Here is a 72,089-nt window from a genome sequence, read left to right as displayed (position 1 = left end):
CCTTATAAAAGCGCGATTTTTTATTGCCGTTTTGACTGCATTGATCTGTACCTTCCTCTAGCTGAGTTTTTAAGCTTTCTGAAGACACCTGTGAAATATGATTATAATATCACCACAAGTTTTTAAACAAAATTACTTTCGTCAAAGCTCTGCAGAGTGGGGTGCGTTAGACACCCCACGCGACCTTTCTCTTTACGGTTTTCCTCATAAGTTTTTTTGTCACCTAAATGTTTTCAGCCATTTGAATTTCATTTGATTGTTACTATTTCTGAAACTCACAATGAATGTTGTCTTTCTATGTTTACATGAATAAATATTTACGCATGGGTAGATTTTAGTGGCTATATTCGCATAAACAAATTCAATGTTAGTTTCATCCAGTTTCTCAATTTCTATTTTTCTGTAAGTTATTTGTACATTGCTAGTCCTCTTTATTTACGATTACATTTTTAGCTTTGGAGAAATATGCATACATGCATAAGCTTACTACCTTTTCGCATTCAATTTTTGAAATTAATTTATTTCACGCAGTTATACTGTAAGCAAATGGAATCAATTTTTCCTATGACCACTGGTGGAAGCATGTAAAATGAGTTTAAAAAGCACGGGAACAAGGTTGTTAGCCTCAATTATTTGCAAGAGGCATAGATATTCTCCACATAATTTGATTTCTTCGGAAAATAAATACCGCAGTCGGACCATTGCTCAATGCTGGGTAAGCATCGCAGGAGAACACAGCTGGTAGTCTCGATGCTTTGCAAGTGAAATCGATACATCTCATGTAAGTTGATCTAGTTTGAAAACAAATACCAATGATGGATGATTGCTCAATTTTGGGTATGAATCACACTAGAACACAGCTGGTAGTCTCGATGCTTTGCAAGTAATAGAGATACTTCTCATGTAAGTTGATCTAGTTTGAAAACAAATACCAATGGTGGATGATTGCTCAATTTTGGGTAAGAATTACAGGAGAACACAGCTGGTAGTCTCTATGCTTTGCAAGTGATAGAGATACTTCTCGTGTAAGTTGATCTAGTCTGAAAACAAATACCACTGGTGGATGATTGCTCAATGCTGGGGATTAATCGGAGTAGGACAGGGGTGGGTATATATACAGGGCTGTGACTTCAGTTTGCTTTGTCTTGTTGAATGGTTGGCCTGTGAAGACAGACGTGAGATATTTAGAGCTGTGATAATCATCTCCATGGATTTGTCATCCAATTATTACATTCTGGAGAAACACTGACTTTGATAATTGCCGACGACCGTCAATGAGGTAAGAGAATTTTTTTAAATCGATATAGAAATCATTTTTCTAGTTTTTCGGTAACATGAAAGACAGATTTTGCAATACTTATAATATTTGCATTCAATACATTATAGATGTCTGCAGCGTCTCTTGAAAAAAAGACAGAGATACCTCGACTTTAGATTGAATAGTTGGAGGAGGACTTATTACATTCTGCCTTCGCAGCAAATTGCGAAGTTTTTGCGGTGATTTCTTGAATACTTCGTTCAATAAGGTAAGCGCAGTACTTATTCACGTAAATTATCATTTATGTGTTATCATTCATTTGCCGTTGACAATAGGCCTTCTAATACTTACATTCATCGTTTCCAATCTATTATAGATGTCAGCTGTATCCCGTGAAAAAGAAAGAACCGAAATACTTCGTCTTTTGAATGAATCATCGGATGAGGAAGTCATTGATTCTGGCGGAACTTCGGATGAGGAAGAAGACGGGTGTTCTATGTCGGAGCATGACACTGATAGTGAACAACAGTGCAGTGACGTTGAACTTTCAGAAAAGAGAAGTGACCATGTGTATGTCGGTAAGGATGGGGTAACTAAATGGAATACGCAGGCACCAAGACCAAATGTCAGAACATCAAGAAGTAACATTGTTACTCAGAGGAGTGGGATTATTGGCAACAAAAATGGGTTCAGAACACCAATAGACTGTTTTCGTGCAATGTTTGATGAACTAATGATAGAGCGTATTGTAAGTTGCACCAATATTCAGATACAAAAAGTAGCTAAAAATTATTCTCGTGAAAGAGATTCTAGCAAAACAGACATGGAAGAAATTGAATGCCTGATTGGCATTTTACTTTTCGCCGGGGCAAATAAATCTGGGAGACAGAATTTATTGGATTTGTGGGATCGCAGTGGATTAGGGGTGGAACTATGCTATTCTTCAATGAGCCACCACAGATTTCTCTTTCTCCTTCGGTGTCTTCGTTTTGACGACCTCAATACTAGAATGGAGAGAATAAAGGCAGACAAATTAGCACCAATTAGGGATATATTTCAGATATTTGTTGCTAATATACAACAGCATTGCAGAATTGGACTATTTGCCACAGTTGATGAGCAATTGGTTCCTTTTCGGGGAAGGTGTTCATTTAGACAATATTTACCCTCCAAGCCCGCAAAATACGGCATCAAAATTTTTGCCCTGGTAGATTCGAGTGTATTCTACATTTTGAACTTAGAGATTTACGCAGGACGGCAACCAGAGGGTCCGTTTTTTGTCGATAACAGTCCGAAAGAGGTGGTAAAGCGAATGGTTTCTCCTATAATCGGAAGTGGGAGAAACATCACAGTAGATTATTGGTTCACTAGTATTCCGTTAGCAGAGGAAATGATAAGCAATAATTTGACGCTTGTGGGAACAGTGCGCAAGAATAAAAGGGAATTACCACCGGATATAGTGAATGTAAGAGAGAGAGAAGAAAATAGCAGCTTATTCTGCTTTAGGAAGAATATAGCTTTGGTTTCGTACGTCCCAAAAAAATCAAAAAATGTCATTTTATTATCAACAATGCACAGCAGAATTTCTATCGACGAATCCACGGGAAATAAAAGGAAGCCGGAAATATTGACATTTTACAATTCAACTAAAGGAGGGGTAGACACAGTAGATGAAATGTGCAGCACCTATTGTACCAACAGAAACACCAGGAGATGGCCAATGACTGTTTTCTTTCATTTGCTAAACACTGCTGGCATCAATGCATTCATTATGTTTAGGGATACCAATCCTAATTCAAAATTGCGGAGGAGAAGTTTTCTTCGTGAGATAGCTCGATCCTTAACTTTACCATACATAAAAATGAGATCAAAAATAAGCACGATTCCCAGAGGGCTGAGAAGAAAAGTAGAGAAATATGCGCAAAATGAGTCTGATTGTGAGGAAAAGAAAGAGGAGGAAGTGAAGAAAAAAGTTGGAAGATGCGTTCTTTGCCCTAGAAGTAAAGATATAAAAACAAAAATTTGTTGTGAATTATGTAAGAAATTAATGTGTGGTAAGCATTTGTTGAAAATTTGCAGTGATTGCTTAAAGTAAATAAATAGTGTACATGAATAATTTCCAACTATGTATCTTTCAATTCAATAAAACTTTTCAGTAGCATGAAATTTAACTGTTGTTGAAGATTGTAGAATAAATTAGTTAACCCTTCCAATGTTGCATGGCAATTCTGAAAGGAGTAATTTAATAGCTAAAAGCAATCGTATACTCATTGTAAATTTTTGGCCTCAAGAATACATGTAGGGAAATCGATTAATTATTGGTAAGTAGTGTTTACCCATGGCAAATAGAAATCAATGATAAATTTTTGTTAATAAAAGAATAATGCCATATATAATGAGAAACAGTGATAGATTTTATAAAATTACATGCCATGTCTGCTAATCTCAATATATTTGTTTGTATTCCTAGGCTAACGACGAAAAACTAAATTATGGTATTTCATGGAGGAATTCGAACAGCCAACTTCGGGTGTTCAGAATTATTGACATAAAAAATTAAAATTTAAGTTAATGATTTTAAATACTGATTATATCAATTATCAAATACGCAAAATAAATGTTAACTTATGAAAAATATGCATTTTTACGAAAAAAATAGACAAAAATCATTTGGGGTGTCAGGGACACCCCACGCGACCACTCACGTTGGGAAAATGGGCGCGACTACCGCCGGGTTAAACACCCTCTCAAGGAAGGATGCCAGATGTTCGGCCTTGTCCTTGGGGTTTGTTAGCAGATTGCCTTCGTTTGTTTTAATGACCGTGTCCGGCGGTGTTGATGTTTTCATGCCCCTTGCAATTTTCCAAATTCCTTCTCTGTTGTTTTCGAGATTTTTAAGTTTTGTCTCCCACTTCCTTTTCCTCAGATCTCGAATACTGCAGGTTATCTTTTTGTTTAAAGTCTTCACTTTGTTTTTGAGAAGTCTCGTTCCCAAATTCCGGTATTTCCTTCTCCAATAATTTCTTTCTTTTATCATGTCTTTAATATCGGACGGGAGTGGAAGGAAATTCTCGCCACGTTTTTTCTTTTTTGGGATGGCTTTTTCCATGGCAGCATATATGACCTCTCCCAGTGATTCGGCTTTCGAGTCATGATCGATTATCGTCTTGGATTTGATTGGACTCAGATTCTTCTCAATTTCGTCCTGAAAAGTTTTCCAGTTAGCCAGGTTGTAACAATAGCGTAACCTTTCATCCGTATGTAAAATGGGGTTCGTACCAACCCTTACCATGACTGGGTAATGATCACTCGTTAGACTGTTGATTACGTATGACTTCATATATCTTTTGATATTTTTACTGATAGCGAAGTCAAAGACCGAGTTCCCATATATTCGGGTAGGTTCTACTGGAGCTGTGATTCTCAATCCTTTCTCATCCGTATATTTTTAAAGCTTCTTTCCGTTTTCGTTTTCAATTGGGCAGTTCCACTCGGCATGCTTACTATTGAAGTCACCGCCGATGATAGTTGCTTTGTCGTCGACAAAAAGTTTATCGAATTCATTTTCTTCAAATTTTTTCCCAGGGCTTAGATAGCAGGAATATAGTCTGATGTCTCCCATTCTCGTTTCAATAATCACTCCTATAGCTTCTAGCGTTAGGAGGTCGTCATTAGGTAAAACGCTGGATTTTACTCCTTCAGATACTACGATTGCCACCCCACCAGATGCTTTGTCTCTCTGAATATTGTCATTGTCACGTCTATATGTGACGTAGCCGTCAATGCTGATATCAATGTCATCTTTAGTCATTGTTTCCGAAATAAAAAGAACATCTACGTGGTTTCTCTTTAAAACCTTTTTAATTCTGGAAGCTTATTTTTTAATCCGCCGTTTGCATTCCACAAGGCGATGACTAATGATTTATTTCTCATGGGCGTATTATCCATGATTGGTTTGTGAGTTCAAAATTTGCATTATCTTGTTTAAAAACTCCTGCATCATCATCATTTGCTGTTGCATCATCTGAGTTAGCGTTGTTACTGTTTGCATTAGGTCATTTGTGACTTGATTTTGACCTGCCTCTTTGCTTTGACTTTCTGGTGAGTTGATGCCATTATTGGTTCTGCTGCCTTGACTTTGAACTGGCTCGTTAGATAATCCAGGGATATTTTCCTGTCTTTGTGCATGCTTGTCTTGCTTATTTTTGCTTATTACCATGCTTATTTTTGCTGCGTGAGTAACGTCGCATGCCTGATTTCTATTTTACCAGACGTTTATTAATGGCTTGGGGGCCGGAATACAGTTTTCTTGGCGTTCTTCACGCATTTCATCCCGAAAAGGTTTATTTCGCTTTAATGATTTTTTGTATTCGACGCATTCTTTCGCTCCCGCTGCATGTTTTCCCCCACAGTTTACACATTTCAATGGGTCCGTCCTTGGGCAGTCTTTGGCTTCGTGTCGTTGATCACCAAAATAGCATCGCGGAGCCGCCATTCAGTTTCTTGAGCCATGTCCATATCTATAGCATCGTTGTGGATCCTTGTATTTGTAGACGTTAATGGTGATCGGGTGTTTACAGACGAATCTAATATCCTCCAGTTTCTTTAGATCGAAGCCTGTTTGCTTCTGGACTGAAATTACATACGCGTCGGTTTTTGTTTTTCCTAAGATTCGTACACCCACGCACGGGATGCCTTGCGTGATGAAATCTTCTTGTATATATCCGCAGTCCATGTTATGGTCGAGTCCGTGGATAATATATCGTACTATTCTTTCGTTCCTGTCTGACCAGGCATGATGCTGTGCGTCACTTTCTTCTAGGAAGGTTTTGGCTCGATCGTAATCGTCTTTTGTTTTCAGTTGTAGCTTAGATCCGTCATTTAGCTTTTTAATGAAAAAGCTTTTGTCGCTTACCATTGATTCGATCTTTTTTATCGGTCATGCAAGGTCGTCATGTCCCTTACGCCATACAAAACAATTGCCGGCGGCTTTCCGGTTTTCGTAATGTTTGCAACATCGCCTTGCGGGATGTTGTCTATATTTTGTTGAGTGGAGGCTCTTGACAGTGGATCGAATTTATTACTAATTGTAATTTCTGCAGACTCCACGTTATCTTTTCTTTGTCTTTTACGCCTGTTGGTTAGGGCTTTCACAGTGACAAATAAATCATTCCCTTGAGAGGCAGGTTGATCCACAGGGTGGTCTTCATGGTTTGTATCCGTGCTTACGGAGTCGTCTATGAGCTTCATTGATGATATCACGTCTTCAGTTCCTTCAGTTCGGGTTTCTTCTACTAGCCGTTTTTTCCGCTCTCTTCGATGTCGTCGCCTGAGGGAAGAGAACTGTTTTTATGTTATCCGGGATGGGCACCCTTTTCTCCTGCGTTTTAGTCACTCGTGGATCGCGGTCAGAATAAGATCGATATCTGGCCAAGTTGTTGTTGACTGGAGACCTATTCACAGGCATTTTTGAGGGCTCCCTACTCAATACTCGTCACCAGGAGGGGGGGAGTAAAGCTGTGGAGTATCTTAGCGGGAGCCCTGGCCGATCCTACCGCCGAAGCGGCAGGGCACAGACGGTCGAACCCAGATCCCCCCCTAACCTGCCACCTAGTCCCTAATAAGTGGACCCGCTCACTTTCCCCAAGAGTGCAATGAGATAAATAACCTCTTACTTGGGTACTAATGACCAAGACGACCTTGGGGATATTCGTTACTCGGGCGAGTCGCCTTGACGTAAGAACGCACTACTCCAGTGATCAGCACGCCGCAAGGCGCCCCCTTTCACGACTCGTATTTGAGCCCTCAGCCGGTTTTCACCAGGCATTGCCTCGTATGTAGATTCGAAATCTAAAACAGATGACGAGTGACTGCGCATCGAAGAAACCCGAGAAACCGATGTCGTCCGCGAAGCCGGCAGATGGCGCTGGCAGATGCTGGAAAACGCTTCTTCCCCCTCTGCCGCAAGACTCGGCCTTTTATATACTTCGCTCCCGCAGCTCCGCGTCCTCGGCGCCCGTTGTCTTTCCAGGGTTGTCATTACATGGGGCCTCCGCGCGAACCCGCCACACCTGGGACGGTTACCGTAAGCTGAATTCGAGGAGAATATCCGAGGGGCTTCAGAACAATACTTTACTACGGACCCAAGCAATGGACAAAATCGATTTAACGGAGAAGATGGCAATAATTAAAGAACTTGCGATAAAAAAACTGCCAGGGTGTGAGAAAGGACCTCCAGTTTTCTCGTGGCGGAAGGGTGAATATTTCTCGGGAGCGCCAGAAAACGGCCTATGGCAAACAACTGAGCAGATTCCCTCTTGAGTCACAGGAAATTGCCAACGCTTGGCTGAGGGTGGTGCGGCTTTTGGGCTGCATTAACCTTCACAAGGACCGCGCAAAGAAGGAGTGGCCACGAATATGACGATCGCGGAAGTCGAGACCGCCCTCTTGGTCCCTGGACGCAATGCACATGTGATTTACGTGGCAAGGCATAAAACTGCCACCACCGGATGTGCCCAAGTAATAGTGAAGGACGACCTGTGGGACACATTTGATGCGTACCTCCGTCTGAGGGTGAGTTATAAAAATCTTTTATTTTTCTCTTCAATTTTGGCCTGGGTATGGCATTAATCGTACCACGCTCCAGAATGCAAATAGTTACGCAGACATTTTAAATGATTCCAAACGAAGTAATTAAAAATTTAACATTTGAACTAGTATAACCCGATTAACACTTCAGGTGTGCAAATAAGTCTCCACTTGTTAACTGTAACAACAACTACGAGTTCTGAACGCAAAGACGGACGCGTTTCTAATAAAGACCGAGGGAAAACCATTCAAAAATTTTTTCGTCGATTTGAATAAGGATTTGGAAAAGGAAAATATGCGAAAAATAAGCTCAACCTCCTGAAGGATGTTGGTATCAACATTATCCACCAAAAAAGATGAGGGGACCAGCCACAGGGTGGCAGCATTTCTGCGCCATTCGTAGAAAACAGCAAAGCGGAACTACCTCGTGCCTCTGCCGGCGAGGGTGGCGGAGTACCAAACCCTTTCCGGGCTCGTCCCCGCGGGACCCTCAACTGAAAGGCGAGTAGAGCATGCAAACGAGACTTTCCGCAACATCATTCTACCATTGGTTCCAACAACATTGGGCACAGACCCCTATAAGAACTTCCCCGACAACCTGGATGAGGTCATCTCCTCAAACCTTGGGAAAAAATTTGAAACGACGGAAGAAATGAGAGAGAAACGAAGAGAAAAATATGAAGATTCGGTTGGCAGACAGCGAGTTGACATTCTCGCCGTGATGGCCTTCATGTGCGACAAAAAATCTTTGCTAGTCACGCTGTGGAGAAGGAAATGCTCCGTCTCAATGGGCCAGAAGCCAAGATCGCTAGAAGCCCGATTTTGAAAGCGGTTTCGTTATCATGGGTGAAGGTTAAGCGAAAAGGAATAGCAACCGTGGTGGCAATTCCCAAAGTTTAAAATTCTGTGCGTGAGTGGAACTTCATGGTTCACAAATACGATCTCCAATTTTATGCTAAATAGCGTGGATAGCATGATGGCTTATATTGCATTCCACTTTCCAGATTTTTTTAACAATCATGTTTATGAGTGCCTGGCAATGAAGTCCAAACCCCATGAGCAACTGATACCACACTCAAATTTGGATCATCCACAACAACATCTGTACCCATTTCATCTTAACGTTTCCCTTCCAGTCATTGTGGCATGTATGCAGCAGAGGGGGAGGGGTTTCAGTGGGCATGGCCTTAAGGTGAGTCCCACACTCCCCGAGAACCAAAGCTCGGGGGTGCGTAACTGCATTTCCCCACCTCGGTAACAAAAAAAGACGGGTAGTACAGTACGTGATGATTGGTATAGATTAAAATTCGTTCCAGTCCTTGAATTCCTATAATTTGGACTATCACCGCCCACGCCTTTGGCGTAAGAAAGTGACCACTCTGTGCTACGTGGATAATATTCTTACGTAGCTTAATTTTCTAATAATGTTCCACTTCAACTTCAAAAAGCCATCGAACATATTTACGCTGTAAATGACCTATTGGAATATATGGCCTTCAAAACACTTCAATTCAATAAAGAAAGATTTCTTGTGTCAGAATGTAAGATGTAGAACACGTTGAACAACTTTGGCCCACGCTTCGGCCACGTCCAACCCTTGGGACCTATTGGATTTTAATGGCCCTCTAGTATTTATTCATCTGGTAAGTGTAGATTCAATCAATTCGTATATATGACGAATAGCAGAAGATTGACCTAATAATGCATTATATATGCATCAAGTGCCCTTTTATCATTAATGAAAACCAGGATTTTAACGAGGACAAATGTCAAGTCTAAATATGTTGGACTAAAGACATCGATATTAGATCCGTGGCCATATTTTGAGATAGCCATTAGAATAGCGTAATATCCTGGTAAATTATCGACTTAAATTTTCGATGACTGGCAAATAGCCGTCTTCTTCCTCAATATCTGTCAATTTGGTGATACAGGCCGCTATTAAGTATATCCGATCGGGGTTGTTTAAAGGCTTAATATGGAATGGCTATATCTTTAAATGCGAACGAAAAAACTGTATTTAAATAGTGAGAAAGGCGGCCTGAGGTTGGAGACGTAGAAAACGAATCGAATTTCATATCCATGAATAGCTTTTGTAAAATCTTCTACTCTCAAAATAAAGAAAGGATAGATCAATGTGAATTATCCCTTGGGCATGGGAAAAAGTTGCCATTTTTAAAGAACTTAAAAAGAAAAAATAAGAAATTTTCAAAGACAAACGAATAACAAGGCCACAAAAGTCAAAATTATTTACGATAAATACCTGGAGGATAAAGAAAAAAAATGATTACCCATCACCTAGCGCCAGAGCTTGTACAAATTTTGAAAATTTTAAAACCAAAATAGCAAAAAAAGGTTGATGTTTGATTTAATGAGAAAAATAATAATAACTAATGAAATGAAATTTCGCTGTAAAATGTTTTCCACCCTAAATTGTGAAATTTGCAACGTAACAGAAACGATTGAACACAAATCTTTAAAATGTCCCCCCAAATGTTCAAATTTGGAAAAAGATAAAGAATTATTACAATTTCTGGGACACCTTCGGGGGTGGTACAAGAAAGGACAACGAACTTTTAAATTTTAACTTTAATATCTTCCCAGCTTATAAGGAGAATGTGTTGTTACATTTAATTGTAAATTATTTAATGATGATGAAAGAAAATACCCTAATTGAAAAAAAACTTTATTAATGAATGTGAACAAATAAACGTAAATCATGAATTAAAAAACATTTATTGTAAACTTTTTCAAAGAGTAGTCCTAAGACATAGGGAACAATTTCAATATAATTTGATAACAATGTAATTATTTATTGTATTTCTGTAACAATATCCTATGTAACCTTGCATATGATTTATACAATAAACAAAGATTTTCTACTAAAGTCTTAAGGTACTTTTAATGCAAATTGATTTTTGATTTACAGTTCTTGTTTGCTCAAATTGAAAAGTTATTTGTCCTCCGGTTTTTTATTTAAAAAATAGTGTATTTACGTTTTTGTTTTACCAATGTAAAATTTCACTGAAAGCCTTTTCTTTTTTACTTTTTTCTGCCTCTGCAATGCTGTTCATACTATTAAAGTAACGCGTATAGGACCTTTCTGATGTTAGGTCCTCTTTCAGAATAAACTTACTATTTTGAAAACCGTCTTCACAAGATAAAATTAATATTTCACTATTCTGTACAGCTACTTTCAGCTTACCATTAAATTTTATATCTTTTGACTCTTTTACCTTATCTTATATATCTTTATCCCACTTTTTGACCTTACTTTTAAAATATTCTATAGCCTCTTCTACAGGTCTATCTGTAGTCCATTCACCATTTTTGCTATAATTTACTTTTGTTTCTTCATCCTTCGCTTTCCAACTTTCACACAACTCATGCTGACTTTTCTCCCAATTCCTGGAAGAAAAATATTGTCTTATGTGAGATTCACACTTTTCGTCTACCTCAACATCAAATGGCAACTTTTGTTGAGCTGACCAACTGCCATCTACAATGTTTTTAATGCTAAATGCATGCACGAAGGATTTACGCGTTTCAGTGAAATGTAGACCACATGGACAGAAAAACTTTATAGTGGCAAAATTTGGAGCTCCTAGACAACGACGATGGTAGCCTGGTGGATCGGCGTCCGGCCAGTGGAAAAGTGAGCGGAGAAGACAAAGGCCGTTTTCCAATTCGCAATTATTCACCCTTCGTGCACTTTTCGATCGTCAACTTACGGATGTGACGACAGCAAGGGTGGATCCAATCGGCGAGGGCGCAAGGGAACGAAGGGTAAGTGAGCAAGGGAGCGCGGATGCTCCCTCGCTACCTTCCCCTCGTAGGAAGTGGACGTAAAAATGGCGGCAATGGAAAGCTCAGAAATCTTGAACTGGAGTTGTAAGTAATTTTTTGTTTTTTATGTGAAGAGAGAGCGTCCAATCGGTGCCAGAAAAGTCAAAATACTAAGCAGTCTAAATTACAAACCTAAATAAACCGAGTAGTAGGGTGAATTTAATTCTTAAATCAACCACAAGATGTCCTAACCCGACCCTGCGCTTCACATTTCTTTACTGCCAATAGTTCGCATTATTTCCGTTCACACTTTATGGCGCCAGTAGAGCATTTGTAAGGGAGCAGGGTGCAAGGGAGAAAGGGAGCGAGGGAATGAGTACATACTACGTGGATTGGAAAACGGCCAAAGGCCGTGTCCCAGTTCACGTTCATGCACCCTTCGTGCACAAGTTGACGTCACATTCCGGAAGTGACGTCAGGTAAGTGTCGTCCCAATTGACCCTGAGGAAGGGTTTGAAGGGCACGAGGGGAGAAGGGTTTGAAGTGCGTGTGAAACCTACCTACGCGCCCTTTCCGAGGTGATCGTCATGGCGAGTGGTTCGGATAAGTGCACGTCCGAGGAGTGGATTTGTAAGTACCCGATTACTACTGTTTATGCTTAATTAAATTAATGTTTAATCCATCTTATAACATGTTAAGTATAATGTTTCATTTTAATCGAAAGGAATTAATTAGTAAATAAGCGAAAATCCATTCCGTTGACTTTGACGTTGTGAGGATATTCGCGTCATTATAACTTCTTAATGTAAATGCAAAACTGTTATTTAACGTATATTCTGCTTCATATTCTATCGTATTCGTCGTAGTAATGAGCATTAAAGGAATTGTTTCTCGTTTGTATCGATGATACTGTTGCTTCCGAGTCATGTGGTCACACTTATTGGGTAGTAAAGGTTAACTTGCGTTTCTGTGTTCATGCATCGGCGTGTATTCATGCTATTTAATAAGTTATGTTTGTAACATATGTAATTAAAAGTGCTTTGGTATTAGATAATGAAAAGGGTAACTTTAAATTCGCATTTGCGTACATTTTAACTTCCGTGCCATGTGCTTCCATTGGTTGAAGTTTCCTGATCCTTCACTTCTAAAAAATAAATAAATGTATCTATATGTAAATAATGTTATTATCCAAAGAGGGAATTTTTTATTTCTTCCACGCTCTGTGCTTTCGTTTTCTGCTACGTGCTAGGAAAGCTAACAACTACTTTCTTAGATGAACGTGATCTTCATACCTTCACAATTTCTATTGCCGGCAGTGAAATTAAATATGCCTACTAATTAGTTAAATGGTTATTTTCTCCTTATTCTCGTATCGTTCTTACGTCTTACTCTGTTTTAGAGTCATTACATTGAACAAGCATTCACTGGGAAAGATCCGTTATTTGGACGGGAATCTGTTTCAATCATTTTTTTGTCAAGTCCTTTTTTTATTGCGTTGGTGTCATGTGCTTTATTTTGTGCCATAGATCGTGTAGTTCACGTGTGGTTTATGGGTAAATGCTGGTCACGAGCGACGGTGAGTTTTCCTCCACTATGTGTCTCACGTTTTTCGCTGAGGTGATTCCATAGAATTCTATAAAACTATAGTTATGGGCTCACCATGTCTCTCGAACGATTAAAGTGACGTGCTATCAGGTTGTACAAATTAATATAAAATTCCACTAAGAAGGCCCTTAAAATGACAAGTGTTGACGAAGGCAATTGATGGTAACTCATTCAAATTCAATGGCATTTCTCGAAAATTAAGTTAATTCCTTTTTATAAAGTACATTTACATGATGGCTACCAACTGAAATTTCATTTCCTATTTCTCATTATTCTGTTATGTTCATCATCATTTACATGTAACTATCATCTCCTACAAGGACAGAAGAGAGGACACTGCTTTTCATAGCAGCGAGGCAAAGCAATGCTGCTCTCTTCACGGGCAGAAAAGGTTCTGCAGCTACTGCTTATGGGTATGTTGAAAGTGCTTACATCATTCATTGTCTGGAAAAGATATTTCATCCATTTACCTGGTGAAATTTGTAATGGTTAATAATATTTCAGGAAAGTGGCCAAAATCATAGGGTATCCCGGTGGGCATCTGTCATTGAAGAAAAAGTGGAAGAATTTGGTGGACGGATACAAGGTATTCACCCATGATAGATATTTTTAGATTCTTTACCATTTATTTTATGTTTAAGTGACCCTCTTCAGTGAGCAAATTCCCCTTCCAAGTATAAAGTGCTAATTAATGACGCATTTGGTTCATATACCATTTGGTTGTGAATTTTATACATTCCTGATAATTTTCCTTTCAGTTCCCATTTATCATGAATCATGTGAAAATTTGATTCATGCCTTTTTGGCTACATTCTTCAAAAATATCTCCTGCTCATTCATTATAATGCTTCTTAATTATATTTTCCGGAAATCCAATTTCATGTTGCCTCTCTTGTGTTACCATATAAATTACAATATCTATTTCCTTATGAGAACCTTTCATTGTTGATCTTAAGTGTTCCTATCTGACATTTATTTGTGACAACACTCAATTGGCGCCGTACCTACCCATACAAAAAAATCTGTGCTGTGGCTGTACTAAAGCTGCACTGTAACTGTGCTAAAAGGGCTGTACTGTGACTCTACTTAAACTGCACTCGAATTGAAACATCACAGTACGGTTATAGCACGGTCAGAGTGCAGTTGCCATAGCACAGTCCCAGTGGAGTTGTCATAGCACAGTCACAGTGGAGTTGTCATAGCTCAGTCGCAGTAGTTGCCTTAGCGCAGTCATAGTGCAGTTGCCATAGCACAGCCACAGTGCAGCTGCCATAGCACAGTTTTTACTGTAATACTCTTTCCATGAATTAATAATTGACAGTCTTGATGTGGCTATTACATTCCCTGAACATCTTATTGAAAACAAGAAGCAGAATTAAATCAATATAGGCCAATTAGCAGAGATATATAGTTCCCTTTTTAGGTGTTTGAAGATTGGTTGCCTGATCCAATCAGAAAACCGCAAAGAGATAACAGTGGCCAAAACGACTACACTCATTCGAATGTTGACTAGTCTAAGAAAAGATAAACCATATTCCTAACAGACACTCACTGAATTTGTTACGTTCCATTTCCTTAATATGAACAAAGTTTATGGTACTAAAAATATTGCTATCGAAGCACTTAGGTTCTATGAGAAAAATTGACAAATCCTATTCTGCACATCAACGGGCACTCAACATAAAAACCATCAAAATTTACTTCAGTGCTATTTGTCTAGTTGCCACAAATATCTATGCCCACCTCGATAGTTTTTGTTGATGAAATTTCAGTACTAACGCCGTGGAGCACAATAAATTACAATAAGATATGAAAATAAAGAAATTTATTAAATACAAATATACTCATGATTATAAACATAAAAATGAGAGTCTTGTTAAGGCATGGCCGCTCAATTCATTTGCCTCTTTGGCTTCCTTCCTGAAATTAAAAGGAAATCACATTACATACTGATATCTAATAAAGTGTTACGTCAAAATTTGACTGTTTAAGTTTGTCTGAATTTTATTTTAGAAAGTTGAGTACTTACCCCCAGCAGCAGAGTATAAATAAAGATGTCTTTTTTCAACTCTCTCGTGCTTCGCAAGGAGTAGATTGCGAGTCGTCGGAATCAATCGTGGAAAGTTGATTCATCGCGAACCACACGGATTTCAGCAAAATCGACGATATCACTTCACCAGTAAGAAAAATTCCCGGCTAAGTAGCTAATTTTGATGTAATTGAAGTTCACTTCTTCACGTTCTTAGCGTCGATCTTACATCGACGCATCCATCGTACAGCGTAGAATTCAGAGCACGTAAACAAGTAATGTTACAACCCGTTCAACACCAATGCTGTCCAACAAAGATGGCTGAGTATCGGCGGAAGTTGTTCTTTTGACCATGCTTTACCAAAATAATAAGCAAGCTGGAGCTATGTATAGCCGCGGTAATGTCAACATAAATTTTTATATAATTTACGCATTCATATTCTCATGGAAATGATAGTTGATCGTAATATGAAATAATATAGGAAATACTTTCTCCCGTCAATGACTAGTTTAAGTCCAGCCCTGTCACAGTGCTGTTTGAGCCATAGTACAGTTCCAGTCATGTCACCCAGCCCAGTCACAGCCCACTTTTAGCCACAGTACACTTCCAGTCATGTTTTCTAGCCCTGTCACAGTCCAGTTTGAGCTATAGTACAGTTCCAGTCCAGTTACCCAGCCCAGTCACAGTCTAGTTTGAGCCATAGTACAGCTCCAGTCATGTTACCCAGCCCAGTAACAGTGCAGTCTGAGCTCTAGCACAGTTCAAGCACAGTGATCCAGCACTGTTACAGTACAGTTGTTCTCGAATTCTAGCTGCCATAGTACAGTCTAGTACAGAAAAGTGTACTGTGACTGCGCTAAACACAGAGTTTAGTCCAGTTACAGTGCAGATTTAGTGCAGTCACAGCACAGATTTTTTTGTATGGGTATGCTTGCTACTTTGTTTGTTTTTTCCCTGAATCGATCTTGAATATACGCTTTAACCTGTATGAAATGAACAGAAATCAACTAAACAAACTTTTACTTTTATTTAACAGAAGTGTAAATACCCCAGGAGTGGGGTCAGTGCGGAGGGCGGACATAAGGGGCCACTAACATGGCGGTATTATGCTGCCATGGATATCATATTATCCGCACAGCATAATATAACACCGCCGGTGATTGTGGATAGTGGGGAAGATACTCAATCTAGAGGAAGAAGCCAGCCTGTTCCCCAATTGACCTCCACCAGACCCATCGAGGAAACTCCTTCAAGACAGAAGCGTGGGAGGGAGGAGTCTTCGGAAGTCCTGACGTATCTTCAGGAGAGTGATCGGGTCTGGCAGAGGTCAATAGGGGAACTTGTAAAAGTTCAAAAGGAGGTTGCCGATGGAATTAGGGATATTTTGGATGAGATCAGAAATAAAGATAAAATGTATTTGCTTGTTTCCTTTTTCTTGTAATGGTCCACTTTTTGTTTAGCTACCCTGGTCACTTGGGTTTAGGTGTCTCCATGGTCTGTGGATTCGGATGTTCATTGTCATGTGGAATTTCTAGTACTAACTAAACTTGCTCCATGATAGACTGAAATTTCCTCACTGAAACCACTTGTCATTTTAGAAAATATTTTCCTGCCTTGAGTGTTGCTACTGCCCTTCATATTTATTATGTCTTTCAGCTGTGAATGGAGTCTCCTATATGCCTACTAGACCATATACATTTTAAAATCATTCGCTACATTATGGTCATTAGGCTTGGTCTCATTTGCCTGGATAAATTTTCTGTCCCATGGTCCTTCAATTCGATGAGGTAAAACATTTTCTGAATATATGGAGTTAAAATTTTCAGGCTACTCTATCAAGGCTGTTGAAATCTGAGGGAGGTGGTGTAAAGGTAAGGTACCTAAGACTTCATTACTGTTCAGTTATTGTGGAAGGTGGAACTTTTTTGATTAATATTTTGCACTTCCCTTGACATATCAAATAGTTATTTGAAGATAAATCTAGTCATTCATTGCTGGGTAGGCTCCAAATATTAAGGTAATTACATACTTCTATGAAGATGGCACTTTTTTATTAGATTTTTTTAATTGATGCACTAGCTTGAGATGTCTCCCTGGCCAGTTTATATTCTGCACTTCCCTTGACGTATCAAATAGTTATTTGAAGATAAATCTGGTCATTCATTAATGGGTAGGCTCCAAATGTTAGGATAATTACAAACTTATAGGCAGCTGTTAGTATATTATTCTTAGCACCAATTAGACCCCTCCAGGTATTACACTAATTGCACTTTAGCCTTCCTGCTTGTTTAAATCAAGATTTTAAAAGGGTAAGTCATCTCATGATAATTTCCGGACTATTACCACACAGCTATCTCCTCCATGGGGAATTGAATAGTATTTTTTTTTTATGTAAAGGCAGGGAGTGACATCAGAAAGTTTTCTCCAGTTTCAGTGTAAGTAAAGTTAAATAATTTCTCATTCGTATGGTTCTGCCATATAGTGATATCCTGCTTGAATTTCAGAATAAGTGACTCGTGTTAGTGCCACTGATAACCCAGCGTACATTGTAATATCTCTTGTTTGTATTGAAGTCTTCGAAGTATTTCATGATAGTAGAACAAAGAAACTTCTCAGCTCTGAGAATATTCAGGACACCATTATCTCCATTGTAAGCAGTGAATCAGAAATAATTGCACCTATATAAATATTAAACATTGTAGATTTCAAGATAAATCTTATGAAGGAGTTACATAATTGGTTATGATCTTCTGAGTCCCATACCTCTAAACTTTTAAGGCTCTGAGAGCAGGGGGTATCCTGGAGAAGCGAAAGAGAACCTACATCGGTTAAGATAGTCTATTAATAGTGTGAATTTAGAATAGTGTGTAATAGGGTGGTTTCCTATTATTTTTTTATTGCCTAAATCGAAAGATTATTACTCCTGGAGTACGTATTTCACGCTTTTAGATTTTTAAATGACAATATCTATTTTTCGCGATTAAATGAAAAGTGAACATTTTCAAGCGCGCGAAAACGCGACGCGTAAGTATGAATGCCGGGAAATCTCTCCGTACGTCTTATTTCTGGTTCCCCCTCCCGCCCGGTCAGGTGACCTTGAGATAGGCTTAGCGCTGATACGTCGCAGGCTGCTAGCGGGTACCTGAGTACCCTGCTGGCTGGTAGCGCTTGGCTTAAGGATTATTAATACCTTATTAAACGAGGAAAACTTTCCGACCTTAGCCAGTTTTAATAAGTGATTATTAAGACATGTTTCCCTGAGCTCTGCGCCTGATGCATGCGTTGGTAACCTCAGACGATGTATAACTCCTATCCTCTCGTGTAGAAACTAGGTCCCTGTGACGTCACGTGGAGTGGCATCGCATGGGCGCCAATCTGGCCCTTTTCAAATGAGGATAAAAATGGACCATTGCCATTCGTCTAAACCAGTATTTCTAAAACCATATAACTTGTATATTATGAATATACTAATGGTGGGTAACGAATCGCAATCAATGCCTTTCGTATCCTTTGATGAAGGAAACTACCCTATTGGAGCAAATTGCAGCTTGGATGCTTTAGACTGCTCTCCTTTGAAGTTACATTTTTTGGCTTCTCGCAGTTGACACTTAAGAAGAAAAAGAAAGATAAAATAAGCTAAGCATCTCCTAGTTTCATAAGTATATGGTGCATTGAAATTAGTGAACCCATCCATAGAAAACATAAGTAGTGATGCAGATGAGAGTGAGTCAACTTATCTAGCAAAAGGCAGCCAATTTGGATGACCTGCTCACTGAGTTTAAGAATAAAGAGCCGATATGGTAAAATTAAAATATTGACCCGGATTTATCTGGACTAGAATTCTCGGGAGATGCCTGGTGCTAAAGATAAAGTCAGTGTGAGTAGGAATGAGTATACACAGAAGGGGTTGATTTCATTTCAGTGATGAAAAGGCAGTTATCATAATGGATTTTAGTCAAAACTTTTAACTGTGGATGAAGTTCAAAGTTATCACTAGACCAATTTATTATGCATCATAGTCCCTTGCTTTATTTACCTTAAGAAAGATGGTACTATCACTACCTCATCTCATTGTTTCATATCCGATGACCTTAACTATGATGTGGCCTTTGTTACTGAAGTGCAACATCACCTCATTGAATTTTTAAAGAGAACTTCACCTGCGAGCCAAGAAGTTCAGTACTTCACTGATTGATGTGCTCAGCAATATGAAAACTGCAAGCCTTTTTTAAATTTGGCTCGGTAGAGAAAATGAAAAAAATAATATGAGCAAGATTTTTTTTATTCCTTGACAGTTATTAGTTTACTGCAACCATAAATAGCATAAAATGTGCAACAGTCAATTAAATGGCAATGTTTATGCATAGAATGAACAGATGAATACAGCTAATGAGCTTCACCTTCCCTCTACAATGAGGCAACCAGCCTTTCCCTGAAACCTTCCCCATGAACATCGCCCTCTACCACCTTCAACCCATTTCGCTGCTGCATGTTGTCCTGCAGGGGAAAAATATTCATTATATTTAGAAACTTGCATAGTGAATTACAGTGATGTAACTTCCAATACTCGAATTTAGAACTGAGTAACACGTACATGGTCCAGAAGGACATCCCCTGCTGTAATGCATATATTATGCATCACAGCACAGGATGTGATAACTTTGACTGCCTGGGCAACCCTCAACTCCAGCGTCTTGGTGAATATGCACCTCCACCTTGTCTTCATTATTCCAAACACTCTTTCTACTACTATTCGTGCCTTGGACAATTTATGGTTAAAAAGGGTTTCCAGTCGGTTCTGAGGAGCACGGAATGGCACCATGAGGTATATGGGTCTCAGCCTACACGGATACCCTCCATCACCTATAATGAAGTATCCTTCCGGAGGATAATGAGCATTGGCGTAGAGAGAGCTATGCCTGAGCACTCGTGCATCATGCACAGATCCAGGAAATCCTGAGAGAAATCAATTTCCTCATAATTAACCTCAAAATAAAGGAAAAACTCGTGTATCAGAAATCATCATTCTTAGGGATTACCACAATCCACAGTAATGTCTTTCGTTGCTTCAAAAGTAATTTAGAGAGTGTAAGATACCAGCACTCACCGGCATAAAAGTCATTAATCTTACCACTGCCTATGCACAGCACTTGCATCTGCAGTGAGTAAAATAATTTTCTATTTATATACGCCTCGTTCATGCCTCGAGGACTGAAAACCCTGACATGGCTGCCATCAATGACTCCAACACATTTCGAAAATGTGTCACTGCCAGCTTTGGCCGCAAAATCAAGGCCGATTCCCTCCAGCTCCTGATGAGTGGGCAGTGTAACCACACTCCTAAATAAACCCTCCATCACCGCCAACATCCTCCCCACAGCAGTATGTACAGAACTGCGAGGCACATCGAATGTGGTTGAAATGACCCGGAATGAGGTCCCACAGGCCAACCAGTAGAGGAAGATGATAGCCTTCAATACACATATAAAAGAGACCAATTAGGTTCCTTCATATGTAAATAAAGCAACATATTTTCACGCTTAATCCCAGAAAATTCTATGAAAGTTCCACTTTGCCCATCAGAAAAGTTGAAAAAAGACCAATAGAATCAATAAGGTTATAATGACACTAAAACTAAATTATTGTAACGGACGTCACATATGAGGACCAAATAATTACGGTAATAGTAAAGAAAGCAAAATATTGATTGCTATACTTTATTTTTGGAAATACAGAAAAGTTCCATCTTGCCGATCAGAAACGTTTATGAAGTTGTTAAGTTAACATAATCACTCAAGCCATGCACATAAATGGTGGTGGACGTCAAGGACGCGGTATAAGACCTAAGGCCAGAGTTTTCGGGTAGATTCTTTGGGAAATTTCAATTGCACTTAAAACATTTTTGAGTGGATAGATTACGAGGGACTTTGCAATATTTTCCATATAATACTCAGCAGGCTTACAAAAAATATTGGAGGGGCCCAAACCGGGGATATTGCCACCAGAAATTTTATTATTAGTGAGTTTTAAGTTTTTTAAGCATTTTAGACGAGTCAAATGATCAACATTAGAACCCTGATAACTCGAATCTCGATATCTGGACACTCCGGGGAAAATCGACAAGCCTGACACATTTTTTCCTCACACCCATAACGAATTTTTGAGGGGGCTCGGGCCCCCTGAGGCCCCATGGAGTCGGCGCCACTGATACTCAGTCGGCACAGGCAGCATTTTCATGCTCCAACGATACAACATGCAACAACATAAACGATACATCCTTTCTGTCAACGATACCTACCTCCAACTCATTCTCCCAACCATGTCTCTTCCTCTCCATTTTCTAAACCAGGAGCCTCAATGCCTGTTGGGAAACCCTGAGGTGAATCCGGCATTTCTCCTCGTTCCCCGTTAGTATTTCCCATATTTCTCCACGATTTGGCAAGTCGCTAATGCAATACCGAGCCCGTTGCTGTAATAAAAATATGGCCGTATCAATAATCAAATTCGATCAGATATACGTAAACCATCCACACGATTAATGAAATGTTAACCACCATGCAGCATTTCCATTTCTCACTTACCATTCTTTCTCCCTCTCTCTCGTGCATCCTTGCCATTAAAGCCTCGATATTTCTTCTCCTGGCCCGTATCAGGAGAGAAATAGCATTAGTGATAGCATTAAATGCTAAAACATGGTTTAAAAGCGCCAATTCATCAGCCGCGTCCATTGCAACCACGTTTATCTGCAAGTATAAAATCAGCATTCGTGGGCTCGCGGGTATCATACCTCATTTGTTTGACATTCACGCAGTAGCCACTGCCCTTCTTGGCGCTGGCATCGGCTCGAAGAGCACGAAGGGCACAACATCCCGTAATGCCTGTTCTACACGCTCGGATCAGCTCATCCAGCTTAGCTCAGCCAAATCGCTCAGCGCGAACCCATTCTTAACGAGAGGCTTAAGTCGACCCCTCGCCATCTGATGGCAATAACTGAAAGCTTAAGAACACTGGAGAATCGGTGAGCGCTGAAGCATTTTATGGAAATATTTCTAGCAAAGCAGATAATTACCGGATTTATTTTGGCAGATCAGTGTATTCCCGAGTTATTATCTGTGGTACTTCTACGGAAGGATATGAATTTAGAGTAATTCAGATGATTTTTCGTCGGCTAGGGCGATAATGCTTCCTCAGGTTTTGTTACAGAATTATAGAATTTTGAAATTTTTACATCGAAAAAAGTTCTAAATATATATTTGGTATATTATGACTCCGTTAATAAAATATCACGAATGTTTTGGATCATCAATGGAATGACTATGAAGGTGACCGCGAGAAGATGGCAAGAAGACGACGACGGTAGAAGCTTTCAAGTTTATTGTTCACTGGGAACGTATTATAATATTCCAGTAAGGACGTTGGTCTCATCCGCAATCCCATTTCGAGCACGCGCCGCTAACTTTATCATTTATGGGCTCAGTGAGAAGAGCCACACTCGGAAGAAAACCGAACGCAACCAAATACACGCGCCATGTGAGAGAGAGTTGATGACAACAGCGCAGCGTTTAACTTAAGCTGGGGGTCCCAGGCGAGATGATCCGACCCCCTCGGCTGAGCCGTGGCAACGTCTCTACACGGCAAGATCAGCCGCCAGGACGGCTGATCCTAGGCGCTGAGCCGAGCGTGTAGAACAGGCATAAGGGCGGATAGGGCCCAGGGCGCAGGGTGCACACTTCCGAATTGGGACACCGCCTAGGTAATGCCCCGTTCACATTACCATCTTTCTTAACCAGCGTAAGATGACGTCGGAACCAACGCGCGTTCACACTTACCATGGTAAGACACTGGCGACATTGATGAATGGTAAGTGAGTCCAAGTAAAAAAAAATGAAATGACAGGTGCGAAAAATTTGATTTGGCGGGAAGTAGGTAGCAACGCAGATAACATTGAAAATCGCATCATGGATATTGAGGAGGAAATTGTTGCGGTTATTGCTGTGATGCATAATTTGTACGCCGAGTACATTAGAATTCGTCGCGATAGACTTGCCCTCCAGCGTCGTCGTGCTTTGTTAATTGCTCCACTCTTGCGACGAAGAAGGGAACGGGTGTACCGCAGGGTGTGGAAGTACGTCAACGCGCAATTCGTTTGGGAGAGAGATGTCACCCTCTGGCCCGAGGACAAGTTTCATTCGGTGTTCAGAATGGGCAGGGACACTTTTAATATGCTAAGTGTCGACCTTGGGCCGTGATTGTCGAGGAGGGACAGCCGTTTACGGGAGGCAATTAGTGTAGAAAAGAGAATTGCAATCGCCATTTTCTTTTTGAAGTCAGGCGCTGACTACGGCACCATTGGCCTTACTTTCGGCGTGGGTAAAAGCACTGTGCACTCTATAGTCGAGGACTTTTGCACCGCAGTGCTCGCAGTATACATCGAAAAAATTCGGTTTCCGGAAACCGAGGAAGAGATGAGGAACAGTGCGGATGAATTCCTCACTAGGTGGCAATTCCCTGGAGTGCTAGGTGCTGTAGACGGTTGCCACATCCCAATACGGACACCATCCAGAGATGGTGCCGATTAATTCAACTATAAAGGGTGGAATTCCATCATTTTGCTAGCAGTGGTTAGCAGTCGATACCGGTAAGCATTGGCATTTTCTGGAACTGAATATTTCTTGGCTTGTTCGTTCTTCTGATGGGATGTTATAATTTTAGGTTCATCTACACCCATGTTGGCTTCCCTGGTAGGGTTAATGACTCGGGGGTCCTGCGTGGAAGTTCCCTGTGGGACAAATTGACAGGCGGTGATATACCCCCCCAAATACCACCTTTTGGGGGATGGTGCATTTCCTCTTGCCGTCAGTCTACTGAAGCCTTATCAGGGGAATGTGGATAGAGAGCAGGACAATTTCAATTACCGGTAAGTGACCTCCCTGATCATATTTCCATGTAAGCGGCTATTCCATGGCATACCTTATTCATGTAACATACATTTATCATACTGTAACCTGTTATTTTTAACTGTTTATTATAGTTTGAGATGAATATTTTATTTAACAAATTCGAAGTAAGTCCTTAAGTAGTGTACGACTCTTTAACTAATTGAAGATACAGTCAGCATGATAGATTGTAATCTGTAAACAGAATACCCTATTAACGGCATGTTATTGCTTCTTACAGATTGTCAAGGGCGAGGATGGTGGTGGAGAACGCATTTGGCTGCCTGAAAGGGCGTTGGCGTGTTCTACTGAAGCAGATAGACACGGATGTGCCAAAAGCAGTTAAGATTATCAGCACCTGCTGCATTCTACACAATATCTGTGAGGAGCAGAGGGAGCTCTTCATGGGAGAGTGGGAGAATGAGGTGGAGATGATGGCAAACATTTACCCTCAACCCGATGCAAACCATCAGGGGATGGAGTATGTGGATGGGATTGAAAAGAGGTTAAGTATAATGAGGCAGCTCACTTAGCCTGATTGCTGCCACAATGAGGCAGCTCGCAGTGCAATCAATAGGGTGGTGGGTGGCTAATCGTGCTTATCCGTCCCTGCTTACTTTGGGTGAATGGTTTGCAGACTTAGTTTTGTGGGTACATGCATCGGAAGCTTGGGTTGGTGACTTTTTAGCCTGCATTATGCCTTTCATTGTACACTTTATGCTAACTAACTTAATTTTTTTTACTGTCATGTATGATTATTATTGCCCTATGAAAAATATCTCTAAGTAGTTTATTACTTGCTCATGCGCTTGTGAAAGGTTCATGGTTGAATTTTGTGATAAGGGTACTTCTTGGAATTTTGTAAATGTGGGAAACAGAAATTTGAATATCACTGTGAACCGAAAAATTGTCACAATATGGGGCTTCCACCTCTGCATACAGAATAATGGAAATCTCCAAATTTAAACGTTGGTTTTATGATGGCCCCACTATTTGCAATTTTTTTCTTGTTTTGTGTATAACACTGATATATCTCAATGTTTGCTTCTACCATCCATGAGCATGGAACATCTAAGTTTACCTGTCATAATGTTCAAGTACCACATAAGAGCCAGGGTTTCGCCTGCGCTTTATGGAATCACTGGATTGGAATTTACACTGAAATCTTTGGAATGTATAAACCGAAATTTCTTTCCATGATTATTGTCCTTATTACTGCTGATTTGTGCATGAAAATTGTTATTTTTTTCTTGAAAATCCATATGTGAAATAGCCAACTGCTTCAAGCACATGCATGCATGCAACCTGCGCAGGAGCCAAGCCATAACTATTGCAAGAAAAAATTGCCTCTCATATTCAGGACAAGCTGGGTCAACCACTTGTTTTGCTCATGTTACAAAAATGGTATTTCTGCTCCATTAGAGTTTTCATACTGCTGCACCATTTTTTCCTCACACCTCGGATAGGATGCTTTAAGTATGTATGTGTGACATTATCAATAAAACATTTTCAACTATGCCACAATTTCTTTATTAATTATGCCAACCTTTTGTTACGATTGGGACATTGTACACAACAGGTTATTGGTTATTGAAAATGAACGGAATTAAGTAAGTGAAATAGCTGATGTATTGAAAAAGTTTACTAAGCAAGTGTTTGATAATCTACTTCTTATTGCTCTTCCTCTGATGCTGTATTCATTCCATCAGAATGACCCAAATGCAAGCGTTTCCCTAGTCCTAGGATGACAGCCTTTCCTCTTTTGGGGAGATATTTAAAGTTCTCATAAAGGTTTTTATACTGCTTTACAGAAGTTCTGTGTGCAGGTCTGAAGCTGAGCTGAATTCTTAACCCTAAGTTTGGTAGGTCTTTGCTGTTGTTTTCTGTCCCCACCATTCCTTTATGTTTCCTTATATGCCACTCATATTGTCTCTTTTTTTTATTAATTCGTCATCTTCCTTTCTATTTTTATGTACCCAACACGATCATTTGCTTTGAGTCCATCATGAATTCCCTTCATTCAAGCAGAACTGGTTGATTATAGTTACATAGACCTAGTAAAATCCTCTTGTCGTAATTACAGTAAAACCACTTCTCTTAATTCAGCAGTCAGTTACAATGATTTGGATAGTTGGACACCTTTCTTCTTTTTTACAGTTACGTATGCTCTTATATGGAACAAATAAGCCATAACTAATGGTTAACGTGAAAATTGCAGCACATTATAAGTGTATAAGAAAAAAAAACAAGGGTGAAACATTTATCGCTGAAAATGTCATTCCATGTATGCAGTCACAGCTGCATTAATGGTCTCTAGTTGTCACGGTACAATTTGCAGAGATAGTTAGGCCATCTCCTTGGTATGATAAGTGGAGGTTTTACGAGATCTACTACATAAAAGAGGTTCACTTCACCTATTTCCTGGCCCTTTGGCCAACCAATGCCTCACCCCCAACCTCATTTAAAAATGCATGTGAGTGCCCTAAGCACGATTTTTAATCTTGGTACTACATTTTCATATCACAATGATAAAGACTAATAATATTTACTTGAGCTTTGGTAAGGCAACTCAACCTATGGAAATAGTATTTTTTGATCACTTAGTTGAGAGACTGCTTTGAACTAAGGTAACCTACATATCAGACTGAAATGATTTATAAATAATTTTAATGCAATGCTACAATATCACTCATAATACTATACATAAAAAATACCTATTGTTACGGAATGGCCCAAATGAGTTAAATAATGCAATGGAAGTGAAAACTTAGTGACAATTAAAATGCTACGTTACACAAAGTTGGTGGAAGGCAACCATTTTTGGAACTCTTGCCAAATTGACTAGGATCTTCTTCACATCATATGTCCACAATGATTTTTCCCAAAAAATAAAACAGCTGTCCCAAATAAGCAAAAACATTAAAGTGACCACACTTCTGTAACGCTGTTAACGAGCATGGTCTGAAATGAATAGCAGCCACATTATTAACCATGCCCTTCCTTGAAGTGAACGAACTAGCAGGGAAAAACTTTCCAAATGTTGTGCATGACCGCATGCATATCCTTTAAGATGGCTTTGTCCACTGCAATAAAGTTTCTTTTATGTTATAAATTTATCATAGGATTAATAAATTGTACACCAGAATTACATCAGGAAATATTTATTTTAAAGAGTTTGACATTACCATATTTTTGAAAGACTCCAGGGCGACCAGCCTGCCATCAGGGAGTTGAATCATGATGGCCCGCCCTGGAGCCCTTTCCTCAATTGGGATGGAGGAGGACTGAGGGAGATCAGGTGGAGGCATGGAGGGAGGCATGGGAAGAGAGGGGGTGGTAGATGGTTGAGGGGCAGGAGTTCTTAGGGCAGAGGCGGCAGGTGGTTGAGGTTCAGGTGAGGAGGGGAGGGGGTTACACTGTGGGAAATTGGATATCTTGCTTCTTATTAATGTCTGTATGGAGGATGTCAACTGCTGCATTTGGGAGAGGATCCTCTCTTCCCTGTCCTCCATCCGCCTCATCCTCTCCCTGTCCTCCTCCTGTCCCCACTCAATCAACCTATACAGGTCTTCATCCGATGTTGAGGAACATCTCCTCTTCCTCCTAGCAATTGGAGTCACTAGGACTGAAGATGACCCACTCCCACTGGTCCCTGCACCTCCATCCATGTCTGGCCTGTAGTGAATGAAGTCATATGAAAGATTTTATAAGCTGTTCATTAACCCGAAAAAGTCCCTGGGGTGTGTGATGTTGTAGATAAAATATTGACGGATTAAATCCTTGAATGACAAAATAATGACTGCAAGTTTCTAATACAATTGCATAGGCTACTATTATGTGCGCACAACACTTAGCTATAAGCATATAAATATTCTGAATGTATTACGTTATTTTCATGAAATTAACATTTTTAAAAATTCAAAGAATAATTTGAAATCATAACATAAACACTGCACATGAAGAATTGAGGATAGAAATATGGAATTATTTCTTTGGCAAAAATTAACGACTGCTGGGTACTCCAAACAGTAATGCTTAGGGGTATTTTAGATTTAAAAAGAAGAGGTATGTAATATGAATGCAGTCACTCTTGAGATTATATTTACTATGACACAGAGCAGAGTTGTGATGGGAGAGCAAAGTAAAAGCTAAATATGGTTTTAATGAGTAAAGACCAACCTGTACCTAAAATATTGCACTACTGATGGGATGCAAGTTAATTGATAAAAAGCCATCAACACAAGGTCCAGAATACAATCTTATAAAAGAAAAATCAAGCATACATATCTGAAGTTATTGACTCAGGAATTCAAAAGTCACCCTATTCTTTGTACCATCATGATGTTAGCAACTTTTTGAAATGGAAATATTTTGGCAGTGAAGGTGCTGTTTTCATACAATAAAATAAACATTTCCCATGGGCGAACTGCAAACGTTTCCGTCATCATTACGCTATGGATAAATACCATGTGCGTGTGTGTTGCATCATTCTTTAGAGATGTTATCTGATACTGAAAAAGGCAATATGTTGGACAAAAACATCAGTTCAAACCTCCACCCAAGTGAGGAAGAGCGAGAATGTTTGGAACACAACATAAAAGGGGAAGAAAAGGACCTTGGTGACAATCTTAAAAATAGCAGTATAATCAAAAGATGGATAAAGTAGGGCACCACTGTTAATGTAAGTTAACACAATGTCACTTCAGAAAGAAATCAACAATTTCAGCGAGAACATGAAGATACTCACAGAGGTGCAAGGGAGTCCAGCTGTTCCACGGGAGTGGCAGAGGGCTTCTCGCCGTACAAAAGGTTTAGCGGCTGCCAGAAAACCCAATCGGGAGGCGAATCCCCGGATCGCAATCCTCTCTTCACCTCCATATATCGCCTCTTCAGGTTCAGGATTTTATCCTTCACCTGGCAGCCGCTGCGGGGGAACCCTCTCCTCGTCATCTCCTGTCCTAAGTCACTCCAAATACTTGTGTGACCCTTTAGGGTGCTCTTGAATCTAAAGAAAGTGAAGAAGTGAACAATCATTTAACAGAATGGTAATAACCCGTCGTAATTGTGCACCCACCAATTAATTGTAAAATACATTATGTATTTACACAGGCATAACCTTGCCTGGGTATGGCCTTCTGTGAGAGACAGCAATGAGAAATTTAACTAAGATCACGATTAACATAGGGTAATCTATTCAACTTGCAACAGCGATTGAACATGGAAAAAGTAAATGTTACAATAAGGGGAGGAAGGCTCTGCATTTTCGAGGTAACCCATGGATTACTTTCGAAAAGGGCAGGCCACGGCGCGAAGACTATTCAAAATTTCCATGCAACGAGAAACAAGCATTGCCGATTTCTTTGAGCTGAAAGCAGTCACGTACAACAAAACATTTATATTGGCTACTGCCTCAAAACAGTATTCCCTTTAATAAAAGCACAGCATGAAGGCAACGTTAAATCCGAAATATATAGACATCATCACATCGATCGCACGGTGTCCGTTAACTTTCACCTTTCCATAAATATTTTGTGGCAATAATAAGCCCACAAGCTGTTGCTACAGAGAGGGTTACATTTAAAAAAAGTCTACAACTGAAAGCATGATATTCATTCACAATGAAACACCAAGCGGTTGGCATCTGACCATCACGAATAAATTAATACAATGAAAATATTAATTTCTGCAGTTCCGCAAACTTCACATCATTTTAGCAATACATTGAAAGAGGTTATGTTATGTTTTCGTGAAAATACAGAGCGAGCTAGTGGCTAACGATACACGGACTAAAATATATCGCATAACTTACACCAGGTCTAAAATTGATTAATATTCAATAATATTAATACTTGCTACTGGGAAACATTTAAAAAATTTCAGCTACTGGAAGCATGATAGTCATTTCACAATTATCACACCACGTGGTTTGCATCTGGGCATCAAAAATACTTTAATGCAATGAAAATATTAATTTCTGTGGTATCGCAAACTTCACATTATTTCTAGCAATACATTGAAAGGAGGTTATGTAGGATTTTCGTAAAAATACAAAGCGATATAGTGGCTAACTACACACGAACTAAAACACATCTCATATCTTGCATCAAGTTTACAATTGATTAGCATTTTATGATAAATACTTAGTACAGGGACACATTTAAGATTTTCAGCAAGAAGAAGCTTGACATTCATCTCACAATCATCACACCACGTGGTTGGCATCCGGCCATCACGAATAGTTTAATACAATGAAAATATTAATTTCCGTAGTTTCGCAAACTTCACATCATTTTTAGCAATACATTGAAAGAGTTTATGCAATATTTTCGCAAAAATACATAACGAGCTAGTGGCACTATACACGGACTGAAATATATCGCATACCTTACGTCAAGTTTAAAATTTATTAATATTCAATGAATACTATGTGATTTTAAGAGCACTTACCTCCTTTGAATTACATCTGAGGAGTATACTTCAATTAAAATTTTAGTCTCCTCCTCGCTAAACGCTCTCCTCTCAAATCCTTCTCCCGCCATCGTCCTTCCTTCTTCTTTTATATCTAACCAACTTCTAACCAACTTGCGTTCACACACGCATGAACTACCGCCAACCATGGTCGGAAAACGGTGGTCAGAATCCCAACCACGGTTAACGGGAACTTGCGTTCACACCTCGTTTTGTAACCATGGTCGGGGCCAGCCCCCTAACGGGTGCTTTCCATTCGTCGACGCAAGTTGACTTGCGTCGACACAAGTCGTGTTTTCTGCTTTCCATTCGTTGGAGTTGCCGACACAGGCGGACTCACACCGACTCTGACGAAAAGCTGAGTTTGAGACAGCGGACAGACGAATTGCGCATGCATAGTTGTTTTGGCGCCTTTCACCTGCATTGCAACTGGAGTTGAAACATTTTTTAAATTAGTTATTGGCAAGTGTGCGATATGTTCAAGGTATGACGTTTTAAATAAATAGCTTAAATGCATTATAATAATGCATTTTTGTTAAATTTGCAGTAGTTATTATACAATTCTGAGATGATTCTTATTGTTATTTAAAATTTTGTGATTTTGAGTGATATTATTTTTAAATATACCTGCCATGCCTATAACTAAGTCGAATTATTTGCGTACAGTGCATCATTATTTTCACCGTAAAACGGTCTCGAGAACAATCCAAATGACCAATGACCATAATCCAACATTGGTCAACAATATAAACAAAAAACATTCCAGATCTTCACTCTGAATCACTTACATCGTTCTCTTTGGATAAATTTCCCGGTTTTCTAAACTCGTGTTCTACGCGCATCAACCACTGCGCATACGGTGCTTTCCATTCGTGGCTGGCTCGGAGTTGACTAGAGTTAACACAAGGTGACACGAGAGTCGCCTGAATGGAAAGCACCCAACGAGTCCTTCTTATTGGAGACAGGGATAACCTCAGAAAGCAACCTGTCATGGCGAAATGCGCAAAGAGGCACAAAACGCCGCGAAGTTAAAAATTAAGTGAAAATGAAGATATGTAGTTTTAAAGGTAAACAGGATTCGAAAGTGTTGTAATATATGACATATGTAACCGCAAAAAAATTGGGATATTTCTTTGCATAGATTGATACATATAAGTTAACATGTTTACTATATATGAAATAATATAAGTGAATATGTTTACTGTATATGATATGTGCATTACCGTGATACTTGAGAGCCATTCATATTCCAACGTATTAACTTATGTGTTATTCATATGATATGTATTTGGTATCTAAAATAACAGTAAGGCGTTAAGGATGAAAACGAAACAGTCTTTTGTAAACAAATAGTTTAATGACGAAAGATTAGATGAAATAAAGTTGGACAAAATCTTGAACAGCGTTCCGATGCACAGTGATAACCTCAAAAGCAACCTTTGTTGGCAGAACACGGAACAGTCCCTACGACTGTCAAAATAATTGAAAGAAATGCGTATTTAAGAACTCATTACCGTGATACTTGTGAGCCATTCATTTTAGATAAATGTTGCTTCATCGGTTGAATAAAATAAACACAAGCACAGTGCAACAACTCATTTCGATGGACTGGGATAACCTCAAGAGCAACCCATGTTTACAAAACGTATTAACTTATGTGTTATTCATATGATATGTATTTGGTATCTAAAATAACAGTAAGGCGTTAAGGATGAAAACGAAACAGTCTTTTGTAAACAAATAGTTTAATGACGAAAGATTAGATGAAATAAAGTTGGACAAAATCTTGAACAGCGTTCCGATGCACAGTGATAACCTCAAAAGCAACCGTTGTTGGCAGAACACGGAACAGTCCCTACGACTGTCAAAATAATTGAAAGAAATGCGTATTTAAGAACTCATTACCGTGATACTTGTGAGCCATTCATTTTAGATAAATGTTGCTTCATCGGTTGAATAAAATAAACACAAGCACAGTGCAACAACTCATTTCGATGGACTGGGATAACCTCAAGAGCAACCCATGTTTACAAAACGTATTAACTTATGTGTTATTCATATGATATGTATTTGGTATCTAAAATAACAGTAAGGCGTTAAGGATGAAAACGAAACAGTCTTTTGTAAACAAATAGTTTAATGACGACAGATTAGATGAAATAAAGTTGGACAAAATCTTGAACAGCCTTCCGATGCACAGTGATAACCTCAAAAGCAACCTTTGTTGGCAGAACACGGAACAGTCCCTACGACTGTCAGTGTAATTGAAAGAAATGCGTATTTAAGAACTCATTACCGTGATACTTGTGAGCCATTCATTTTAGATAAATGTTGCTTCATCGGTTGAATAAAATAAACACAAGCACAGTGCAACAACTCATTTCGATGGACTGGGATAACATCAAGAGCAACCCATGTTTACAAAACGTATTAACTTATGTGTTATTCATATGATATGTATTTGGTATCTAAATTAACAGTAAGGCGTTAAGGATGAAAACGAAACAGTCTTTTGTAAACAAATAGTTTAATGACGAAAGATTAGATGAAATAAAGTTGGACAAAATCTTGAACAGCGTTCCGATGCACAGTGATAACCTCAAAAGCAACCTTTGTTGGCAGAACACGGAACAGTCCCTACGACTGTCAAAATAATTGAAAGAAATGCGTATTTAAGAACTCATTACCGTGATACTTGTGAGCCATTCATTTTAGATAAATGTTGCTTCATCGGTTGAATAAAATAAACACAAGCACAGTGCAACAACTCATTTCGATGGACTGGGATAACCTCAAGAGCAACCCATGTTTACAAAACGTATTAACTTATGTGTTATTCATATGATATGTATTTGGTATCTAAAATAACAGTAAGGCGTTAAGGATGAAAACGAAACAGTCTTTTGTAAACAAATAGTTTAATGACGAAAGATTAGATGAAATAAAGTTGGACAAAATCTTGAACAGCGTTCCGATGCACAGTGATAACCTCAAAAGCAACCGTTGTTGGCAGAACACGGAACAGTCCCTACGACTGTCAAAATAATTGAAAGAAATGCGTATTTAAGAACTCATTACCGTGATACTTGTGAGCCATTCATTTTAGATAAATGTTGCTTCATCGGTTGAATAAAATAAACACAAGCACAGTGCAACAACTCATTTCGATGGACTGGGATAACCTCAAGAGCAACCCATGTTTACAAAACGTATTAACTTATGTGTTATTCATATGATATGTGTTTGGTATCTAAAATAACAGTAAGGCGTTAAGGATGAAAACGAAACAGTCTTTTGTAAACAAATAGTTTAATGACGAAAGATTAAATGAAATAAATGTGGCCAAAATTATCTGCAGTTCTTTATGGTCTAAGTTTACCAACCAACTCACTATCCCATATAGCACTAATGTCCCTGCATCACAATAACTTCCTCAGTACAGTTAATTATGCCATTGAATTCTGGGGGTCAGCAATTACTCTCCTAAACCAAGTGTTTTTTCTGCAAAACAGGGCACTCTGAACCATCTTGGGTATATCAAGAAGAGAATCATGTAGACCAGTGATTGTTAAGCTGGAAATCCTCACGCTTCCTGTGGCTCTTTGTAATACATGATCTTTGGACAAATAAATTTATTATTATCAAATATATATTTACAAAAGCCAGATGGTCTTGGGAATGCATGGGATAGGTCATATTGAGTTTGGGTTATTTTACAGAAATGCTACCAGATCATAAAAAAGGTACCTAATTGATAGAAAGCTCATAGTACCAAATTCCAAAGCACCTCCAAACTTCTTTGCAACAATAGGTTCTACCTCATGGTCCTCAGCTAGGTCTAATCTTATTCTAAGTATTTATAACTGATATTGTCAAGGTCTATAACCTGATTCTATGTTTCTTCAATATGCTGCTTGCATGGAAATCTTTTACAGAATTCAATGAATTAATGATTGAATAACCCTCCGAAACTGTGTTTGAAGCCTGGTGTTAGGACAATGTACACACTTACCTAAAACATTAAAAAATGTTTCTTAATGTCATTCTCTAGGAATAAAACTGAGTTAAGTGCATGGATTTATTTTTAGGAACTGCAGGTCTTTCAAAAATCCTGGATTTGTTTTTCATGCCAATTGTTGAAGTACCTGAGCAAAGTAATAAAAGAAATAGTATATAAAAACTATTCTATACTATAGTAACTATTCTATTATTTACATATGTGCACTCAAATTGCGCTCACAAAATATTCAATCAAATTCAAAATAGTCAATGTGAAGCCTTGTCGGATTGAGAGTCATCACTATCACATCACTGTCTGTGAATTCATTAACTAAATGGTCTTTCTCCCAATACTTTCACATAATAGAAGTCTTTCTGGTAGGTAGATGAGCATAACATTGACAGGTCGGAAGACAGCCCCCTTTCTCGTATGTAAACTCGGGCAGGAAAAATCATGAAAAAAGGAAATAATTTGTTAGAAAGTTCACAAACAAATGATTAATGGAGTTTTACACTAACTTTTTTGGCATGTCTAAGAGGGAGGATGAATTACTAGCAAATATATTATGTATTTGAATATTTCTCTGATAAAACAATGTGAGAATTTTCAACATGAGGTATTATAACAATTATGTATAGTAAAATAAATAAAATATAGCCAATAACAATTATAAAATACAATAAATAAAATATAACAAATAACAATTATAAAATACCATAAATAAAATATAACAAATAACAATTATAAAATACCATAAATAAAAAATAACAAATAACAATTATAAAATATATAAACTTAAGAAAAAATACAAAGAAACATAACAGCAGAAATGAAATAGGAAAGCGTGGAAAGGAGGGACTTATTTACAGAAAAGTAGTGACAAGTATGGCACAGAGAAGTTGAAGAGAAGAAGAAAATGAAAAATATAACATGCAGTCAACACACAAAGTGACCCGTAACTCATGGTAAATAATATACATAGTAAATAAATCAATTGTCCAGTACTGTTATCATGTCAAACATATACTTCCTATACTTGTCTGCATCAAATGGCTCTTTGATCAACCTTCCCTGTATTATTCTTTCAGCATACCAACAAATGAAAACTCCACAGCTATGACTGTCTCTCTGCTTAAAATGCTCTGGCAATGACACTTCCCAATCCCTTTCAGTGCATCCAAATGAGACACTAAGCACTTTAATCCATCTTTGAATGGCAAAATTATTAGTGTGGTGAATAACATCTGCAGCAGGGTCATAGAATTCTAATTTCCTTTCTAATGGCAAAGCAACAATAAGCATCCAGTGTGAGTTGCAAACATTGAGGGGAATGACTATTCTAGTAACACAGGAAAGGTCAGATTTACCAAAGATTGCCATTGGCCGGGATTGAGAGATTTTTCCTGTGACATATAGAGAAATAACTGGATCCACTGAAAAAACTGAAGGGACAGACTCAGCAATTTTCCACAAGAAAGCTGCGATGATCGTGTCATACAGCCAACCTCTCTTAAAATCAGGGAAGACTTTACGAATTGCACTGACTTCCTCCGGTGGTATTAGAAAATCTAAGGACTTCAATTCATACATTTTGACGGAGAATGAACCAACCTTGCAAACTTCCATTGATAGACTGGCAACATCTACAATTGGCTCAGTGAAGCTGCTCAGCTCATTAGATAAAAGTGATATTTTTATATCTTTCCTTCGGACATAACCAGGTCTTTTAAATAGATTAACCATGGGCCTTCTCTTCTTAATAGCAGGATGTAACTTCAGCTGAGGGCTGAGTTTGGCATTTGGAGGTACATCATGTGCTGATAATGTCCCCAAAGTGGAATTGCTTTGGTTGCATTCAATAGCACCCTGACACGTCTCCACCAGCACCTTTAATGATTTGCTAATGTAGGGAAGTAATACAGGAGAGCACTGCTGGCTTAAGATTTTCAATTTATCCAGGTGTTGACCAATGGCATGACTGTGTTGTACATTAATGTGCTCTAATTTGCAATCCTTAGAGGTGGAAACACTCTTAAAAAGTTTATCTGGAGGAAAATTTAGGATTGTTTCATGGATAGGTGCAGGAGTAGGTCTATTTCGGACAACAAATGAATGAACCTTATGTACATGTTTACAAAGAGCATAGTTGTTAGGACAAGAGCATGTATATAAGTGGCAACAAAGGTCCTGGCATGAAAACTCATTACACCTTATAAAACACAAGTCAGGGTAGAGACAATTCTGGGATATATTTTCCACCGTGCATATCGTAGATTGGTCATTTTGAGATTTAACATGCCAGACCTTTTCATCGGATGTTGAAAAAATTTCATCATCGGAAATTTTCAATCCTTTCATGTGGTCATTATTATAGGAGTTTTGAAATCCTAATGGAGGCTTCTTACTCATTCTTTTATATGCTAAACCTAAATGGACAGTTTTATGAATGGTAAGAAGCACCTGAATTAAATCATCAAGGCGCCTATTTACTTTTCTGTTCAGATAGTGGCTTTTCAACTTATTATGAAATGATTCAACGAACATATTGGTATCTGTAGCAGCATGAGGAAAATTTCTGTAACACATGGCCCACTTCTCTTTCTTGCTACAATAGTAATCTTTGAAATATTTTGTAAATTCACCAGCTTGATCAGAATATTTGGCTAAGAAAGAGTTTAGCATAGCATTAAATACAGTATCATTTTTTTCCTCAATCAAAGTTTCCAAAACTTCGTTGACTTCCGTAATCAGTTCCTTATTTTTAACTTTTTGGTGTAGGTTTTTATGCCAGTTCCTTTTCACATGCCACAAGCAAAGTAAATGTTTAGTTTTGTGACCAAATACCCCCCTCACTGCATTACCTAAGGCTTCATCACCATCTGTCATGACAGCATTTACATGCAAATCAGGGGACCTATCCATAATACTTTGCAATAAGTAAGTTAGTGTCTTCTCATCTAAATGGCTTGTGATGAAATGGGCGACAGGGTAACCAACACCATACTCATCTGGTACAATCAAGTTAAGAAAATGAAATTTGTACTGATTGGTGCCATGAGTAGAGTCTATGCATAGTATTCTACCACAGCCCTATATCATTTCTTTTAACTGAAGTTTCTGCTGAATACCCAAAACAAAAAGTTCAGAAGCGTGTGGTAAATTATCTAAACCCTTATTGCCTAATATTGTACCTGAGCCCATAGGTTTATAAACCAAGATCGAATCCTTACTTTCATCTTTCATTAAGTGCACAAGTAAATCAACAGCAACTGCATCAGCATCACTTAGGGTGCGATTCATAGACGACACTGAAATTGCTCACTTAACAAAGTCTCTCTTTACGGTAAAGTGAGACTTTAGCTAAAGTTCGATGCAGAGTCGTTTCAAGGATCTCACTTTATAAAGTGGCACTTTAGCTCCTAAAGTCTCGATCATGCATTGAAATTTTGAGTGTTGGCAATGAACGCTGCGAAAAAGTGAAGAAAAAGATGACACACGATTTTAAATGCGTACTTGTTTACAATTATTTCTAGCGACTGGGTTTTCGTGTTGTATTTTGCTAAGATTTTATTAAGCTGCATTTTCTCGTTTTCTCATATTATGTGCGAATGTAAATGAATACTGCATCATTGAAAGATTTTCCCCACTACCTTTTTTGTACGTTAATGACTGAGTTAGCTGAATAAAAGCTCACTAGTAATTAGCTTCGTGCATTGGTAATGCCCTTCCATGTTTCCAGCGATGTAAATATTCAAATGATGAAATTTTCACGACATTTTCTATGATTAACTGCAAACGGTTGTTAGGACTACATGCTAGGCGAAGTTTGATGGTGTACTTTCATTGAAGGTGGGTGAAATAGTGAAATTCTCTCGCGTTACCTTGAAACTGTACCAATTATTTGAAGATATACCGATCAGTGGTTGTCTCAGTTGGACGCATATTTTGAATGAGGTATGGGTGTTTGCTGAATTCTTTTCTGCTTACCAATATTTTAATTCTTAGAATGTTGAGCTAAGGCGTTACTATACTAGAGAAATGGACATTCAAGAATACCCACATCATCAAAAACCAATGAATGAATGGCCACACAGTGAAACATTTTGAATGTGAGAATGGATTTATATCAATAAATATCTCTTTGTCTGCTTCAAATGATGCCTCGACATATGTGAATACCTAACCCGAGTATCCATTCACGAATTTTGTAGTAAAAAATGTCTGTGATGCTGTGTAAATGAAATTTCATAACAATCCTACATCCTCGAGAAAACATTGCTTTGCTGCAAATAATATGATTATGAAGGAAAGTATGTTTTAATTTTTTTGCTGCCTTTCATGACGAGATCTTATATCATCATTATAAACATTCAAAGGCATAGTCGAAAAAGGAAACAGCTGAAACTCGACTCAATATAGTTTCAAAATCACGGAAACATGTTAAACGTGATATGGAGGCATACGGCAAGAGTGCATTAAGCTAAATTTGAATAAAAACGCTTAAAATGCAATGCAAGGTATAGAAGCTAGCATTTGGCTGACCAAACGACATGAAAATCAAGTCTTCGCGTACGAAGGCTATTGACGCCAATGTAAACAGAATTTTGCTATCATATTCAAGTATCTTAGGAAAATCATGGAACATAAACGCATAAATAACAGAAGTACTTAACAATTAGCTTGTGTACAAATGCAACATAAATTATGCCAATATGTCCAACCACTTACTGTGTTGTAATTATCACACGACCGATAGAGTTAAACTTCGAAACTTAAGAAATGGGTCATCTCTATCAATACCGACACGATATATTTTCAGGGAAAAGACATATATTACGCGTCTGGTTATTTCTTGAAACACGCCACTCTGCTGCTGTGTTCTCACCAAAAAATTAGTTCCTATTCATTTCCGTAACCCAAATATCTTCATATTTCAACTTCAATAACAACCGGTGCCGCCATATTTATTTATCCGTAAAGGACACTTTAGCCCTAAAGTGAGCTCCGGTTATCCGCTCCGAACTGAGATAACATAGAAAGTATCAATGAAATGGCTTTAAGGCGAAGCAGAGCTTGTACACGATGTAGTCTACTACTTAACTAGCCATCGGTGGGTCAGGAACCAAACATCAGAGGAGAAATCCGGAAATAAAAAGGAAAAATACCGTTGCTCCCCGCTTGAGGAGATTTGATTATGCATTTACTTACCAAGAAAACAGCTACTTATCGAGGGGAAACAGGGCAAAATAAAATTTGGGGTACCAATCTGAAACGAGAGAGCGTAGAGGGATAAATAAACGGAATCTTTGGAAAGGACGACTTGAAATCATATAATCAGTAAATATAGTGGGAACCACTTACCAAGAACAGAAAATCAGGAAATAGTCACGGACCAAATCAGCAGATAGTCACGGACCAAATGATGAATGGGCGATGCTGCGAAAAATAAGATAGCTTAAATACAGCGAATCTATTCACAGAGGAAATGTATTCATTACATGATTGATCAACGTACCACGACGCACGTGGTCTGCAGCAACAACAACACAACCAACTCGGCAACCGCAGGGTCTGTAGCACACTCAACCAACAGCAACACTCGGCAACTGCGCCAACTGCGCGCGGGAAAATAGTTGAAGAACAATCGGCGGGGAAACAGTTGAAGAGCAAACGGCGATTGGCAAACGGAGGTGGCGCTGTTATCAGGTTGCTTTCAGAGTCCTCTGGATGGCAGTTCTCTACACTACTCCCTCATAGGGTCGAGTCGTTCCATACACTTCCACTATAGGAATTGAGACGTCCGCCATTTTAGTTCTTCCGTCTCTATAGAGTCTTATGGGGGAAAGTGATATAATGCCAGTTTTTTCATAAATACGCGATTCCTGTTGCATTTTCGGTAATTATAAATTATAATATATTCAGTCTTGAGGTACTAGGAACACTTTAATATCAATTTGTAAATTTTAAATCGTGAAAAATAACAAATATTCGCGCTTCAGTTAAGTTTTGATTCTTTTCACAGGACGTTTTTCTAGATATGAAACTCTCATATTTATGTCTGAAACAGGGTAAATTATTTCCAAAACTACTATTACTGCTCTTAGGGCTACTATATAGCGATTTTTTCTAGTCAAAGGAATAATTTCAGATTTTGAAAAGTCCAATATCAGCTGAGAGAGAATTGTTATCTTCTGATCGGAAGAGATGTCGCATATAATATCCGAGTAAACTTCCATGAAAACAGCGCTATGGATATTATACGAGGAATTTGAGGACAAGTCTGGTCAATTTTTAGTGCCGACAAATCGGAAATATTATCCTACCCCAAAATTAGACAAGAAAAACTACAGAAGTCACAAGCTGACATGCAATTTTTGTACTTTTCACGAGAGTTGCAGATCATAAAAGATATCATCAAAGGAGGTACATAAAGGAATAAATCACATTTTTCCAAAGTATATAATGTACACACACCAGAAATGTTACATTTTAAGATTTCCAGAATGATTTAACAATTTCATTGAAACTATGATTATTTACATAATGCAAAATAAACAAAATAAATAAATCTGAAGTGCACATGATGTAACATTTCTATTAAAATGGATTCAAATTAGTAGGAGAGAATGATGTACAGGTGATGACAACTGCCACACATCTTGCATTATTCTCAATTTTGCTATGTTCCTTTACCACCCATGACATTGACTACTCGAGTATATGAACCTGTAATTAAAAATATAAATAAAATTTCGTTAATTACACCAAAAGCATTAATTCACAAGTAATTTTAATGAACAGCATCTCAGTGATACATCAAATTCTCACAATCAACAGTCATGATAAAGTTCTATAATGTGTAGATGTTTATTAAACATGCAATCACTTGTTTCTATATCATATTTCATGGTTTGAGCAATAGGAAATTAATAAATTAAATTTCAATTGGCAGACAACTTTCGGGAAATTAATTCTATTACCAAGATGGCAATCTTCCTGTCAGCATACAAAATTATAAAAAGGAATAATATGACATTAACATTCCACAACACTGTTACTCAGTGGCATATCTACGGGGGGAGGAAGGGAAAGATCCCTCCACAAAGCCTCAGAGAAATAAAAAAATTATTTATAATTATTTTATATATTGAACTGCATCGACTAAAAGTTAAATCTTTAGTGCCAAAATGATTTCAAATGTATTTCCAGGAATGTTATTCTTCAAAAATTTTCTTGGACTGCTTCGTTGTCTGATTGGGGGGGGGGGTGCCACCCCAGGCCATCCTATCCTTCCCAAAGCATATTCCTACATTACGCCATTGCCATTACTCCTTGACACAAATATTTCAACATTTATCAGATCATCTAAAAATATTATCAAATTGAAGACATACAGTCATATTAAACTACTCCATTGCCTAATCTCGACCATCGTATGCTCTCCCCCTTTAAAAAATATTTACATTTTAAAACATTCCAAACAGCGGAATAGGTTCATAGATTTCACATTTAATAGGTATTCTCAAACGTATCCCATATTTTAACCCCAGAATACTGTTTAGCAAAGAATTCATGTCAATGGTGAAGGTACCCCCCAATTAATGACCCTCATTATAACGATGAACACCATTTACCTATCTCCATTAATACAATCATGGAATGTGTCATACAGTTTCCTCCGGTATTACATCCATTATAATAACATTCAGACCAGGATTAAGTAGTCAATAGTTATGGAAAAAATTGACTGTATAAGAGGAATCTCAGAATAGTAGTGAATTTATGCACAGCAAGACCAAACTTGCTTATCAAAAGAGACACTAGTAATTATGAAGAACAGATTTCAACCCCAGAAAACTGTTCAGTGAAGGGTTCAAGTCAATGTTCATGGTACCCTCAAATCAATGAGATGAACAACATTTACACTCTCCATTAACACCGTCATGGAATATATATTCCTTTAAGTACAACATATAATGTAGTAATTTGCCAAAAGGATTAAGCAATCCACACTTCTGGAAAGAAACTAACTTAAAAAGAGGAATCTTTGAATTGCAGTGCATTTATGCACAAAAAAACTAAACTTACCCATCAAAAGAAGTATTCTCAATTATGAAGAAGAGACTTGGCACTAGAAAAAGCTTTGAAAGCAACTGAAGCTATACCAAGAAGGGCAAGTATCGAAGGAAAAATAAATATATTGGCCTATGCTGCTGATGTAGCCTTAAAAGCCTATAGTAAAAGTAACCTCAAATCAGTAGCCCAAGTAGAATAGTAATAAAAGTAGGATTACAGGTAATTGAAGATAAAACTAAATATATGAAAATTGGAAGAGTGGCAGAGCCTAACATTTCTCTGCTGGTATTTGGTAGTCACCATTAACTGCCAAAATGAAATAGATGAAGAGATACAAATGGGGATAAATTAAGCTAATAGATGCTACAGGAGCCTATCAAAATTATCATAGATTCAACCTCTCAATATACCAACTCCAGGTATATATCAACTCAAGATAGATAAAAATTAGAATGTATACTATCATAATACAGCAAGTGCTCTTAAATGAGGCTGAGGTAAAGACCCTAACAAAGCAGCCTTAGAAGAAGTAAATAACTGTTGGAAATTAAATATCGAGAAGGATATATGGTCCAACATTTGACGAAGGGGTTTGGAGAATACTGAAAAACATAGAGCAGGAAACTTCATAAAACAAGATATTGTCACTGTGATCAGAAGTAGGAGAATTGCATGGCTTGGTCATGTAAGAAGAAGTGAGGAGTGTGGAGAGGTCAACCAGAGGGAAGACACCCACAAGAAAGACCAAGACTAAGATGCAATGACCCAGTGTTTGAGGGCATGGGATGAGTTGGGGAAAAGGTTGACATTATGGAGGACAGAGGAGTCTGAAGAGACAACTTGTTGGTGAGGCCAAATATCGACTTGGATTTGAGTATGGGATCATATTACTTGCAATATTTAATTTGATTAAACATGTTTTTGGCTTGAATTCCCCCCTCTCTAAGAACGACTGTTGCACTTATTTGTAATTTGATTTCAGCATTAATCTCATGAACATAATAACATTTCATACATACTAATTTCCTCTGCAAAAATAAGGGGGTACTTCGTAACTGGAACTTTAAAACTTGACTGAAGGATAAAAAGCAGTGGCTTCATAGTATGTGGTTTACAATATCATTGATTAGAAAATTCAACCATGTTGCAATGACCTATTGCAAAATTATTTTAACCATATGCTGAAGTAGAAAATTGAAAGTAAGAATTACAACTCTACAGCATGCTTAAAACACTCTGTTGTACTTCAACCATACAGTATAGCAGGCCCTTATAATGTATTCTACTGAAGACAAAATGATTCTTTGGTGTTCTATTCAACAAATACGAGAACTAAACAAGAAACCCAAAAATTACATTTAAATATGAATTATCTTCTGCATGTTTATCGATGAAGCCATAATATCTTTGGAAAAGAATGATGCCAATCTTAAAATGATAAAAATTCAGCCAATTGGTGATGTATAAAAAAGTAAAGCTTATACTACAATTAAAGTTAAGTTCGAACTCAAAGAGAACCAATGTGTCTAATATTTATATGCCACTTTCATTATGAGGTTTTTGGCTTTTACTTTGCAGTGCACCATTTTCCTGTAGAAACTCTAATGAATTACCTTCAACAAATATATTCAAAGCTACAGACACTAACCTCAACCCTTAAGAAACAAATAAATAGCAATGTGGTACCCTATTCATACATACTGGTGAGAAAGGGTAGTTGAACGTTCAATGTCAGGGTATTTCGTGTAAAATGTAGAACTTGCCCAATCAGTAATTTTAGCATCGTGCACTAGTTCTTCCTATGTTGCTCCCTCGCCAAATGACACCCTTGGAACCTGCTTGAACAGCAGCAGCAACATGCAAGCGATAATGCAAATCAAATTTATTAATTTATTCCAATGGTAAACATTACTAATCACTAGAATATAGAATCAACGCAAAAGGAAATGGCAGAAAGTCCCCCTACGGCTTAGGATAAACACCATAAATGGATTTAGGAGTACAATATCCTAGGTTTATCGTAACATATCACTAAGAAATGCATTTAAAGAAGTTTTTATTGCAACAGAAATCATGATATCTCCAAGATATCATTAAAACCGTATTATTTTCACACAATACCACATCGGGTCTTGAATAAGTTATATCTACACATTAACAATAAGCTTCCACTCCACTCTTGACAATCACTATTTATAAAACATTTATAAAAGCACAATTAAACGCACAGGCTTAATAAAAGTAAATATAAAAGTAAAACAATAAGTTCTAGAGAAATGTACATGAATAATATACGCACTGACAATAACGCATTGAAATTGAAATGGTGTACGAAGAAATAATCAAAAACTCCTAGTTATCCATAGCCATATTTTTTTAATAACTCTCAATAATTAGGCATGAATGGTACCGTCCTCTTTGATAATCACTGAAGCCATTTCAGAAAAACCTAATTAATTATATAATTCCATATTTTACAATTAGGTACTAAGCTCGAATACGTACCACAAGTAAATATTCGGCCAAAGATGTTGAAACTTCAAGTAAACAGGAGCAGACAGCAGTATAAGCACTGGGCCACGACAAAAGTTCGGTGTTGATGTATTTTTCCGTTTTAACCAGCCCTAGGAATGTAATCCTCTTCAAACAAAACTGGAATTAAAAATTCGGAATGAGTCAAGGAAAAGATTAGTCGCAAAAGCGACTCGTCGAGATTTTAATTGCATCCTAAAATTAAGGTAGTTTGAGCGAGATAGATCCGTAGTCACAACAGCGACTGTATCTTCTCAAACTTTACAAGTATCAAGAGTTTTTAAGGTTTTCGATACAATTTTATAATTTTTTGTCGGGTAAATATTTGCATTAGTTGCTTATTTTTCTCGGTAATGAACAAAATATACGTATTTTAAACTTTATCTTGACTTATTACCAAAGGTACCAACGGTACTTTTAGTAATATAATACTAAGTTTCCTTAATATAGTATGGACTTAATCCCGACTTGGAGTACGATATCCTGGCATCTGAAATGTTCAAACATAAAAATTTAAGGGTTACTTATATTAGAAAGCTATTTTAAAGCATTGTATCGCTAGAAATGACATATGTCAAAGAGACGTTCGACTTGGCAACAACGTCAAATTTCTTAGGTTGGTGCGACTCTCAACTAGCAACTAGAAATTCAGAGAAACAAGTGAATGGCTTGAAGCGTTACAGGAGTGCAGAGATTTCGGTGTTGAAATATACTTTAGAAAGTCGAGTATTTCTCTAACTTTTTAGTGAAATATGCCAGTTTTTCAGCCTTCTCTGCTTTAACGATGAAGTCATCCACTAGTAAAGCGGGGCGGTTTGTGCGGAAGAAGGAATTTACGAAGGGACAGAAGAGTTCTTCTCGAACGTTCAGTGAATATAGGTAAGTGCTCTAGTAAATAACTCATTGCAAATTTAAGAATGGAAATATGTTATTAGCTGAAAATAATTTTTTTATTTCATTTATAGTGTGCGTCCTGTCATGTGTTGGGAATGAGCAAATGAATCGGGTTTTGGCAACCCTAATTATTCCGTCTGTCGCCAATTCCACTTGGAAAAGGTAGGAGCGATCTGTGGGGTCAAAGGTTGAAGATGCAATCGAGTACGGAAGCTGTGGAGGTGGAGAAGCTTCTCACTTTGGCCTTAACACCGTAAGTTTCACCGCATCAGTTTAAAAAATGAGACTATAAGTAGTAGCGTTATTGGTCCCCCGAAACCCAATGTGAAAGTTAATTCTTTTTTTTTAAATGTGCCTTGTGGTTGCATTACGTTCTTTCATATCTCTTGGAAATATTCAGTCGGTGTGCTTTTTATTTCCATGTACATTGCATTCCAAGAACATTACCAGTAGTAGGTCCAATATATAAACTAAAATTTAGGAAATGCAGAGGCTTTAATTTTTTTGATGATTACTTTGTTCAAGTGTAATTTTAAATTAGTTTCATTTAATTTTTTATTGTCCTTCAATGTAATTTGTTATTGGTTCCTTTGGATGAAATCATTATCGATTAAGTGACTGTTGACTGGAATTTGGTGATGTGAGCTATATAAAGTGTTTGATATTTAGAACCAGAGAATTACCACAGATTTGCTGTTTTTAACATAGAAAATCAATAATTGCTGGATTGTGTTAATGTGGATTATAAGTTGATTAATTATGGTGATCTGTTATCAGGTCATAGGATTAGAAGTCTATCTAACATATATTTTTCAACTATAGTATCCATATTTTAAGTATTTATTCAGCAATTGAAGACAATCTAATTTCTCCTTGATTATTATTCCTTAGTCATTGTTTCTTAAAGAGGTAAAGTACTCAGCACAGCCCTTTTACTGGTGTGCTCAGTGTTGCAACTATTACTCTATGTCATAATTTTACATGCTACTTATTTATCTAAGACTTTCAATATTTTTCGTGGATCAAAAACTTTTTCTTGATTTCTTAAAGGGATTACCTGTCTCCTCTAACAGCTATTTGCATGTGCTTGCCAGAAGAGGAGTATTAGTTATAATTCAATCAGCTTTGTTTCCGTGGCCATACCCTTTCCACTTATGATGTTCATCCTTCTCTCACAACCTGTTTTTTTATGCAATGTGAAGAAATATTTTCTCTGTCGTTAATTTTTTAAAGTCAAGGCTGTACATACTAATTGCATACCCTTATTCATTTCAAATTCCTAATGTTGCATTGAGTGAATGCTAATGATCACATTGAACTTATCTTTCCAAAAGAATTGCATATAATCATATTTTACTAGTGGAAATAATATTGCAGGAAAATGTTCCTATCCATCGACATCATCTCCCTGTTGTTCTTGATGGTTCTGTCCTGATTGTGGTTGCTTTCCTACGTTTATCATAATTACAACCTACTTCACTATATCTGGTATGGTGTTGGGCACAATATGGTGGTCTTTAATATTAGTACAATTAAAAAGACATTGCAATATTTCCACTGAGTCTTATTATGACAACAACAATTGATAATGTTGTTTGTAGCAATGAAACGCGTTTTGTCATAATAAAACTCAGTGGAAATATTGCAATTTATAATTTTAGTAATACTTCATTATACATACTGATTAATGTTCTAGTTAGGCTAATGAGTTCCAAAGTGGCAAAATGTATTTGTGTCACATTAACCAATGATAGGGTATAAGTGTCTGACACATATACAATGTCCTCCCTAATGTTGAATCAAGAACATCATAAGTTAAGGGGTAGATTACCTCCAATGTTATCATACTATTTCTATTCCTTAGTTTTAATTCCACCCAGTCACAGAAATCTAAGTGCAGTGCATTGGCTAATTAATATGTGGCCCCTCATTCAGTATACATAATTTATTTCAGTGGCATGACTCCCAGTGAAGAGTCTCCTATGCAGTGCAATGATGGAGCTGAGGTAGATATCATTGCCTCTTATGATTATGGATGGCAGAAGAAAGGCAATGGGTAATCATACGACAGTAAATCTGGTAAATTCCATCATATTTTCTGGGAAATAAATTATGCATAAATTGTTCCTCTTTATTATGTTAACAGTTAAAATGTCTTTCTTTTTACATTCACAGGGCATGGGTCTGTCATTGATTACCACTCCAAAAAATTACTTGCGTATGATGTATGCAGGACTATCTGTGCAATGTGTAGAAGACACAGAAGGTGGGAATGTTACAAACCCTGTGGAGTGTTATTTCAACCTTAATGATTTCCCAAATGGCTACAGCTGGCATTAATATGGAGAAGCTGGTGGAAATACTCAGTATACTCGTATGTGGAACTGAGGGAATAAGATTAAGTACACATGGGAGAGAGGTATGGTAAGCCCCATGTTACCATCCAAAGGAGAATAGAGTTTCACAAGTCTATTGAGGCTATTAGTAAATATTTTGAGGAGTTGAGAAAACTTAAAGAGTATGATAAATAAATAAGATGATAAATAAAAAGAGAAAATTAAAAAGAGTAAGACTGATAAATTATCTTATGCCTTATGTGTAGCATGGTTTAAATGTACATAGTAGCAATGGTCATACTGTAAAGTCTATTAGAGATTTTTTAGCTTCTTTAAGATTCTCCCCACGTCCTCTGGCTTGTGGTAACAGGTGTCTCCTGAGTATTTTAACTAGTATCTTCAGGTTTGCTGCAAGGGTCTAAAGGTTTGCGTGACATAATATTGGGCAATTTTTCCATGTTTTCTTTTGGGTGATTATCTTGTATACTGGTTAATGCGTCAACGCCTTTGAGTGAGAATGACTCTTTAGAAACTCCCTCCTGAATTGTTAGTGGGATTTTGTCGATAGGGCTGATTAATTTCTTTGCACACCTTGATTGGCAAGAAAATTATGCTGTCCCTCCCAAGGGATTGTTGTTAAAAGGGTAGCAAGGATTTTATTATTATTTGCATCGGTGAAAGTTATTTTAAAGTACTGTTTAACTAATTGCCATCTAATTACTGAAAGACATTGTGTTCCACTCTATGTATATAAATATCTTTATATATAAAATTAACCTGAAAATGTCCACCAGCTTCTCCATATTATGTAGAAATAAGGTTAAGGCAAATCTGGTGGTCTCCATGTTCAATGCTATTGGCTCCTGAAGTTAAGCACAATCAAGATCAGCTAACATTGGTAACATATTCCCTTTCGTATTATATCTTTTGCTCTTACAATGACTTCGGGAACAACCTAAGTTGCTTCACAGGGACTGTAACTTGCCTCCTTACTGTAGCCTTCATTTTTTCTTCTATTCTGCTAGAGTGGGGCACATGGCATATGCAGTGTTGAATGCTAACAAAGAAATGTTTCTTTTTAAGACTAGCCTCTGCCCATTTATTCAAAATTTACTGTGAATGCCTGAAGTGTATTTTTTTAACACTGATTTGAAGGAAAAAATCCCACTACTACATTGGAAATATGAGGGAACATTATCACAAGCAAGTTAGAGTGATAAGACAGCAGAGAAATACCTCATATACAAACAAACAAAGTATATAGTAGCCAATTTAATGTCTCTTGGGAGCCCTGGCTCTCCTTTTTATGTTCTTAGCCAACACTCAGTGAAACTGAAATGTGTATTGCTACATATATGTAACATTGTAGAGTGCTTTTCTGAAAATATTTTGTAATTTTTGTTATGTATTAATAATAAATATGTATACCAGAAGTGTAGTAATATATCATTTTTTGTCTGATTTCTTCCTACAAACCCTAAGTTGGTAACTATGTGCATATATTTCCAGAATAGGGCCTTGAGATGAAAAGCAGAATATTGAAATTGTATCCAGTTTAACTAAAGGTAAGGGGTATTGCAGTAGGCATCAAGATGAATGGCAAGCTTCATTTAGAATAGTGTTATGGATATTTTAGTGGTTGAAGCACAATATTGTGATTTTTTAGCTTTTAGTATCTCTGTAATGATGTAAGCAGAAGTCCATTTGGTGTGAATTTCTTGTTCCTAAGGGATTGCTGTAAGGAAATGGCAAGATGCACTTCCTTTGAGACTCAATATGACTGTTATTGGAAGATTAATTTATATTTCGGTAACGTTCTATCTAAAGATTAGATTCGTTTGATTGCTTCGTGGTTAGTAGTCAGCTCTGCATTCATAGGTAATTTAAAATCGATGTCGACCAATGTTAATATATTCGGAGGGCTGGTTATACATTCATTTTTTCGATAGGTTTCCTCAAATTCGGTTAAGGCAACAAGATTTAGTAGGTTTTATGCATTGTGGGATGAATTCTGATTTCCAAAAGGGAGATGATTCAACAGAATTTTACCATAAACGAAATGTGTTGTTTGACTTAAGTGTAAACGCATGACTACACTCATAATATCTCGCCATGAATCCTGTCCTTTCGTTTAGGTAAGGTTCGGACTGCGTTGACTTAAATATGAAAAGTACTTGTCAATAACTACCTGTTAACGTTGTTCAATAGGTTTCACGCACGGCTCATACCTAAAAGATGGTTTGAGCCACTCGATTTCATCACAAATAGCAAGTTCATTAATGCGGATGGAGAATCGTACTTGTGAAAGTAAATACGCAGACACCTTTAGTATGCGTAAAATCGGTAATATCTTTCCTCCCTAAGCATGCCAAATAATATTTACGTACACATAAGAAATCTCTTCATTCGAAGTTTACAGAAACCCAAATAGTATCAGGAATCGCGAGTCTCATATTTCACTTCCCAATGTCCACCACGAAGTAATTTTTGTACTTGGAATTTACTGCGACAATATGGAAAGTCAGTACACTAAACTCTTACGCAATCAATTATATCCAGTTATTCCTTTTCCAATTATTCCTTGTATGCGATCATGTTTGTTTACGCTAATTCTAAAGCAGCGTTGCCAAGCCGAATCTTCCGGCATCCGGTCGTCTGCAGGAAATGCCTTTTCGACGAAAAGTTTTTCTTTTATATTTTAATTATACTACCGGTGACCTATAATTTTAATGCAACCAAAAATTCATAAATGAAGTTTACTACACTCAGTTAGTTTTTCGTCGATTTCTATGAACGGGAAATAATTTTTTTTAAATAAATACTGTCGCCAAAGCGCATGGCTCCTATCTATGCCATGTAAATCAGCTTCTCTTTGCTCACAAATATCTCTGAATTTAGCCCGGTAAGGGGTGTATATTATGATATCACTGGAAAGATCAAGACTTTTTCTTTACAATGAGATAAAAATCATAGTCATAAATAGTCATTCTTCTCATGAACAACACACAAATAAAGCAATGAAAAGCGGAGTTTCGTCCACTAATATGTATCCGGATATGCAGATTCTAGTCAAAAACGTAATTGTCTTTATTGTTGTAAATGACCGTAAGATTAATTCATACCGGCATTGACAAAAACAAATATTTTTATTGAATACAAAACTAGCAGCACTAATAGTTATTGTTACACTTTCTGGTACGTAGTAAAGAACTAAGTCAATCTCTGCAACCCAGACTAAATATTATATTTTAGTCACAAAATTTCACATATTCCATTGATGAATAGAAAACATACAAGCACAAAAACACTCGTCAAGAACCTCGCCGGATTATCTGAACCGGAATACATATTTTTTAAAATTACTACTTATACACAGTTCAAACCTAATAATTGGAATATGTGGATCAGCACTATTAAAAATTTAAGGTAATAGTATTAAAGGAACCATTATGTGTAGAAAAACTTACCTCACGTAGGCGGGAAGACGTTGTTTGGTGTCACTTGTCCCTTCGGCATATTTGAAGCCATTTCGCTCTTCTCTCAATATTTTGAGGGAAAATAAAATTTTTAAACACGTCTTTGGTGCTAATGTAGCAATTAGGAGCCGAACTACAACTTATTGTGCCGCATTTCTACTACAAATAACGGAAAATCTTGCCGAGCAACTGCCGGCCACATTCACTTTCATTACGTAAACAACGAGTGCAGAGAACAAAGATGGTAGGATGCGACGACTCAACTTTGTAATGTATTATCAACAATCCAGAGGACTCTGGTTGCTTTCTGAGGTTATCCCTCTCTCCAATCTCTAAAACTCCCCCGTCATAGCGTCAAATCCTCACCAGGCCTCTGAACTTTTTTGTTATAGCGCCAGGCGTCTCTGTACCGCGAACGAAGCGCTCCTAGCGGTCAAAGTAGACCCAAGATCAGTTTCCTTCTGAGTGCCGCGGCGACGTGGTGTTGAGCCTAGCGACGCTATCGATGGTCGATTTCTTCCTGAGCGGACGCTTGCAGGAACATTGTTATCCCGGAGAATAATAATTCTCTGTTTTGTGTGCTTTGTGATATATTGTCTCATAATTAAACATTCATATTGATGCCGGACATTCTATTACACGAGGTTAGTTTTTGTTTGTAAGAAAGTTAGTGGTTACGCTAATTGTTAACATGTTTTTGTTGGCCTTTAACGAAAGACTTCCGTTTATTTACTTATTTGCTATATAGGTTTTGAGTTGGTGCTGGATCCACTGATGCCTGTCATAATTTGAGGAAATTAAACGTTATCTTGTATTCTAATGCCGTAGTACGGAATTAGTATTGGTGTATATAATCCATATTTTTACGGTGAGTAATGAGCATTTGCTATTGTGTCTTTGTGATGATAGGTCTCTTAAATATGCACAATTTCACATTAGAACCTCATAGTAACATCATGCGTATAGTTTCTCTTGTCCTAAATTTAATTTATTGGTGTGAATAGCTAGTCTACATGTTTGAGTATGCTGTATACATTTCTGTGTTGTCCTCTTGCTATTTTGATTATGTTTTCTAAACGTTCGCTGGTATTTAAATCATGCTACCAACCATGAATAGTTTGTGTTTTTACTCCCGATGAATGATAGGTTTGTTTTTAGTACCTCTTGTGACGATTCTAGTTTATCATTCTTCTCAGTCAGCGTCATGGAAATATTTTCACTCTCACAATGTAATCGTTTAAAATTTCATTACCTACTTTTAAGTATTAGCTATGTATATAATATTTGGGAAAATAAGCGAAAATAAATTATCGTAAGTGTAAGGACAGGAAACCTCAAACGGTTGCAACGACATTTGAATATCAACGTATCAATTCACTTGCAATTTAAAAATTGACTTCTGTTTGTTATTTAGAGGATTGTGAATGCCAAAGATCTGTTCTGGAATGTGATGTCAAATAAGAATTAAATAATTTCGACCCTGTTTCGAACGTTTATATATTATAGCTCTTAAAATTTGTTTTTTTACTTGAGAAATTTATGAGTGACGCTGTGGTTTAGTATGGCGTAATACGAAAGTCCACTTATCAACAATGAAAGTATATCCGGCCAATTGTATCAACATTATTTCGTTGGAGGGCATCCTGGTTCGATGTCTCGGTTGATAATTTACGCTGAATCGGTATCAAATAAGATGACATAATGGTTGACGTGATCGATATAAGCATAAGTTCGTTTATCGTAAACAATTCAGTGTGGTGGTCGACTCATCCTATGCTTCGTCCATTAGGTGCAATGCTGGTAATTTAAATGAGTGCTCATGAACGCACTTTGTAATTGCTATCATGAATTATGTATCTCTTGCCGTTTTTTCGTACTGGTTCATTTAGTGCTGGGCATTGGTGAAGCTCATGGCAATTTCTTGGCGTTGCCTAATTGTTTTGCTTGTGAGTTAGCATTTCTATTGCGGATAGACGATTTCATTAATTGCTTATTTACATTTTTTCTCAATGCTTTATTAGTGCTGAGTATTGGGAGAATCTCTTGACTTTTCCTTTCAGAATCCCTAATTTATTTGTGCTAAAGATCATTTTTTTTAAATGCTGATGAATGATATCTTTGACTGCCATTTTAAAGTGCGTAGTTTCATTCCTTTATAATGCTTCCTTCAGTGCAAATTAGTGGGGAATGCTGAACGTGTATGCACTGAAGCTGCATGATTACTTAGTGCTCTTGAAAATCCTATTGGAGTGTTGATAAATGCTCTCTTTCATTGCCATCATGAAGCACCTATTTCAATTTTTTCTTGAAGCTAATTTTAGCACTGAGTTTTGGGGGATTATCATGATATATCCTTTGAAGATTCTTTATTGTGTTGTTCTTCTGAATTTCCTTTTTGAGTGTTGATAAAGTTGTAATTTGCATTTGTTCAGAAAGTTTTTAGTGGTGACCATTGAGGAATGTTCATATTTTTTAAATTGCCTAATGGTTTTGTGCTTGTGAAAATACTTTTCAATTGTCATATATACTATAGTCGCTCCCTTTTATGGTCACCATGAAGAGCTTATTCCCATTTGTTGATAATTTATTTTGTAAGTTCTCACCATTGAGTGATGCTCATGGAATTTCCTTTGAAGCCCCCTGATTAATTTTTACTTATGAACATTTTTTTCGAGTGTAGTCGGGCCCTTTTTTATATGCCATTTGCCTATATACATCTGTTTATAATGCTTCTTCTAGTGCTTAGTATTGGTGAATGCTCATCACATTCTGTTAAAGCTGTCTGCTCAATTTGTGCCTGTGAGCTTGCTTTAGCCATGCTGATTTCTCTGTCTCTTGAATGGCAATCAAATACTTCCTATTTCCGATTAATGATAATGCTAAGTTCCAAAAACTGTGCTGTTCTAAAGACATTTCATTTTAGGCCATCGTATTGTTTTGTGCTTCTCGCCATGTTTTTCTAGTGCTGATAGATGCTCTCTTTTATTGAAATCATGTACTATTTATTTCCATTAGTTCATAATACTTCTTTCAACGTTGAGTTTTGGGGGATTATCGTGACAATCCCTTTGAAGCTCCCTGATTATTTTGTGCTTGTGATTATCCTTATGACTTCGATGTACTCTCTCTATTTGCCTTAATTAAGTGATTATATTCATTTGTTCTAATTGCTACTTTTAGTGCTGTCGTTGGGGGATTTTCATGGCGTATGTTTTGTCTTAAATTTTTTAAAATATCTGTCTCACTCAGTTTCCCTATGTCTCACTTTATTTAGTAATATGGCTTCTCCGACAACAAGCAAATCATCATTACAAAAAATAAACAAGCGACAACCAATGCCCTGCACACACATTTTAAATTTAGCTTCTAACACTTCCCCTTGACAAGCAATGGTTTATCATCAGTCCAAACACTTTTTTCTCTTTTTAAACATACAATATTACACTTAACATTTTTTGATTATGACAATCCTAAGGTTTTGTTTAATTCCAATGTCTTTGGTCCTGAGAGAGATTAAGTTGACATTTCTGCTATATTTCCACTTGATATCACATATTTTAAATCAATGACACCATCATTTACCTTCTATCTAATTGCACGAAACCTAACGTCTTTATGTTTAGTTTGCTAAGATAAAATTTTGTTTTTGGACACACATTGTGCCTTGGTTGTCAACCAAAATATTGATTGGTAATGTCACAAATTTTTCTTGATTAAGTTCCAAATAAAAACTGTTTAAACCACAACACCTCCTTAACTGCTTCATATAGTGCTCTATACTCAGCGTCAACTGTGGAACTTGCCATCACTCACTGCTTTTTGCTTTGCCCAACAATTGGTTTACCTGCGAGAAGAATCACAAAGCCACTTAGGCTTCTTCTGTCTCTTGGATCGTTCGCCCAGTCAGCATCCGAATAAACCACAACAGGCTCCTGTTTTCTGAAATATATGGAAGTTAAATTTGCTGTTCCAACAAGATATCTAAGTACATGTTTTACATCCGTCCAATAACTTTTCAAAGGAGAAATACATTTTTGACCTAATTTACATACTGTCAATGCTAGGTCTGGTCTGGTACAATTTGATAGGTATAGTAGGCTCCCAATTGCTCTCTGATATAAATGCTTATCAAAAGCCTCATCATTTTGTATACTTTTTAGCTCACCTCCCACTAGCAATGGAGCAGAACAGCTCTTGGAATTGTCCATTGGAAACCCTTTCAAAATTTTCTTCATATAATTCATTTGACCGATTTGGACAACATTTTTCCTTTCCTTGGAAATACTCATTGATAAAATATCATTGGGATAACCTAAATCCTTAAAATGTAGCAACTTACCCAATGATTTCTTGAACCCTTTAATCTTATTTTCTTCCCCAATTACCAATAAATCCTCTACATGCATACCAATTATGAGGTTTTCAGATGAATAGCACATGGTTCAGTCATACATTCTTTCAATGACATGCCCTTTAACAATCCATCGACATATGTATTCCATTCCCATTCTGACTGATGTAGTTCATATAAGCTTTTTTTCAATTTGTACACAAACTGTTTTGAACACTTCCCCCATCCAGGAATCCCTCAGTCTGTTCGACATAAACTTCATCGCAGATGGGGTTTTTAAGGTAAGCACTATTGACGTCTGGATGATTTATATGCCATTTGTTTTTCACAGCTAATGCAATTAGTATCCTTACTGATTTCTTCTTTAAAACAGGACTAGTTATCTCATCAAAATCCACACCAGGTATCTGAGAAAAAACTTGGGCAACATTTCTGGCTTTAAATTTTACTACTTTACCATTTCCTTCGTATTTTAGCTGAATCTCTGAAGCAGGGCTAAGGTATGCCAAAATTGGTTTTAATGTTTCTATGAAGAAGTGAGATAGTCCTAGTGGGTTAACCAAGCCTCGAATAGCTATAGGTCTAATAAAATGCCCCATTGTTAGGTCAGGTACTTAAGTGAAGTACCTAGGTTTTATTTTTGCTTCCATGAAGGAGATATTTGCCTAGAATGTTATGTTAGCCTCCATCATTAACACGTTGGAGACTGGGTATTTAATTCCAATCTCATCGGGTAGGACCGGGCATTTAAAGGAGCTTTAACCTAAATGACACTTACATGAAAACCCTCATAAAAATTTTTACTTTTCAACGTACGTTAATAAAATTTGAAGCGTTTTTCTTGCCAGAGGTGTTAGTATTTACTATAAGTTTTTGTATGATATTTGGTGAAACATGCTCCTTTTGTGCAGGGGAACCTTGCAGAATCCACAGATATACCGAGTTTCCTTCCTAAGTTTATTAGCAGAACAAACTCGACATATACGCGATGGATATTTCTTCTCTCCGTGCCCCACTATCTTCTCTAGATTGTGTTTCACCATTCCCTCTGCTAGCCTTGCCGGGCTATCCATGATGCGCTCGCTGAGTTGGCCTTTCTATCTCGCCCTCTGTGTCATCATCGCGGGAAGACGCACTTCTTCCCTCCTCACATTTAGCCCAGCCCTAGGCTACTTCCAAAACAACTTTTTTGAAGGTCAAACGGGTAGAAGTGCTCAATGTTTTGTAAACCACAAAATAATTAAATAGGGCACAGTTGATCAACCACAACACCATTATTTGTCCAATTCATAGTTTTTCTTAGTACTGAAAAGTAAGCCAAGTTCATATAAGCTTTATCAACTCCTCCCATGCGCTTATTGTACTTCAAAATAAAAATCTGTTTTTTCTGTATCTGTCCCGTCCATCTGTTTTGCTTTCCTTCGCCCATACTCGAGTTTTGGAGTGTGGAAATCATCCTCACCACCCTCTTGTCCTTCCACGCAAGCAGCAAAACTTCCCCCGTGTACAGAATGTGTAGTCACCTTTCTTCATACTTTTTATTTCATGCCTAAATTCAGCGGGAAGTTTCTGTTGGCACGGATGGTTCCACAAACTCGAGTTCTTTTCGCTAGAAGATTTTCAGCTATTTGTACGCTATTGTAATAATTATCTTGGAACACATGATGCCAATGGTGTAAATACAGATCTAAAAGGGTCAAAATGGTTTCCTCTTATTTTTTCCTTCAGCTGTGTATATTTCTATGCTGCAAATATAACCACCTTCACTCCCTCACACCATTCTCACCAGTACATAATCACTTCACCAATTTCCCTGGATTGTATGTTCTAAATCTCAATCTTCCCATCCAAGGTATTACTCATTTGTCCAGGGAGAGATCACATTTAGGCATACAGACAGTTTTAAAAATTTCTAAGAAATATGATAGTATTGGTCTAATTTTATGTAGCCTATTGGATGATTTTGAATTTGATTTGTTTTCACTGAAATGCCTAGAATTCCAAATTTGTTCAATTCTGTTCCTGCTGAGAAAAATTCTAAAAATGGGTGTATTGATAAATTCATCAGTGCTCCAATATTCCTTGAATTGAATATTTCCTGACTTTTCCCACCAAAATTATAATTGCTGAGAAAATTTTCACCTCTCTCACCATTACATTTTTCCACTTCCCAGTTTTCTGCGAAGACTTGTATCTGCCTTTGTTCTGTATTCGATACAAATTGGTCTCTTTACACATCATTTCAAGAAGATCATCCCAAAAAAACATTTTTGCCACTTCTAAAACACATTCACAATTATCAGGATTATTATTGATGATTCCTGCCACTCCCTGAAAATCTACCAAACTTCTTGGAAGGTCAATTTTATTCTATGTCACGGAGGTGTGTTTCACTAAGCTACCATTGCTATCACTTGCATCCCAGTCACTATCATCAGTGTAAGCTAACTGTGCAGCTTTTATTTTAGGTCGTCTTCTACCAATATCAAAACCAATTTCACTATCTGAGCTCTCACACTCGTCTACACTATCATCTGGCATGTCTGATTATGCATCAACACAAAGTTCTTCGTATGTATCCTTCTCCATCATTCCGCAAGCACCACCACTAGTTAACGCCATTACTATAGACGGGGTCTTATTGTTTTTGGAGTAATTTTTCAGTTGGTAAGGTACACAGGAATTATTGCTGGAAATTAATGAAATATACGTAGGCTACATATGCATGCACTTTCATAGGGTAAACGTACACCAATTTTCATCCAAGGAATTGATTCCTCACTAAACTACGTGACTTCAGATCTCTAACGAAGAGAGTAAACGACACAAGAACGTCCCAAAGGAGACTAATATGCATTACTAGCAAAGGGAAACATTAGAGACTAACAAAGATAAGCGTTGTGGCCATCTGGTCCTTTTCTATCAAGGACCAAAAGATAGGGTCCCACTGAAATGACCCTCATTGTCCTTGCCCCTCAAGACTCGTTGATGTGTTTACATGGAGTGCTGAAGATAGGATATCTTGTGAGAATCCAGACCATGGCGCGTGAGAAGGAAAGCTGAATTCACTCTCAGGTGAAATATGCATTTTTCACTTGGCTCCATACATTATATTGTATGGCACAAATTAGGCGATGAGAGAATTACCGACAATAGATTTTGATAGAGCCATATGAAAGGATCTAAGAAATCCAACCATTATTATTCCTGATAATCTAAAATACAATAATTCGTAATTTCAGAATATTGTAGAATTTAGAGAATTGCTGTTATAGAAAAATGAATGTTTATTCAAGTTTTTTTCACACGTTACGGCTAAGTGACATTTTGTTCCTATACATTAGTAATCTCTAAAAGTGGATTACGTTCATTGAAATAATATTGATAAATTTATAATTTGAATGGTATAAGCCTAATCTATATCAATAAAAACACATTCTGAAATTCAACTGAAGCAAATGCTATTATAAGTAACTAATGTTAAAAGAAGCAGAATAAGTTTTATTATCATATGTGAAGACACGGAAATCTCCGTGGCCGGTCTTCAGCCTTCAGCGCGCAAAACATGGAGATCTCAGTGACCGGTCCGCAACATGTTAAGAGTTTTGGCTTAATTTTGCATTCTAGGGTTAGGTCTCTGAAATGGGTTTTAATATTTACATGGAGGACTAAGGTATGCATGGTAGATTTTCCATGCGTTGGGTAACAATAAGTATGACTTTTTCATGTGAAATATATACGTTAATTAGAGTATTTGTTTACATGAAGGGCTGAGATATGCCTGACAGTTATCTCTGCCTCGATTATGATGATTTTTGACCACAGCTTGCATTCTAACATTAGGTACTTCTGTCAATTTGGTATTTATATTCATATGATATACTGAGGTATGCCTGAACGTTACCCCTGCCAACAATATGATGCTTTCTGTTTTAATATTGCATCGTGTAATGTAAAAATGTTAATTATGTTTTCATGCTTATGAGCATGACTGTGTAATGTCTAAAGGTTATCCCTTCTTGCAATATCATTTGATTTTTACTACATTTGGCATTTTTAGTATAGGTATATCAAGTAGTACAAGGTTTCATCATAGGTGTCAGGTAGTTTTTCATGTTCACATGGATTACTGATGTAGACCTGTGGGCTATCTCTGCTTCCAATGTTATGAATGTTGACTTCGTTCTACATTCTAATATTATGTACTGACTTATGCTTGCTTTTTAGTTAAACATAACGACTTGTAATTTTGAAATTAATTATATACCTACACCCAGAACCTGACATTACCTTCGAAATGGACAATGCTTGTCGTCAAGTGAAAATTTAGCAGTGACTGTTTATAAATAAAAATGTATTGATTTGTATAAACTAGATATCTTCTCAGAAAGAGAGACTTATGGAGCCAAGAGCCACAGTTAGTCATGTGCTTCACTCTTCTGGAGTATGGTGGTTATAGTTCCTTCTCTGCTCACTAGGTAGAATCTTTGCCACAGTAGTTTAAATGTTATTTTCTTTAAGTCACCATAATGATTCCCAAGTTCCTACTTTGTGGTAGTACCGTGTGCAGAGTAAACCAGAGTAAATTATTAATGGGAGGACTGGGTGATTACCACTGACGAAAAGAATCCCAGATAAAATAGCCTTATGATTCTAGAAAAGGATAGTTTCACTGTGAATGGTAGGATATCATACTCCTGCAACAGGAATCATATACTGCTTGCTGAGTGGAATATTTCAGAATCCTTTCTACAGTTTCCAAAACAATTCACTTGTCTAAAAGACTTGCTAGCCCCAGTATTGGCTCAGAAGGAACTTCAGAATAATTACAGCATGGTTTATTTTGTTGTAGTCTCTACAATTGATTATTTTATTGTCACCTTTTGAAATGACAAGTGACATTTTTTTAATTCTGTACTCTTTCAAATCTGTAATAAATATCCACGTAATACAGCAAAAGAAAAGTGTATTTGCTCACCTTTATCTCACAAGAATGATAGAAACTCAAAACTTCATAGATCCCACATATTATGGTTTGATTTCCCTTTAAGTAGCTTAATTTTAAGTGCTAGATTGTATGTCCATTCTATGACTCCCTCATTTTATTCAATCCAGATCTTTATTTCTTGAATAGTTGATAGTGTGTGCTCCTTTTCCTCACCCATTACCCCTTTTCTCTTTTGTGCTTACACCATTTATTAATTCCTATTCCTGAGCTTATTTCTAATTCTGGTTACCTAACTTGATACAGGTTATGCTTTATGGTATATTTTTGTTTGTTACATTAGATTAGCATTTAACTCACAATTTACTTCTAAACGAGCATATATTAAAAGGGGCGGACCATCTTGAATCTTTGAAGCAGGTTTTTGCTTTCTATAAAAATGATTTGGTTGTCAACCAAAGTGCTTTAAGAAGTTAGATCACCATAACTTTCTTTTGTGGTTAAAATATTAATTTTTTTCTAGGGCTCCCAGCTGGTGGAAGGAAGATTAGGGAACCATCTAAGTGGTGACTGTATTCTTTCCTCAGCCTCACTGACATTCGTTGAATCTGAGAGTGGAATTCAACATTCAATCTTCAGCATGTCATGCAGGGGAATGAAGGAATATGATGAATGAAGACTTGGAAAAACGTGGAACTGTTCTTGCTGATAAGTTAACATCTTGCTCAATTCCTGGCGATGGACAAACAAGCATCCATCATCAGTGGAGGCAGAGACACAAGGTCTGTTGGGAGGGGTAGAAGTGGTTGTGACGCACCAATTATCCCTAATGTCCTTAGGATGATTAGAATAAGTAAAAAGAGGTGTTGCACAGAGGCAGTCATGGGGGACACAGATGAGTTTAGCAATTGCGAGGCTAAAAATCCTCTTAGTGGTCAACGATCAAACACAAATTCATATAATTGCTACCATTGTAACGGTGGATACAGCAGCAAAAGGGAGCTCATCAAACACCTTGAAACTCATTTTGGTGCCAGCAATTTGGACATTGATGCTGAGTCATCCAATGTGCTAGATATAAAAGATGCAGATAGTAAAAGACAAGGGCTGAGTCGAAAAGGAAATGGGCCTATAAAGGAAATATCCGGAGGGACTCAGGAGAAAGGAAAGGGTAGAAAAGGGAGAAAATTTGCTGTAGGAGCTGACCCATGTGTAGAAAGTGTTTCCTCAAATTCCTCCCCTTGTGAGAGAGACATCAAAAAGGGAAAGTGTTCAAGCGCAAGAGGGAGGTATTCCTGTAGTGTGTGCTATAAGTGTTTCACTACATCTTCTACTCTCAACAATCACATGCGTGTTCACACAGGGGAGAAGAATTATTCCTGTAGTGTCTGCAATAAGTCATTCTCTCTGAGGGGCACCCTCACCAAACACATGCGTACACACACAGGAGAGAAACCTTATACATGCAGCATTTGCACCAAGCCTTTCTATCAGAGTTCTGACCTCACCAAACACATGCGTACCCACACAGGAGAGAGGTCTTATTTATGTAAAATATGCTGTAAATCATTCAGTCGCAGTGATACCCTTACCGAGCACATCCGTATTCACACTGGAGATAAGCCTTATTTCTGTAGTGTATGCAATAGGTCTTTCTCTCACAGGAGCAACCTCAAAGAGCATATGGCTACACACACTGGGGATAAGCCTTATTCCTGTAGTGTGTGCTATAAGTGTTTCACTAAATCTTCTACTCTCAACGATCACATGAGTGTACACACAGGGGAGAAGAATTATTACTGTAGTGTCTGCAATATGTCATTCTCTCAGAGGAGCAACCTCACCAAACACAAGCGTACACACACAGGAGAGAAACCTTATACATGCAGGATCTGCCATAAGTCTTTCTATCAGAGTTCTGACCTCACCAGACACATGTGTACCCACACAGGAGAGAGGTCTTATTCATGTAAAATATGCTGTAAATCATTCAGTCGCAGTGATGCCCTTACCAAGCACATGCATATACACACGGGGGATAAGCCATATTCCTGTAGTGTCTGCAATAAGTCTTTCTCTCATAGGAGCAACCTCAACAAGCACATGGGTACACACAAGAGAGAGGCCTGATTCATGTAAAAATGCTGTAAATCGTTCAGTCGTAGTGATCACCTTACCGAGCATATGCGTGTACACCCAGGAGTGTCTACAGTGTCTGCAGGAAATCCTTCACTCAGGGAAGCACCTTCTACAACCATATGTTTACGCACGCAGGAGAAAAAACTTTTTCATGTAGAATACACTGTAAATCATTCAGTCATAATTATAACCTTACCAAGCACATGCGTATATATATATATATATACACACACACACGGAAGAAACACTATTTCTGCAGTGTCTGTAGGAAGTCCTTCACGCATACTAGTGCCCTTTAAAGCCATATGCATATGCACACAGGAGACTGACATTATTCATGTAACAGTTCCTGCAAATCTTTCTATCACAGTAGCCAGCTAACCACACACAAACATACGCACACAGGAGACAAACCTTATGCATGTAGCATTTGCTTGAAATCCTATATTAGAATCTCCATGCACCGTACATAAGCTCACGCGCACAGGAGTTAGACCTTATTCAGGTAATGTCTGCAGCAAGTCTTTTGCTCACAAGTCCACCCTCGACCATCACCCATTTAGGAGGGAGACCCTATTCTTGCAGGGAATGTGGGAAAAGTTTCTCTGGGAAGAGCGACTTCATGAGGCAATTCCGTCCCCACATCCAAGAGGCATTATTGTTCTAGTTGACGGTATGAAGGGTTTACTCAAATTGGTTACTGAAATGCACCTGGCATGCATACTCGCTGGAATGATACACCATTGAGATATTGCATTTGTTGACATTTTTCCTTAAGCAAATCTGTGTTCAGGAGATGCGTAATTCTTTATCGTTTACACAAGCAGTGTTTAATAATGATGAGCAAATATCCAATAGGGATGGTGAGGCGTAGTAGTGAATGCATGAACAAGTCATGGATTTTTTTATTTGTATTTTGAAGGAGCTGGGTAGCAAAAAAGTGCAAGGCACTTAGCTCACTCTGCATAAAGACTATGCCACTTACTTTTACTCAAATTTGTCTGCTAAGGTCTAATCTCCTTTGTTATGTTCCTCTTATTCCTTAGTATGTCTCAGTGTGAATTAATAATGTATTCAATGATGTTTTTTGGGTTGAAATCGTACAAATTGTGACAATAGCCCAAAAATATTGTTACACTTGTATCACGATTGTTCTTATTTTACCGTAGACAAATCTATATATAGGCGCATAATTCATTGTCGTTTACACAAGTATTGTTAAAAATGATGAGGAAATGCCCTGTAGGGAATGGTAATGATGATAATTTTTCTATGGTAAAATATTGTCTTTTTATATTGTAAAATATTGCCATACAACTGTCACAATTCTTTCTTACTGAAAATTTTTCCTTTCGCATATCGTAGTTATTTTATTGTAATCAATCCTTTGTTAGTCTATTATTTGATTTTTCTGGACTGTATCTCAAGAATACATTTCTCTTTATAGATCAACTAGATGGTAAAGTAGGGTGGACATGGAAAGTGTCTAACCTAAGGTATCTGACTTAGGGGTCTGTGTTATGGTTGCTGCTACCATGTGCTTCCCATTAGCCTTGTGATTGTTGTGTTTTAGGGTAACCTGTTTCTTACTGTAATTATGCACCTATATGTGTTAAACAAATGACAATAAACTGCATCTGTATACAAAACATTGCCGGCCAGTATTTGTAATTAACAGTGAATCCACTAAGAAATGTAGGGAATTTTATTTCCATTAGAATTACCAACAATTCCATGGTATCTATGTCTCATTGGTCCCTGTGGTATTTAAAAATTTGTTACTACAAATTTTTGCTTATGTATGGCTAGGACTATATCCAGAGATAATATTTTCTAGAGTATAATACTTTCAATATAATACGGCATTTATATACACTCAATTGCAAATTATTAAAAGGCCCAGTTTCCATAAGTCATGATGGTATGGCTGCTGCATTGGGTTTTTACAGATTTTTAGGAATGGACTTTAGAAAAGTCTTTTAATAACCACTGTAAGTATATGAAATAAAGAATTTTAGGATATCCAATTTCACCCTTTTTAACCCAGAGCTTCTTCAGGGAATAATAAAATTTTAGACTTCTCAATTAAAAACTTTTCTAATCATTCATAATTATTGTGGCAGCTATATGTTTTACCCTTAACCCTTTCGCGCCGAATGCCTCACCTGTGCGGCGAGGATTTTCTTCCCTAAATAACGAATGCCACACCAGTGCGTCCTGAATGTTCTTACCCTAAACAACGAATGCCGCGCCTGTGCGGCACAGGTCGAAAAAAGTGACCATCGCGGACACAATAGACCCACGCACGCGGTCGCCCCTCACGATCCGCCTTAGCGCAAGCCCAGTCCCATCATCGGCCGATCAGGTCAACCCTTTCATATCCTCTACACGCGGTCAACTACTGTTATTTGCAGTGTGTTTTCCAAAAAAATATTTGTTGCTTACTTTTGAAATTCAATGCTAAAAATGAATTCATCTTTTTTTGCTGACCACATGGAAATTTCAAACAAAATTCTAACGTTAATCGCAACGGAGTTATAGAACAACTAGTACATATACTAAATCCGTCTAGATCAACATCAGAACTTCGTTTAAAATTTCTGCACGCTCAGAAAAAAAACACAAAAATCATTTTGAATGTAAAAAAATCGGTGCGAGCAACAAATATTTTTTCATATATTTTGCATTAACATTTTAGCGTTGACCGCCGACTCGTGCTAGGAAGGGGCTTTTAATCCTTCTAGGGTGTGGGACAGAGGCCGAGAAAAAGGATCGGCGCCCTCTGAGTTGGATCCAAAAATGGTTAGGGAGGGAACCACTGCCTTCAGTTGACGCGAAAAAGCTTCGTACAAGGGAGTATAGAAAACTTTCAAGACACTCGTATTGAGGAAGAATTTCCCTGAACCAAGGTCCAGCGCAAAAGGGTTAAATTAAGCAAAACAAAATTAAGGGTAGTTTAAATCTTTTCTGAACTGAGCTGAAAATGTATGTGTTTTTGATGTGATTTTTGAAGTTGTAATTCTATATTTGTATCCCCATGTGAAGCAACATTGGGTTACAGTGGGTTAAGATTGGAACCATAGCTCATCTTTTGGCATATTCACTACAATTTTTATGTCATCGTTGGCTTAGGACCTTAGAATCCCTAATAACAATGGCTGAAGTAAAGGATGCTAGTAAGTCAACTATTGAGATAAAGTTATGATTCGCCCATTATTCTTTCATAATGAAATGTTCACCTTCTTCACACTTATCGAATTAATACAAATCAAAGACACGATTGATTGGTAATCATGACGAAAAACTAGGAATGATAACACGTTCGACCAAACACCACTATTTCCATTAAATGATACTCTTTTTCCTTATTTTAGCTGTAAAAATAAAAATTGTTATCCATTATTATATAATTCCTATGTTTTTTCTCACATTGTCCCGGAAAAATGTTTCATTGGCTGTAAATTTCTATATTTTAAAGAAACTATTTATGTGCCTAACCATTTTCTTGAAAAAGACATCGAAACTTTGAAAATGCAGCCAAACAATATGGTTGTTTTCTTTGATTTTTTTATTGCCTAAATGGAAAGGCTCCTGGAGTACGTATTTCACACATTTTTTAGATTTTTAAATGACAATATCTATTTTTCGCGATTAAATGAAGGGTGAAAAATTTCAAGTGCGCGAAAACGCGACGGCAAAATATCAATGCTGGGAAAACTCCGCGTGACGTCATTCTGGTTCCCGCTATTGCCGTGTGAGGTGACCTTGGGGTGAGAATATGTGCGCCGCTGAGATGCAGGTTGCTAGCAGGTAGCTCTCGGCTTAAATAAGGATTATTAATACCCTATCAAACGAAGGAAACTTTCCGACCGTAGGCAGTTTAGTAGATGGTTATTGAGACATGGTTCCCTGAGCTCTGTGCCTCATGCATGCATTCGTAATCTCAGACGATGTAAAACTCCTATCTACTCGTATGGAAACAAGGGCCCTGTGACGTCACTTGGGGTGCAGTCCGTTGAACGCTACTACTTCTTCGCTGCGCCACAGACGAGCTCCCAAGCGGTCCGTCATTCACTACGGAGCGTACAGGTTAAGGTTTGACGTCGGGGAAACGTCATACACCCATTTCTCGCCCCGCTCCAGACACTCCCGTAAAAACTAGGGTCTGCGAACGAGCGAGTCATATTTTGGCGGATATTCGAAGGGAATTCACCGAGGCTATGGAGAGTTTACTAACGTTGCCGTTATTGGACGCCTTTTTTCTGTAAAGGTGACTACGAAGTAGGCTCACATAGTAGATAGATGTAAATTTAATGGCGATTAAAATAAATATGTAGCAAGCACTATCTCCGTAGACATTCTCGTATCTCCCCCAAAATGAACTCAAATGTCTCTGGAAGCAACCGTAACATTCAAAAGGCAACAAAACATTATTAAAAGGGACATGTACTATAAGAAAGGATTGTAAGAACATATATCGACGCATCAACTCATGCCATAAATTAAAATCTGAAGAAAAATAGGATAAACATGGAATGGATTAATGTTTTATAATAGTTGTTAGCCATAATAAGTTAATATGTTTCAAGTGAGAAAACGGTAGAGTACCTACTTTTTCGTGTACTAGGGTAATGAGTTTCAATTAGAAGGGGTAGGCGAGGGAAGGTGTGAGAAATATGGTCCAAAGTTTCTTGCTTTACTTTGTGGAACCTCGCTATTGGAAGATAAAATTCATTAAAATGATATTCGAACATATTTATTAATATTCAATGTCCATAATCGCCTCAATTTTCATTTCAAACTATTTCTTCGATTTCGTAATACCATCTTGTCCGCCCTCGTTCATTTCCGCCATCTTGACTTCGCTCCTGACCAGTCCGAAAAGAAATTCTCGTAGCGAACGTAGCGCCTATGGACCGGTGCTCCGGAGCACTTTTGTCTGTAGCGTCTGGTAGCAAAAATAATATTCATTGGACCGCACCCTTGGAGTGGCATCGCATGGGCGCCAATCTGGCCTTTTTTAAATGCGGTTATTGCCATCGTCTGAACTGGGATTTCTAAAACCAAATAATTTGTATATTATTAATACAATAATGGTGGGCAACGAATCACAATCAATTCCTTTCGTTTTCTTTGATGAAGGAAACTACCCTATTGTGTAACCATAGTCTTTCTTATTTTCTACAATCGAAGCCCCAACACCTTCGAGTGTAACCTTATGCCATTTTCGGTGGAATACATGAATAGGATAGTTTCCTTCATAAAAGAAAACGAATGGCATTGATTGCGATTCGTTACCCACCATTTTTATATTCATTATATACAAAATATTTGGTTTTAGAAATCCCAGTTTTGACGAATGGCTATGGTCAATTTTATCCTCATTTAAAAAAGGCCAGAATGGTGTCCATACGATGCCACTCCAGTTGACGGCACAGGGATTTAGTTGCTATACGAATAGATACAAGTTTAACATCGTCTGAGATTACCAATGCATGCATGAGGCACAGAACTCAGGGAAACATATCTTAACCCCTTAACTAGGGAGAGCGACTATAGTCGCAAGCGGACTCCGCTCCCCATGTGGGGAGTGCGACTATAGTCGCTCTATAGACTATATTGCGCGTGCCGTCGCGTCGCAATGTAATGTGGAGAAGGCGTGAATATTCATTCTTTATGCATCATTGCATGTTTTTTGCTTTGTCAGAGGTTCTATACCAATATATTTTAGGTATATTGCCATTTTTGTGCAATAGCATTACTATAAAATTTTTTTTCGAAAACAGCATCTCCGAAAATCGGTGGATTTGTTCCCCACCAGGTGAAAGATAAGGAAATTTCTGCCCCCAACCAAGGGGTTAATAATCACCTAACGAAATTTCCTATGGTGAGAAAGTTCCCTTCGTTTGATGAAACATAATAATCCTTATTTAAGCCAAGCGCTACGTGCTACCAGGGTACTCTGCTACCTGCTAGCAGCCTGCATCTCAGCGGCGCACATATTCTCACCCTAAGGTCACCTCACTTGCCGACAGCGGGAACCAAATTGACGTCACCTGGGCTTTTCCCATCAGTCACACTTAGCCGTCGCGTTTTCGCAAGCTTAAAAATTTTCACTTTTGATTTAATTGCGAAAAATATGTATCGTCATTTAAAAATCTAAAAGCGTGAAATGCGCACTTCAAGAGTAATAATCTTTCGATGTAGGCAATAAAAATAATAAGAAACCCCCATATTCTCATGTTATTATTCATCACATCAATTCTCCTTCCTGTTCATTTTTTAACCCTTTCACTGATGTGAACGTACCTGGTGTATTCGCACGGCAGGCTGCTTTGAACGCAGTTTTTCTTCGTCCCTGCCATGCGGTCAGCACTTTCGCCGAAGCGCTCCGAAGGGTCGCTAAACCGGGACCCTTTCCTCGACCAGCTCACCTTCGCTGGCTTCTCTCGTCGACCCTCCGAGCGGGGGGCCTCCCTCCCGAAAAGTGACCGCTCTGAATGCAATTTGAAAATCTTTATCAATCACTGCGTTCATCAAAAAATAATTGTTTTCATCGCACTTCTGCTTAAATGGCCATTTTCTTGTGGTCCGCAGCCACGTTCTTATCACAGTTAACAGAATCGTTACTTTACATCGTAGTAACACGGTTCAAAGGCGTATTTGACTGCTTGATTGGCAGGAGTGCGATGAAAATGATCATTTTTTGATGATCGGATTGATTGATAAAGATTTTCAAAATGCAGTCTCAGCGGTCCCTTTTGGGGAGGGAGGCCCCTCGCTTGGAGGGTCGAAGAGAGGGACCCGCGAGGGTGAGCTCGGGGAATCCATCCTGGTAGTACCTTCTCCAAGGATCTACGAAATGCATTTTAACCTTTTTGCCACATGTGAGGAGAACGTTTTTGGAGATTGAACAGCAGTGAAAGGGTTAACCAGCACTGTGAATATGTCAAGTTACACATTCATACTGCTCCAATGCAAAAACTATTGTATGTTTTCAACTTCAGCAGACTCCCGAGTATCCAGCTGCACCGTATCAGTGTCGTGGATTATCCGTGCAGTGGATTATCCGTGCATGATATTCACACTCGCTCAACATTTTCCGCGCTTAAAAAAAATGAAACCGTACGCAAATTCATCGGAATTACATCATTTATGCTAGGATACATCGTGCTTATTATTTCCGTTAGAATACCCTTCGTAAAACAAGCGATTGCACGTTAGCTGCGTTCACGGAAGAAACGTGATCCTGTTTTCGAAGCCTCGCAGTGCGCGACCATGCTCTGTGATCACTGAGTTGCAACCCGGGCAACTTGTGCGAGACGTGACTACATAGCTTGGTGCCTGACTGTGTAGTTTCCGACGTCGAGCAGTCGTTTTGAAGTATTCGTGCAAACCACTTTAATGTATCCGTGACATCACAGCCACGGATGTGTGGTTTTCTAAACCAGGCCTTACAATGCGAGTACAATCATGTTATCGTCGCTAAAAGATCGTAAACTGGCGAAGAAAGCCGTCAATGAGTCCGGGAAGCACTCTAAAATAAAAACAACGGCATAAATAGTAACAACACATTGTCCGTTTTAGGTAAATTATGAGCATTAAAAGACATTAAAGTGAAACTTTGGGTTATCCATGTATTTTCTCCCCCATCATTAGCCCAGGTAATCGAGAGTGTACTGTAGTTCCATTTCTGTTCCTTCTTGGCCATCTCTTTACTACAAACTAATATAAATACATTGAATATACATATAGTCATAACACTTTTTACCCGCAACAGTTATTTATCCTCTTTTTACACTTCAAAATATTTGTTTTAGCATATTGTTTTGCTATCTACCATAAACCGCTTACGACAGCGATCACCTGTCTCATCTGATGACATTTTTGCGTATTGTACTCTATTTTCCAATGAAAGAGAGTGCCCAGGATATGAACTAGGGAGGGGGCAAGCCATGGTTGTTTAAGTAGTAAAATTTAAGCATGAAACTAAAATTTTAACAAACTAAAACAGTGCCTAAATTGTTATAAAAAAGGAGGGGGCAGCTGTCACCTCCTGCTCCTTGCTGGGTACGCCCATGTTTGTCGGATCTCCCACTATATGCCTTCTAGTACATTCCCAGGCCATCTTGTATATCCTTGAAACTCTCTTATACAGTAGACTCACGAAATTACGAACAACGTTATTACGAAGTACCCGCTTTTACGAAGAAAATCGTTGGTCCCAACGAAAAGGCCTATCCTAGCTATAGGAAAAGAAATGTTGTAAGGAAATTTTTGTTTTAACGATATTACGAACCTCAGTCCCGGTCCTGGCGGTTACAAAATGAACTTTATTACGAAGTTCCACGCATAAGCTATGGCATTTAAATCGATATTCACTACGATAAGTTTTAATAATCACGCCAAGTTTAAGTTGTCCTCGTGTACTGTGACCGAGAGCGTCATTTATGGTTATTTCTTCACCATTCGTTATACAATAAGCTTCATTCCTGGGGGATCATGGTGACAGACTCATTGCAGTTCGTCAATTTGATGTACAGTTCTCTTCCAACGCACATTCTGTTTACGAAGTTTCAGGCATGACAGCATTCAAAAATTTCAAATTTGCAATTTGGCGCCTTTTGAGTCGACCGTTGATACGTCGTGCGGCGTAGAGGAAATCGCAC

The 72,089-nt window shown here is 37.8% G+C and overlaps 3 protein-coding genes and 4 long non-coding RNA genes across 7 annotated transcripts; 4 read left to right on the top strand and 3 right to left on the bottom strand.

Moving 5' to 3' along the window:
* The first annotated feature begins 1,429 nt into the window (after positions 1-1,429).
* LOC124172883 lies at positions 1,430-1,926 on the top strand. Its single transcript, XR_006868311.1, has 2 exons — positions 1,430-1,526; positions 1,635-1,926. It is a non-coding gene; the product is annotated as an uncharacterized LOC124172883 (long non-coding RNA).
* A 17,709-nt stretch (positions 1,927-19,635) lies between these two features.
* Positions 19,636-20,738, bottom strand: LOC124172871 (putative nuclease HARBI1). Its single transcript, XM_046552371.1, has 3 exons — positions 20,375-20,738; positions 19,862-20,223; positions 19,636-19,764 (listed from the first exon to the last, which is right to left on the bottom strand). The coding sequence occupies exons 1-3, from the start codon at positions 20,634-20,636 to the stop codon at positions 19,675-19,677; spliced, it is 714 nt and encodes a 237-aa protein (XP_046408327.1). The 5' UTR covers positions 20,637-20,738; the 3' UTR covers positions 19,636-19,674.
* A 6,530-nt stretch (positions 20,739-27,268) lies between these two features.
* LOC124172951 (histone-lysine N-methyltransferase SETD1B-like) lies at positions 27,269-30,807 on the bottom strand. Its single transcript, XM_046552479.1, has 4 exons — positions 30,651-30,807; positions 28,951-29,208; positions 27,389-27,878; positions 27,269-27,286 (listed from the first exon to the last, which is right to left on the bottom strand). Exons 1-4 carry the CDS (start codon positions 30,740-30,742, stop codon positions 27,269-27,271), a joined length of 858 nt encoding a protein of 285 aa, XP_046408435.1. The 5' UTR covers positions 30,743-30,807.
* Positions 30,808-41,337: 10,530 nt separating this feature from the next.
* On the bottom strand, positions 41,338-45,293 carry LOC124172872. Its single transcript, XR_006868306.1, has 3 exons — positions 45,253-45,293; positions 44,449-44,582; positions 41,338-41,397 (listed from the first exon to the last, which is right to left on the bottom strand). It is a non-coding gene; the product is annotated as an uncharacterized LOC124172872 (long non-coding RNA).
* Positions 45,294-45,706: 413 nt separating this feature from the next.
* On the top strand, positions 45,707-48,476 carry LOC124172878. The gene is made up of 4 exons (XR_006868310.1): positions 45,707-46,158; positions 46,245-46,426; positions 48,128-48,252; positions 48,349-48,476. It is a non-coding gene; the product is annotated as an uncharacterized LOC124172878 (long non-coding RNA).
* Positions 48,477-52,485: 4,009 nt separating this feature from the next.
* Positions 52,486-61,885, top strand: LOC124172798. The gene is made up of 3 exons (XR_006868275.1): positions 52,486-52,629; positions 52,734-52,853; positions 61,805-61,885. It is a non-coding gene; the product is annotated as an uncharacterized LOC124172798 (long non-coding RNA).
* Positions 61,886-61,937: 52 nt separating this feature from the next.
* Positions 61,938-65,071, top strand: LOC124172842 (zinc finger protein 883-like). The gene has a single exon (XM_046552337.1). It carries the CDS (start codon positions 62,020-62,022, stop codon positions 63,409-63,411), a length of 1,392 nt encoding a protein of 463 aa, XP_046408293.1. The 5' UTR covers positions 61,938-62,019; the 3' UTR covers positions 63,412-65,071.
* The last annotated feature ends 7,018 nt before the right edge of the window (positions 65,072-72,089 follow it).

The sequence above is a fragment of the Ischnura elegans genome (assembly GCF_921293095.1).
Source record: "Ischnura elegans chromosome 13 unlocalized genomic scaffold, ioIscEleg1.1 SUPER_13_unloc_3, whole genome shotgun sequence".
NCBI lineage: Eukaryota > Metazoa > Arthropoda > Insecta > Odonata > Coenagrionidae > Ischnura > Ischnura elegans.
The sequence above is the reverse complement of the archived record's forward strand: the minus strand, read 5'-3'. Positions and strand labels throughout refer to the sequence as shown.

Excerpts from the sequence above, each read along its gene's own strand:
- LOC124172871 (XM_046552371.1), bottom strand. The coding sequence starts at position 20,636 with ATGTTGGCGGTGATGGAGGGTTTATTTAGGAGTGTGGTTACACTGCCC. Across the intron at positions 20,224-20,374 it reads GATTAATGACTTTTATGCCG|GATTTCCTGGATCTGTGCAT; the intron begins GTGAGTGCTGGT and ends GATTTCTCTCAG. Across the intron at positions 19,765-19,861 it reads GGGATGTCCTTCTGGACCAT|GACAACATGCAGCAGCGAAA; the intron begins GTACGTGTTACT and ends TTTCCCCTGCAG.
- LOC124172951 (XM_046552479.1), bottom strand. The coding sequence starts at position 30,742 with ATGGCGGGAGAAGGATTTGAGAGGAGAGCGTTTAGCGAGGAGGAGACT. Across the intron at positions 29,209-30,650 it reads TCAGATGTAATTCAAAGGAG|ATTCAAGAGCACCCTAAAGG; the intron begins GTAAGTGCTCTT and ends CACTTTCTTTAG. Across the intron at positions 27,879-28,950 it reads CTGGACTCCCTTGCACCTCT|GCCAGACATGGATGGAGGTG; the intron begins GTGAGTATCTTC and ends CATTCACTACAG.
- LOC124172842 (XM_046552337.1), top strand. The coding sequence starts at position 62,020 with ATGGACAAACAAGCATCCATCATCAGTGGAGGCAGAGACACAAGGTCT.